Source organism: Oculina patagonica, chromosome 12 (genome assembly GCF_052425735.1).
Source record: "Oculina patagonica isolate OP01 chromosome 12, crgOcupat, whole genome shotgun sequence".
In the NCBI taxonomy this organism is placed as follows: Eukaryota; Metazoa; Cnidaria; class Anthozoa; order Scleractinia; family Oculinidae; genus Oculina; species Oculina patagonica.
The window spans coordinates 16,304,838-16,376,926 of NC_135769.1; the positions used below are offsets into that span (position 1 = coordinate 16,304,838).

At 37.9% G+C, this 72,089-nt stretch overlaps 5 protein-coding genes across 5 annotated transcripts in view; 1 reads left to right on the top strand and 4 right to left on the bottom strand.

Annotated features, from left to right (window-relative positions):
* Positions 1–9,231: 9,231 nt before the first annotated feature.
* LOC144632130 (trace amine-associated receptor 13c-like) lies at positions 9,232–10,361 on the bottom strand. Its single transcript, XM_078490733.1, has one exon. The coding sequence runs from the start codon at positions 10,359–10,361 to the stop codon at positions 9,417–9,419; it is 945 nt and encodes a 314-aa protein (XP_078346859.1). The 3' UTR covers positions 9,232–9,416.
* Positions 10,362–12,074: 1,713 nt separating this feature from the next.
* Positions 12,075–12,951, bottom strand: LOC144632131 (uncharacterized). Its single transcript, XM_078490734.1, has one exon. The coding sequence runs from the start codon at positions 12,949–12,951 to the stop codon at positions 12,085–12,087; it is 867 nt and encodes a 288-aa protein (XP_078346860.1). The 3' UTR covers positions 12,075–12,084.
* Positions 12,952–16,975: 4,024 nt separating this feature from the next.
* Positions 16,976–18,004, top strand: LOC144632132 (adenosine receptor A2a-like). The gene has a single exon (XM_078490736.1). It carries the CDS (start codon positions 16,976–16,978, stop codon positions 18,002–18,004), a length of 1,029 nt encoding a protein of 342 aa, XP_078346862.1.
* A 6,221-nt stretch (positions 18,005–24,225) lies between these two features.
* Positions 24,226–34,180, bottom strand: LOC144633933 (axin-1-like). Its single transcript, XM_078492863.1, has 7 exons — positions 32,858–34,180; positions 29,948–30,106; positions 29,282–29,381; positions 27,797–27,940; positions 26,686–27,341; positions 25,833–26,156; positions 24,226–24,588 (listed from the first exon to the last, which is right to left on the bottom strand). The coding sequence occupies exons 1-7, from the start codon at positions 33,808–33,810 to the stop codon at positions 24,459–24,461; spliced, it is 2,466 nt and encodes an 821-aa protein (XP_078348989.1). The 5' UTR covers positions 33,811–34,180; the 3' UTR covers positions 24,226–24,458.
* Positions 34,181–41,141: 6,961 nt separating this feature from the next.
* The window catches only part of LOC144631922 (nuclear pore complex protein Nup85-like), a 49,091-nt gene continuing 18,143 nt past the window's right edge, over positions 41,142–72,089 (bottom strand). The window contains exons 19-25 of the mRNA XM_078490499.1: positions 61,082–61,167; positions 60,154–60,185; positions 59,057–59,157; positions 58,301–58,400; positions 49,490–49,541; positions 48,767–48,937; positions 41,142–41,510 (exon numbers count right to left, since the gene is read on the bottom strand). Of these exons, the coding sequence (XP_078346625.1) occupies positions 41,430–41,510; positions 48,767–48,937; positions 49,490–49,541; positions 58,301–58,400; positions 59,057–59,157; positions 60,154–60,185; positions 61,082–61,167 (623 nt within the window). The 3' untranslated portion in view covers positions 41,142–41,429. The remainder of the gene's footprint in view (positions 41,511–48,766; positions 48,938–49,489; positions 49,542–58,300; positions 58,401–59,056; positions 59,158–60,153; positions 60,186–61,081; positions 61,168–72,089) is intronic.

A 72,089-nucleotide genomic window follows, 5' to 3' on the forward strand; every position in this document is an offset into this window, starting at 1 on the left:
TACCTTCAAGGGGAACGAAGATTGGCTCGAGAAATCGGATTGGGGGGGGGGGGTGATACTGCGGTGTTCGATTGAGTGTTCAAGCAAATTCTAGGAAAACGACTTTCAAATCGGCGCGAGGAACGGCGAGCGAAAAAATGGCGAGGGGACTTAGGCGTTCTTTCTCCTCTCCTCCCCGCCCCTTCCCCTAATTTTTTTTTCGCTCCACGTTTTTCGCGCTTCCCAACTAACCGAACGCCTGGAACAGGCTAAACTGGCGTAAAAACTATTATCAGATCCGATCCACACACAATAAGTTGACAACAAACAGTGACTAAAGATATTGCCCTCTTTTGCTAAAACAAAAACTCTCCAGTGTCACAAAGATACATGGGATGCTGAAAATGCACACAGAAATCAAATCTCCAGGTGTCACAAACTTTAAAAAAAAACATAATCCTATTTGCTCTTTCTCTTTTTTTTTAACAGAAACAAAAAGTCGAAAACGTCGACAAACCGTTTCCGTAGAATTTCTGATTATTGAGGAGCAGTACCTTTGCGACGGTGGAAAGGGCGAAGTTCATCCATGGGACTTGAACTCGTGCCCTTTTTATCTAGGGAAATACTGGCAGGTGCACTGCAAGATATATCGTTCTACATGCTACGAGGTTAAGGTGTGTCGTGATTTCAACGACTGTATTAAGATAGATCACTTTACGAATAATTTTATCTGTTGCGAATGGATTTGCAGCTGAAAAGCCCGAATTTAATTAAGCAACCCTCACTTTTACTTTGACAGTACTAATGCTAAAAACATAATGTAGGGTTATCTGATGTACAATACACACTGTCCCTTGTCTCTCGCCTACAGACCTCGGGCAATTAGCCCTTGCTTTTGACGTTACGACGGTCCGGCGGCAGAATGTTAACGGAATAATAATTTTCTAGATAAATTAGTTAAATTGAAAACATCGCATTGCAAGACACACTGAATTTTTCCCCGATTGCTACACCGCTGTGTTCTGTACTTTCCTTCAATGATCGGCTTGAGAAAATTGAGTTCCCGCCTTCAGATTTCCACATAAAATTTTTATCAAGAAAATGTTGGTATCTCTTCGGGTAGCTATGTTGCTTTTCATAAGGGTTTATAAATAGTGCTTTAAGGTTTATTCGCTGACAAGATTCCAAAAGCAAAACGATATGTTAGTTCACATCCTGCCCAGAGCTCTTTGTTTGCAATCGTCTAAGACCTTGATCGTCGCAAATTACACAGTTTGTATGGAAATTTCAGGGATTTTGATGTCAAATAAATTCCATAAAATTGAATTTATTTGTTATTTGTGAATCGTTAAATTCAGATTTTAGGTAAATGATTAACCGATAAAATGTGGGGGATGTAGGAAACCTGTAATGATCTGTAATATTGCGTTTTTAGTAGTCCATGCATATGTCTTATTTTTCCGTGGAACGCGACGCCTTTTTGTATGGAAAACTAAAAACTTGTCTGTCACTGACTATTATCAAACGTTTTAAACAACGTTTGTTTGAAACTCTTATAAAGACGTTTCGGCCGGGAATCTTCGGCCTTCCTCGGTTTTGAAAAAAAGCCAACGGCTTACAACGGTTACATGTAACCGTTGAAAGCCGTTGGTTTTTTTTTTTTTCAAAACCGAGGAAGGCCGAAGATTCTCGGCCGAAACGTCTTTATAAGAGTTTCAAACAAACCTGACTGCAATTTCAGTGTTTATCGTTTAACTAAAAACTTGTTTTCAAGTAATAACACAGAAATTCAATTTTGTTAAAGCTATTTGACATCGAAATCCTTGAAATTTCCATGCAATCTCTGCATTTTGCGACACAAAGCGTGACAAGCTCAGTCAAACAGCCTCTAAAAAAGAAGCGCTAGTGTTTTTAGGTATCTATTCTGAAGTTCATAAAATAATGGAAAATTAAACTCTATTCCCCAATAATAGATGATTCTACAGGCGAAACTAGCTTGTTTCTTTAAATAAAGTGAGCAGGAAACGTATAATGGGGCAAAATGGGGCAGAGGAGTAATTTTAAAGCTTTTTACCTAATATTTTTGTAAGTTTTGCGGGACCGTAGCTCAGAAGAGGCACTTGCCTCGCTTAGATTTAAGCCTAAAACTAAAAAAAGACAAACCAACAGCGAGTCTCTCGTAGCTCAGTTGGTTAGAGCGCCCAACCGGTATCTGGGAGGCCATGGGTTCGATTCCCGTCGGGGACTCAGTTTTTTTCTTTGTCCTAAGCTCGTGCCTTGTTGAATAATTTCTCCACTATTTATCACCAAACTTGAAATCTACCATCTTTATTATTTACTAAACCACGTTTAGTTGGGAAAATAAACGCCAATTGAACGAGATTGATTTTTCTGAGGAAATATGTTATGAAAAATGCTGAAAATAGCGTTTCAGAGCTCCTAGCTAGATTTCAATATTTCCTGGGGGCAAGCCCCAACCCCCCTAGCGGCTTGTGCCTCGTCTATATATGCCAAATGTCTCGCTACGGTGCTAAGTTTTGTAAGTAAGGACTTTGAGCATGTAAGCAATGGTGGATCCAAGGAATGGCAAGAATGGACCCAAGCCACAAGGCCTTTTTTTTTTTCAGCAAGGTACATTTTCAATCCAGTCCCCTACCCTGTATGCAAGCCTGGATCGACCCACTTGCAAGTATTCTAAAGCATTATATATTTGTAAGTAAATAACATTAAATAAGGTTTGTTGTTTTATGTGCTTGTAACAGCGTACTGTCAGTGAGTAAATTAATAAAAACACTTTTGAGTTTGTGTACTGTGAGTCCAGTTAATACATTAGTTGGCGCTAAACAGGCCAGCACTAATCAGTTAATTTATAAAGTTTGCTTTTTGTTTAAAAGTTTTATTTTTTTGTAAGAGCCTTTATCTCTTTTAAAGGAATCCACCAAATTACTTTTTTGTTGAAAAAGCAATTGGCAATACTATATATAATCGTTTATTTTCATAACAAAATACCTTTTCATCACAGTAATAGTGAGGAATTAATCATAAATCTAGACTATCTATTCAGCACGACTACAAAGAAAGGAATGCAGAATTAATTGAAAATTAAATATTTGGCTGCAATAGAACATCAAAATGTAGTCTGCCAAGCACTGATAAACACAAAAATGACCTAATTTTTCTTCTCAACTTCTGTTGGTAATTTAGTGATAGCGTTCACATCTATTTTGAGAAAGAGCATTTTGATTGGTTTACTGAGCGGTCTGAGCTCAAAAATTAGTTTCGCAATTAGGCTAAGTATTGTTTTTTAAACATTGTACAGAAGAAAACAGGTTGTTGTTAAGAAAAAAAATCTTTTTTTCTTTCGCGTCTAGAGGGAAACTTAGGTTAAACTTTTGCGAAAGCGACCTTAAGAACTCTGATATGATATATGTTAAACTTTTACGTTCATTTTCACCGAGAATGGAGGCACAAAATTAAATGGAGGTTTTGAACTGGGTCTAGTATCCTGAAATTGAAAATTGATTTGAACTATTTATATGAGGCCTATTCAAATCACAGGAGCTTGCCATAAAGCATTGATATAAAAAGATTTCTAAAAAAATTGAATTTTACACTACAGAAATGTTAATAATTTCATAATGTATCAAAATAGTAAATAATTCTTTAATTGCGGCGGAGAGGAAGGAACAAGCGAGAGATATCCATTAACGCCACTGCGGACACTCTCCTCAGCCACCAAAAAACAGATAAAAAGCTAGGATTCCGGGCAGCAATTACAACGCAGAAAAAAAAGCAAAGTACGTACGTCCCATGCGATTTACAAACAAAAAAGCGTGTGCGGGAAACCTTATCCTTTTATGGCTGTGTATAAAAAAGTGGGACAAAATTAAAGAGTTCTGCTTGTTAAAATGGAAGTAATATACTGCCCCTTGTGTGAAATTATCTACACGACTTAGACAAAAATATAAACAAGATAGACAACACCGTTACATTAGAGAAAATTAAGAAACACTCGCTCTACAACAAAATCTTGGTTTTTATTCGTACGTTAGTGTTCTCGGTCTGCGATAAACAGATCAGTTAGCCTGGGGATGAACAGCTTGGGTTTTAATTCGAAAAACAAACTGTCTCATTTCTTTCTGTCGCCAGCAGTAAATTAATGGATTGAAGAGAGAGTGTTACATGACAAACGTTCGTGTCCACGGGCAAAATGCACAAGTTTTGAACACTTCTAAGTTTAACTTTGCAACATTTCGAGCCAAAATGTCAAATGCCGCTGGCAAGAGACATAACACGACAGCACCGACTACAAATACAGTTGTCTTGAGCGCTTTGCTCTCTTTAACGAATCTAGCTCTTCACTTCTTCTTGCGGCAGCTGTTGAGTTTTGATCTTCTTCTGATGGCGAAGTGTTTCATGATACAATATTGCGTAAGAAGACGAAATGAAAAGAACACACGAAATTAGAATAAGAGGAACTAAAATGTTTACAAATACTGCTAGGCCTACAGCCCACTTCAGTACCTCACAAAAAAGAATAGAACTCCAAAATGCGAACACTGTCACCTTAATGTTTCGCGATTTAACAAAGTATGGATAGTACATAGTAAATTTAATCGCTACAAGCCTCTCGCAAGTAACTAACATGACATGAAGAGACGAACAAACAGACAAGGCGCGTATAAGAGAGTTATGAATTCGAAAAACAGGATCTGTATAAGTCTCGGTCATACCAAATAGCTGAAATGTTTTCCACAGGATAAACGATGGCTGTACTGTGAGACCAGTTAATACATCAGTTGCCGCTAAACAGGCCAGCAAGATGTTGGTGTAACTCTGGAGTCTTGGTCTTTTTTTCACGGCCATTATCACCAGCACGTTGAGCAGAACTGTCAAGGGACAAGTGATGCTGTTAATGATGATGGTGATGATTAAACTTACTACCCTCATTCCATAATAGTTTGAGAAATCATTGGTTCTGTTTGAGTTAAAAATTAGCTCGGTGAAGTTTCCCATGTTGCGAAGACGATCCAAAGCGTTTGAAGTTGACTTGCGCTCGGTTTAAATGATTCGTTTCATTCGGATTACTGTATTTAAAGCTGAGACGATGAAGTGTGAAAATGTTTTCGGAATCCGTTTTCCCATGCAGAGTGATATATTGGTCAATAAGTTAATTTAAAAAGTTTGCGTTTACTTTACAAGTTTATTTTCGTGTAACATTGTTCATTTCAGTAATTGAGCTCTACCAAATTACTTTTTTACTGTTTAAAAATTAATTGCAAATATCAATTATTCGATCGTTTATATTTTGCCGTAAGTTTATTTAACAAGGCAGTCACCTTTTCGGACGAAAACTAGTTAGTCAAGAATTGATTATTTTTACCGCCTTACCTATTCTCCACAATTAAAGGCCGATTGCAAGCTGAGATTAAAAGAAATTAAACATGTTACTGGATTTACGTTTTCCCGTACAGAGTACTATTTTGGCCGATCAGTTAATTTATAAAGTTCGCTCTTTGTTTAAACGTCTATTTTTCTGTGCTATTGTAAACTTCGTTAATTGAGTTCCACCAAATTACTTTTATGCTTTATAAAAATTTATTGGGAATACTATGTAATCGATCATTTTCTTCAAAATCACCTTTTCGGGCGAAAACACAGTGAAAAAAAAAATAAATTATGAAGACCGGCCATTGAGACTAAAGTAAGGAAAACCGATTGAATTAGAAGCTAGAACTCAAGGAAATTTTAAAACTATTATGCTGAGATAAAATATCAATATTTAGTATAATTTCAGAGGTGATTATAAGAATTGAAGCATTCTGATTGGCCGAGAAGCTCGGCTTATGAGGCTTTATTATATGGCTACAATAGTACGCGCGCTCTGATTGGCTGCTGAGCGGGCATTATTTTCTTGTAATGACCGGGCATTATGAAATTTTTTCTCGGCTCGACGGTTTTTTCAGTTGTGAGTAAAAGCTACTAGCGAGGGGGCGAAAACAACAAAAAATGCCGACAAAATATAACTATCTTTTTAATAACTGAAAGAAAAATATAAGCATACCGATACTTCTTTAGTATGAGCGACGCAGAGAGCCAGAGAGAGCGAGAGCGAGTTTTACATCCAGTGTTTTTTCCCTTGATTATACTCTTTTTTTGGATAGTGCTTAAAGTGTATATGACATGAAAAATATTTTCTGCTTATTTGAAAGGCCTTTCGAAATACAGAAGAATGGCGTTTTTCTTTTCGAAATATCTTTTTTGGTTTCAGAGATATTGACGTTTTTGTATTATGCAAATTAGATCAATGATGACGTCATAAGATTTGACTCTAGAAAATGGTAAAATACTGAATAAACAATATCTCTAAAACTATTGAAGCAGTGTTCTTGAAACTTGGCACCACAAATGTGCATCACAAAAGAAACAAAATGACACCCTTAGTATTGTTGCCATAGCAACTCTTTCAGCTCCAGTCTCTCTCTGTCAAAAAGACAAATATCCCCATATCTGACCTCTAAAGTGAGACAAAGGGTCCTGCTTAGAACAGACATAGTTCCCATATTGTCTTAATTCCCACCATCGGTTTGGCTGTGCTAGATGTTCTTGGTTTCAGACAAAAACTGGGGATTTCAGTTTTTATTGAGATAGCACCAGCGGCAAAACTGTTGTCATGGCAACAGCGCTAAGAGTAACATTTTGTTTCTTTTGTGATGCACATTTGTGGTGCCAAGTTCCAAGAACACTGCTTTAATAGTTTTAGAGATATTGTTTATTCAGTATTTACCATTTTTTAGAGTCAAATCTTATGACGTCATCACTGATCTAATTTGCATAATACAAAAACGTCAATATCTCTGAAACCAAAAAAGATATTTCGAAAAGAAAAACGCCATTCTTCTGTATTTCGAAAGGCCTTTCAAATAAGCAGAAAATATTTTTCATGTCATATACACTTTAAAGGCCATATAATAAATAACTTATTAACCTCGTCCGTTCGGTAATTACAGGGCAATCTCAGACCTCGACCTTGATGTATTGACCTCGCTGTCGCTCGGTCAATACATCAAGGCCTCGGTCTGAGATTCCCCTGTAATGACCTCACTCTCGGTTAATAAGTAGTATATAATCACTGTTAAGTAGTCTGACAAACCTGATAAAACACAAAAAAATCGTTTAAGGTTTCTTCCTAAGTTCTGTTTGTTATTTACTGACACCGTTCACATCGATTAAAAAATATTTTATTGCAAACTGGTCCAAGATGAAAAACGCCATTTTGATTGGTTCATTGAGAGGTCCGAATTTTGCAATATGGACCGCTAAGATGAACCGCTCATGAATTAGTTTCGCAGTTAGGCTAATTATTAAACATTGTAGAGAAGAAAACAGTTTGCTGCTTTTTTCCTCGCGTCTAGAGGGCAATTTCGGTTAAACTTTCTCTGATATGGTATTCTTGAACTTTGACGTGCGTTTTTAAAATCTTGGCTTTAAACAAGGTTTTCAACAGAGTTCTAGTATCCTGATATTGGAACACCTATTTCAGTCACAAAAGTTTGCATGTTGCGAGCAAGTATCGATCGAAGAAAGATTCTAAAAAATTGAATTTTTTGATACAGAAATGTTAATAGTTTCATTAATTATTCTTTAATTGCTGCGGAGGGGAAGGAATTAGCGAGAGATATCCATCAATGTACTGGGAAACGCCACTGCGAACACTCTCCTCAGCCACCGAAAACAAAGATAAAAAGCTGGGATTCCAGCCAGCAAATGCAACGCAGAAAAAGAGAGCAAAGTACGTCTCATGCGTTTTGAAAACAAGAAGAACGTGTGCCGGAACCGGGAACTCTTAGCTGTTTATGATTGTATATATCTGTGAGACAAAATTAAACAGTTCTGCTCGATAAAATGGAAGTAATATACTGCCCCTGTGTGAAAGCATAATAACTATACAAAAAAATAAAATTAAGTAAGACCACGCCCTTACATGGGAGAAAGCAATCGCTCTACAACATACAACTAATCAAAGAATAAAAACCACACCCTCAACAAGCTTTACTTGAGAGAAAAATAAAAAAAACTAACTTGCTTTACTACAAAATATTGGTTTTTATTCGTACGTTAGTTTTCTGTGCGATAAACAGATTAGTTAGCCTGTGGATGTACAGCTTGGGTATTAATTCGAAAAACAAATGTATGCAAAAACAAATGTATGCAAATGTCGTGTGAAATGTAATTCGATTCCATTGTCTTGTTTACAAACTCTTTCTTAAGAAAGTTGTATTTTCGTGAATAAAACCCATTGGCCTGTTTTGTTTTCCTGATCATGTTTGTCTGTGATTTTTACAAAACATGTGGGGTTTTTTTCGGAACTTTAAGTTGTACAAAAATTCCTATTTTGAACACAGATGTCACTTCCGGAATTTTTCATCTAAAATGATTATTCGAAGTTTTCATTTTCAAGTCATCTTTTCATTCGATAGCTTTACTGATCTCGTAAAAAATTCCATTCAAGTTCACACCAATACTGTACATTGCCAATGTTTTGCTGACGTCTTGAGAAGTGTCTTACTAACGTCACTAGTCAAATCTAAAATATATCCAAACCAAGTTGTGCAAACATTCTACTCTTTGTGACAGGCGACTTTGACGCCCAACTGTGCGGAAATGAAAATCGACATACTTCTTGCTAAATATATAAAAAATAGTTTTAAAGTGGAGTCCGCCTCAAAAAAATGTACCGCCAGATCACACTGCTATTTGTAGAAACCAGCAAAGCGTCTAGTTTCAAAGTTTCCCACAAAAACATTGCGTGACATGAATGACGTTACCCCTTTTATTTACAAAAATAGCTTCAACTTGTCAAAGCAACTACAGTTTCACAATGGTGATTATTAGTACTTTACCCCTTAAGCTTTTTTCTCTGTCCTCCCGCCGAAGCAAAGAAGAGAACCAGATTGCAGATAAGCCCAAAAGTCGACCCAGTGTTCCTACAACGATTTACTGTCAAAACTGAAATGAAACCGATTGGCCCAGGCTATCCCCGTCATTTTTAGCCGACAGGAGACTATCGTCTAGGACGACCAAAGGGTAAACTATAAATCGGCCACGCCCGATTAAAAAGCTAGCATTTCGGGGAGCAAATACAACGCAGAAAAAGAGAGCAAGGTATGTCTCGTGCTTATTGCAAACAAGAAGGACGAATGCGGGAAAACTTAGCTTTTTAAGGTTGTGTATAAAATGTGGGACAAAATTAAGCAGTTTTGCTTGCTAAAATGGAAGTAATACTGCCCCTTGTGTGGAATTATCAGCAACTTTCAAAAAAATAAAAACAAGATAGACCACACCCTTACATTGGAGAAAATTAAAAAAAAATACTCGTTCTACTACAAAATCTTGCATTTTTTATTCGTACGTTAGTGTTCTGTGCGATAAACAGCTCAGTTAGCCTGCGGATGCACAGCTTGGGTTTTAATTCGAAAAACAAACTGTCTCATTTCTTTCTGTCGCCAGCAGTAAATTAATGGATTGATGAGAGAGTTTAAAATGACAAACGTGCGGGCCCACGGGCAAAATGCACAAGTTTTAAACACTTCAAAGTTCAACTTTGCAACTTTTCGAGCCAAAATGTCAAACGCCGCTGGCAAGAGACATAACACAACAGCACCGACTACAAATACAGTTGTCTTAAGCGCTTTGCTTTCTTTAACGAATCTTTCCACTTCTTCTTGCGGCAGCTGTTGAGTTTTGATCTTCTTCTGATGGCGAAGTGTTTCATGATACAATATGGCGTAAGAACACGAAATGAAAAAAACACACGAAATTAGAATAAGAGGAACTAAAATGTTTACAAATTCTGCTAGGCCTGCAGCCCACTTCAATACCTCATAAAAAAGAATAAAACTCCAAAATGCAAATACTGTCACCTTAATGTTTCGCGATTTAACAAAGTATGGATAGTACATAGTAAATTTAATCGCTACAAGCCTCTCGCAAGTAACTAACATGACATGAAGAGACGAACAAACAGACAAGGCGCGTATAAGAGAGTTATGAATTCGAAAAACAGGATCTGTATAAGTCTCGGTCATACCAAATAGCTGAAATGTTTTCCACAGGATAAACGATGGCTGTACTGTGAGACCAGTTAATACATCAGTTGCCGCTAAACAGGCCAGCAAGATGTTGGTGTAACTCTGGAGTCTTGGTCTTTTTTTCACGGCCATTATCACCAGCACGTTGAGCAGAACTGTCAAGGGACAAGTGATGCTGTTAATGATGATGGTGATGATTAAACTTACTTCCCTCACTCCATAATAATTTGAGAAATCATTGACTTCATTGGTTCTGTTTGAGGTAAAATTTAGCTCGGTGAAGTTTCCCATGTTGCGAAGACGATCCAAAGCGTTTGAAGTTGACTTGCGCTCGGTTTAAATGATTCGTTTCATTCGGATTACTGTATTTAAAGCTGATACGATGAAGTGTGCAAATGTTTTCGGAATGCGTTTTCCCATGCAGAGTGATATATTGGTCAATAAGTTAATTTAAAAAGTTTGCGCTTACTTTGCAAGTTTATTTTCTTGTAACATTGTTCATTTCAGTAATTGATCGAGCTCTACCAAATTACTTTTTTACTGTTTAAAAATTAATTGCAAATATCAATTATTCGATCATTTATATTTTGCCATAAGTTTATTTAACAAGGCAGTCACCTTTTCGGACGAAAACTAGTTAGTCAAGAATTGATTATTTTTACCGCCTAAACTACGCTCCACCAAAGAATTAAAAGCCGATTCCAAGCTGAAATTAAAAGAAATTAAACATGTTACTATGTTTTCCCATACATTTTTGGCCGATCAGTTAATTTCTAAAGTTCAAAGTTTATTTTTCTGTGCTGTTGTAAACTTCGTTAATTAAGTTCCACCAAATTACTTTTTTTGCTTGATGAAAATTAATTGGGGATAGTATATAATTGCTCATTTCCTTCACAATCACCCTTTCGGGCAAAAAATTAGTGAAAAATTTAATTAATTATGAAGACCGTCCATTGCGACTGAAGTAAGGAAAACCGATTGAATTAGAAGCTAGAACTTAAATATTTTGCTGAGATAAAATATTAGTATGTAGTCTGACGAACACTTCTGATAAAACACGAACAAATTATTTAAAGTTTCTTCTTAAGTTCTGTTTGTTATTTACTGACACCGTTCACATCGATGAAAAAACATTTTATAGCAACCTGGTCCACGAAGAGAAAGAGCATTCTGATTGATTCCCTGGGCGGTCCGAATTTTGCAATATGGACCGCTAAGATGAACCGCTCATGAATTAGTTTCGCAGTTAGGCTAAGTATTCAACATTGTAGAGAAGAAAACAGCTCGCTGCTTTTTCCCTCGCGTCTAGAGGGCAATTTCGGTTAAACTTTCTCTGATATGGTATATATTGAACCAAGAGAAAATAATCATTTTTACCGAGAATGAAGGCATTAATTTATCATATTATTCGCTGTAATCGAAACACATTGTTGCCATTTTCAAACTCTCGGGATATTTTGATGTAACATCTTGGCTTTAAACAAGGTTTTGAACTAAGTTCTAGTATCCTGAATCAAAGAAGCTTGCGACAAGTATCAATACAAAAAAGATTTCTAAAAAACTGAATTTTTTGATACAGAAATGTTAATAATTTCATGAAGTATTAGAATCATTAAAAGCAAGAGATATCCACCAATGCACTGGGAAACGCCACTGTGAACACTCTTCCTCGGTCACTGAATACAAAGGTAAAAAGCTCGGATTTCGGGGAGCAAATACAACGCAGAAAAGAGAGCAAGGTATGTCCCGTGCGTTTTACAAACAAAAAGAACGTATGCGGGAAAACTTAGCTTTTTAATGGCTGTGTATAAAATGTGGGACAAAATTAAACAGTTTTGCTTGCTAAAATGGAAGTAATACTGCCCCTTGTGTGAAATAATCAGCAACTTTCAAAAAATAAAAACAAGATAGACCACACCCTTACATTGAAGAAAACAAGTTAAAAAAACCACTCGCTCTACCAAAAAATCTTGCATTTTTTATTTGTACATTAGTGTTCTGTGCGATAAACTGATTAGTTAGCCTGCGGATGTACAGCTTGGGTTTTAATTCGAAAAACAAACTGTCTCATTTCTCTCTGTCGCCAGCAGTAAATCAATGGATTGAGAAGAGAGTTTAACATTACAAACGTACGGGTCCACGGGCAAAATGCGCAGGTTTTGAAAACTTCAAAGTTCAACTTTACAATATTTCGAGCCAAAAAGTCAAAAGACGCTGGCAAGAGACATAACACAACAGCACCGACTACAAATACAGTTGTCTTGAGCGCTTTGCTCTCTTTAACGAATCTTTCCACTTCTTCTTGCGGCAGCTGTTGAGTTTTGATCATCTTCTGATGGCGAAGTGTTTCATGATACAATATGGCGTAAGAAGACGAAATGAAAAGAACACACGAAACTAGAATAAGAGGAACTGAAATTTTAAATATTGCTAGGCCTGCAGCCCACTTCAATACCTCACAAAAAAGAATAAAAATCCAAAATGCGAATACTGTCACCTTAATGTTTCGCGATGTTACAAGGTATGGATAGTGCATAGTAAATTTAATCGCTATAAGCCTCTCACAAGTAACTAACATGACATGAAGCGAGGAACAAACAGACATGGCACTTAAAAGAGAGCCATTAATTCGAATAACACGAACCGTATAAGTCTTAGTCATACCAAGTAGCTGGAATGTTCTCTCTAGGATAAACGATGGCTTTACTGTGAGACCAGTTAATACATCAGTTGCCGCTAAACAGGCCAGCAAGATGTTGGTGTAACTCTGGAGTCTTGGTCTTCTTTTCACGGCCATTATCACCAGCACGTTTAGCAGAACTGTCAATGGACAAGTGATGCCGTTAATGATGATGGTGATGATAAAACTTACTTCCCTCATTCCATAATAACTTCAGATATCATTGGTTCCGTTGGAAGTAAAATTCAGCTCAGTAAAGTTTCCCATGTTGCGAAGACGATCCAAAACGTTTGAAGTTGACTTGCGCTCGGCTTAAATGATGTTTTCATTCGGATTACTGTGTTTAAATCTGGGACGATGATTCATTTAGTGTGCAAATGTTTTCGGAATGCGTTTTCTCATGCAGAGTAACTTTTTGGGGGCATTCAATTAATTTAAAAATTTCGCCTTTTCTTTTAAAGTTTATTTTCTTGTAACATTGTTAATTTCGGTAATTGCAAATATCAATTATTCGATCATTTGTATTTTGCCATAAATTCATTTTGCAAGGCAGACGCCGAATACTAGTTAGTCAAGAATTGATTTATTTTACCGCCTTACCTATTCTCCACCAAAGACTTAAAAGCCGATTGCAAGCAAAAATCAAAAGAAATTTTAAAAACATGTTACTATATGTTTGTTTTCCCATGCATAGTACTTTTTAGGCCGATCAGTTAATTTATAAAGTTAGCTCTTTGTTAAAAAAGTATATTTTTCTGTGCTAGTGTAAACTTCGTTAATTAAGTTCCACCAAATAACTTTTTTGATTTACAAAAAATTAATCAGTTGGAATACTATAAAATCGTTCAGTTCCTTCACAATTACCCTTTCGGGCGAAAGTAATGAAAAAATTAATTAATAATTTAGACTATTCCGACTAAAATTGGGAATATCGATTTAATTTTAAGCTAGATATTAAGGGAAATGGGAAATGAAATAATTTGCTGAGATTAAAACATCAATACGTCGTCTGACGAAAACTGATAAAGTTCAAAAAATCAGTAAAAGTTTCTTCTTAACTTCTCTTGGTAAATAACTGACACCGTGTACATCGATTAGAAAACTTTATTTCATGACAAACTGATCCACGTGCACGATGAAGAAGAGCATTTTGATTGGTTCATTGAGCGGTCCGAATTTTGCAATATGGACCGCTAAGATGAACCGCTCATGAATTAGTTTCAGTGAATTGCATTTTCAAAACATAGCACATTCTTCTTCTTTTTCTTTTCATGTTTAGTCGAAAATTTTAAGTAAAACTTTCACGTATGCGACCTGTTAAACGCAAATATATGCTAACTTTGAAGCGTGCGTTTAGAGCCATAATAAATAAATACTTTACTAAACAAGCTTGTTCGGTCCGTATTGGGGAAGGCGACTTAAATGAAAAAAAAATAACTCGATCGAACCGCATTTCCCCAATACAGACCAAATAAGCTAATTGAATAAAATTTATCCTGTATTATACAAATTTCGCTGTAATCGCAACACCATTTTCCACGACTATACGTTCGCGTATCGGAAATTTCATGGCTGCTCTGCGGCGCTATTAACACTTACCGAAGAGTGGAAAGAAAAACTTGATCAAAGCCACTTTATTGGTGCTGCTACACTGGACCTTAGCAAGGCATTTGACTGTATCCCTCACGATCTTCTGTTGGAAAAGCTTAGATTTTACGGACTGGATGAAAGATCGTGGTCCCTTCTTCAGAGCTATCTCTCACATCGCTACCAACGAGTCAAACTGGGAAACAGTTTTTCATCGTGGAATGTCGTTCGTAGTGGTGTACCCCAGGGGTCAATATTAGGACCGCTTTTTTTTTAATATTTTTATGAACGATATGGCCTATGCTATAAACGAGAGCAGCTTACTAAGCTTTGCAGACGACACCAATCTACATGCCTCAAACGAATGTCCCCGCGCAGTTGAAAACATGATTAACCAAGATCTGTTCAATGCCAGCTCTTGGTTCAAACAAAACGGTATGATCGCCAACCCGACAAAATATAACGCCATGGTGTTAGGAAATGCTAGTCAGTGTGACATCAAGATCGAATGTGAGGGTAAAGAAATTCCAGTATCCAAGGAGATAAAATTACTGGGCATAACTTTAGACGATAAACTAAAATTTGATTCACACATTGCGGACATTTGTCGCAAGGTGGGGAGCCAAATAAACGCTCTAAGCAGGTTAAAGAACATTCTACCTTGTAATACGAAGGAATCCTTGTATAGAGCTTTTATTTTACCTTATTTTTCTTATTGTAGTCAAGTTTGGTATCACTGTGGAAGAAGAAATATAGAAAAACTGGAAAGAACAAATGCGAGGGCCTTGAGATTTGTGTACAGCGACAAGACCTCGTCGTACGAAGCGCTCTTGCGGCGTATCGGATCAAAATCAACCTTAGAAAATCGTCGCACTCAAGATATGTTATTGACTGTGAACAATATTATTCAAGGCAGGGCACCATCCAGCTTCAAAAATCTTATAACTGAAAAGAGAACAGCGTACAATCTTCGCGGTAATTTTAATCTTTCCATACCTAAAGTGAACACTACCAGATATGGTCTTAAGTCGTGGCGTTATGCTGCAGCAAAGCACTGGAACATGCTACCTCGTGATATTCGTTCCATGGCAGGCTCAAAGGACTTTTTGAAAAAGATTAGACAAACTGATTTCAATGTTTAATAATTATATTTTATCGCTTTTAGATAGGATTTTTATATTTATATATATATATTTTTAGGAATCTTAATTTAGCTAGATGGTGTTGTTGTTTGTTTGTTTGTTTGTTTGTTTTTTTTTTTTTTTTTTTTTTTTAACCATTTTAAAATAGTCTGATGTAATACTTTTATACCCTTTGTTTTGATGTAAATACTTTTGTAAATACTAAACTTTTAATCGTGGAGCACCTGTAAACTAGCTAACAGCTAAGTGTGTACTTTTTTCCACGTTAAATAAAGTATGTATGTATGTATGTATGTAACACAAAACTTCGCGATTTTCTTCAGTCGTGCAACATCTTGGTTTAAACTGGGTTACTTGAATTCTAGTATACAGAAACCGGAATTAAACATTGATTTGACCTTGATTTTATTACTTTCGCATGGCAAGTCAAAAATCACCGAAAGAAAAGTCAGGCGCAATTAACAATTGATGTAAAAACGTTCTGTACAAAGTATAATTGATATTTTTCATTAATACATTCTTACAAATGGCTTTCATTTCTTTAGTCGTAAATACCACGCGGTAAGAATGATTTACTTTTTACTAGCTTTCGTCCGAAAGGTGATTCCAGACAAAGTAATTTTATATTTACATAGCTAATTGTAAGGAACGCCGATTATATAGGTAATTTATTTTTTAACGGTAATAGAGCAATTTGGCGAATTCAATAAATAATCTCACAGGAAAATAATTTTCAAATAAAAGCGAACTTTCTTTTAAAATTAGTTGATTGGCCAAAAAAGTTACTCTGCATAAAAAACATGCGCACACTTCATAGTCTCAGATTTAAATACAGTAACCGGAATGAAAATATCATTTAGCCGAGCGCAAGTAAACTTCAAACGCTTTGAATCGTCTTCCGAAATCTTCACCGAGCTAAATTTTTCCTCAAACAGAACCAATGATTTCTCAAATTATTACACAACAAGCAAGTTCAAAAAAGTATTTATTGTAATGCATGGCTCTTTTAAGACTCGGTTGATAAATTAATGCCATCATTCTTGGCAAACGACCCGCAAATGCGCGCCTCAAAGTAACGCATATAATAATATCAGTGTTTTTCAGGCCGCCTTCGTGGAAGTTTAACCGAAATTTTCGGCCGATCATGAAAGAAAATATAAAGGATTGATGCACATTGAGTAACGTTTTGAAAATGTAATTCGCCGAAACTAATTCGTGAGCGGTTCATCTTAGCGGTCAATTCGGACCTCTCAGGGAACCAATCAAAATGCTCTTTTCTTTTTGGACAGGATTTCGTCCAAACAAAGTTTTAAGGGCATGCGATCCAAAAATTGATATTTGTAATTAATTTTTAAACAGTAATAAAATAATTTAGTAGAATTAAATCACGGAAATTAACAATCTTAAAATAAAAAACTTTTAAAGAAAAAGCGAATTTTCTTAATTAACCGATTGGCCAAAAAGTAACTCTGCATGGGAAAACGCATTCCGAAAACATGTGCACACTTCATCTTAACAGATTTAAACACAGTAATCCAGATGAAACATCATTTAGCCGAGCGCAATTAAACTCAAACGCTTTGGATCATCTTCCGACCATGGGGAACTTCACCGAGCTTAATTTTACCTCAAACAGAACCAATGATTTCTCAAACTATTATGGAATGAAGGAAGTAAGTTTAATCATCACCATCATCATTAACATCATCACTTGTCCCTTGACAGTTCTGCTCAACGTGCTGGTGATAATGGCCGTGAAAAGAAGACCAAGACTCCAGAGTTACACCAACATCTTGCTGGCCTGTTTAGCGGCAACTGATGTGTTAACTGGTCTCACAGTACAGCCATCGTTTATCCTGGGGAAAACATTTGAACTACTTGGTTTGACCTACGAAGCAAATTATACTGATCGCGGTTTTCATACTCCTTTAATTGTCGTTATCTCTGTCTGTTCGTCCCTTCTTCTGATGTTAGTTACTTGCGAGAGGCTTATAGCGATTAAATTTACTATGCATTACTCTTACATAGTAACATCGCGAAACATTAAGTTAGCAGTGATTTCAGTTTGGATATTTTCTCTTTCTTGTGAGGTATTTCGAATCGTATCTAGAATCTTGTTGGTGCCTCTTGTTCTAATTTCGTGTGTTCTTTTCATTTCGTCTTCTTACGCAATATTGTATCATGAAACACTTCGCCATCAGAAGAAGATCAAAACTCAACAGCTGCCGCAAGAAGAAGTGGAAAGATTTGCTAAAGAGAGCAAAGCGCTCAAGACAACTGTGTTTGTAGTCGGTGCTGTTGTGTTATGTCTCTTGCCAGCGGCGTTTGACATTTTCGCTCGAAAAGTTGCAAATAAGTTAAATTTTGAAGTGTTTAAAACTTGTGCATTTTGCCCGTGGACCCGTACGTTTGTCATGTTAAACTCTCTCCTCAATCCATTTATTTACTGCTGGCGACAGAAAGAAATGAGACAGTTTGTTTTTCGAATTAATTCCCAAGTTGTACATCCGCAGGCTAACTCATAAAAACTGGTGTCTTTTTATCTGACAAACGAATACTATGTTAGTAATAAAAACAAATATTTTAAAGTAAATTGACAGTTTTTTAACTTTCCGATCATGTGAGGGTGTGATTTGTTTTATCTTGTTCATTTTTATTTGTCGTAATTTATAACTGATTTTACTCTGACAAGGGGCAATATTACTTCCCTTTAACGAGGAGAATTATTATTTTTTGTGCCTTTTCTGTAAACAGAATATAATAAATCGGACACGTAATTGTTCTTTGCAAAACGCGCCAGGACGTACCTTGTCATGCTTTTTCTTTTGTGTTCAGTTGTTGAGGAGAATGTTCACGGTGGCGTTTCGCGGTATTTTGATACACCCGGGGGGGGGGGGGGGTACTCCATATCATGACCTATACGGGGAGGCTCCGCCCGAAAGGGGTACCTTTTTCAGGCTTCAGGTATATAAAAGGGTAGGGATTTCACAAGTTTAGGTATATGAAAGGGTATGTAAATCCGTCATTTAGGTTTTTAAAAGGGCCTTGAATTAAAATATTTCGAACAGACGCACTTTATGGCTGTATTATTTTAATTTATAAAGCGCAACATGAAAATGACAAGAAAACGTCCTGTTCTAAGTCTATGTCACGTCTTTTAGGTATATGAAAGGGGTACCTTTTTTTCAGTTAAAGGTATACGAAAGGGGTACAATTTCTGTGAAAATGGTATATAAAAGGGTAAGGGGTAAGATCTTGGGGCGGAGTCTCCCCGTATAAAACTTTTTTGAGTGCCCCCCCCCCCCCGGGGATACATACCATTGCTAACCCCTTCAATTGAAGAATTCATTTGTATATTATGGCTCTTTCAAGACTTATGCCTCCATTCTTGGCAAACGACCCGCAAATACGTGCGTCAAAGTAAAGCATGTATTTGCGTTTTTCAGGCCGCCTTCGTGTAAGTTTAACCGAAATTTTCGGCCGACCATGAAAGAAAATAATAAGGATTGATGCACAGTGAGTAACGTTTTGAAAATGTCATTTGCCGAAACTAATTCGTGAGCGGTTTATCTTAGCGGTCCATATTGCAAAATTCGGACCTCTCAATGAACCAATCAAAATGCTCTTTTTCATCCTGGTCCATTTTGCCATATAATTAAGTTATTTTATCAATGTAAGCGGTGTCAGTAAACAAACAACAGAAGTAAAGAAGAAACCTAAAATCATATTTTGTGTTTATTTGTGTTCGTCAGACTACATATTTATTAATGTTTTTTCTTTTAATTTCTAGCCTACTATCTTCTTACTTTTCCATTATTTGGTCGAGCTGAATGGCCGTTCTAAATTATTAATTCCCTTTTATTAATACCTGAAATGGTAATTATTGTGAAGGAAATGAACCATTATACAGTATTGTCAATTACGTTTTAAGTAGCAAAAAAGTAATTTATTGGAAATAAATTTACGTAGTGAATGATCTTACAGGAAAATAGACTTTTTAACAAAAGCGAACTTTCTAAACTGATCGGCCAAAATAGTCACTGCATGGGAAAATATATACATTCCGAAATCATTTGCACACTTCATCGTTTCAGATTTCAATACAGTACATGTAATCCGAATCAAAAAACATCACTTACAGAGTGAAGCAGGGCAAACCGTGAACACTTTAATTAATCTTGGATATGCAAATTTCTGCAGAAAACTATCAAAAAGACGGCTTCGATTGCAGGAAAAATAAACAAATGGACAGTGATGGAGCCAAAAAGTTATTTTTGTGAATAAGTTGTCAACTATTTTTTGTACGTTCTTTTTCAAAGTCTAATATGAGTGTTAACGGTTTTTATATTTTTATTGTAAGCCTGGCGTCAATAAACTTCAAACGCTTTTGATTTTCTTCAGAACTTGGGTAACTTTACCGAGCTAAATTTTACCTCAAACAGAACCGATGATTTTTCAAATTATTTTAGAATGAGGGAAGTAAGTTTAATCATCACCATCATCATTAACGGCATCATCCTCAGTTTGGTGGAAATGTTGCAAACTTGCGCATTTTGCCCGTGGATCCGTACGTTTGTCATGTTAAACTCTCTCCTCAATCCATTAATTTACTCCTGGCGACAGAAAGAAATGAGACAGTTTGTTTTTCGAATTAAAACCTGTGCATCCGAATGCTTATTGTTCACCGCAGTTGTTTTCGATTTTTCTTACATGTAAGACTGTGGTCTATCTTGTTTTTGTAACTTGTAGCAGATATCACACAAGAAGCAGAATTATTTATATTTTAGCGAGCAAAATTATTCTTTGAGGGCCTTATTTTATACACATCTATAACAGCTGAGGTTATCTCGGACACATATTAACGCCTGTAGCCGAACGTTGCTCTTTTTTTTTTGCGTTGTATTTGCGAACCGAAATTCTCGTCTTTAATTTTCTCTGTCGGTGGCCGAGAATAATGTTCACAGCGGCGTTTCACGTTATTTTGGTAGATTTTCCCCGTTAATCTTCCACATTTATTCGATTTGTTAATTATTCTAATTGCGTTTGAGATAAATAGCATCAGTTAATTAGAAATGAATCAACGATTTTTAAATTGCGGGAGATTAACTGGAAATAACTATCAGAGTACTGCAAAGCATCGCTACGAACATTCTCCTCTGTCAAAACTTGCGATGGTACATCAAAAACCGACAATTATCGTTGCTAAATATTAAATAAACCCAGGAAAGGGCAACGTGCAACGCCCGCGCGTGTTTTGCAAACAAGAAGAAAGTGTGCCAGATGTATGGCAGTGTATGGGGCAGAAAATACTATACATCAAACCAAGAAGGTTTCGCGTTGGTCGTTTTTTGTACGAATGATTTGTGCATAGAGCACTGGACTGGAGACAGTTCAAAGACTTCAAAAGTGTTTGAAAGTAAATAACCAAATGGAAACTTTTGACCAAAAAAATTGGGGGAGTTTAATACTATGGATTGGGTATTTGCAGTTTTTAAAGTCCTGCCAATAATTTCACCACAAACTTATTTGGATTGCTTTTCTTTAGGTAAGAAACTGTTATGCTGCGTCGGTGGGCAAGTAAAGCACTTACTTTATTATCAGCTGGTAGTTAATAAAGGTAAATATACCGCCGTAGCGAATTTTGAAAAGCTGACGTTTCGAGTGTTTGCCCCTGGTTGGAGCCAACGTTTTAAACGTCAGCTTTTCAATTTGGCTACGGCGGGTTATTTATCTTTCCCAATACCCAGCTCCCCCGGAGGTACCTCAACCAGACACAGAAATATACATCACTGTGATACCTTAGCTCGACATACATAAGGAACATCTTACGATTCGTGCTTTAATGAAATAAGTTCACTCGGAGTTAGTTTTATCATCACAGTCATCATTAACAGCATCACTTGTCAGCTGACAGTTCTGTTCAACGTGCTGGTTATAATGGCCGTGAAAAGAAGACCAAGGCTCCAGAGTTACACTAACATCTTGCTTTCCAACTAGGCGGCTAAAGTACCAGTTAACTGACAGCAACGCGAGTGTAGTAACACTCTCATTCGTTGGTGTGAGCAAAAATATCTAGGCTGTGGATTCCACAAGTCTTCTTTTCAGCTTATTGAGTCGTCTGATGTTAGTAACTTGCATCAGATTGGTGGCGAGCAAATCTACTTACCCTGACACTGTCACTAAGTGACTGGAACATTAAGGCAGCAGTCACCAGCGTCTTCTTTCCTGTAAACTGACGAAACAACATGGTTCTGGTATGTAGAGTAAAAATATGAACCGATAATGTAGAAATAGACAGTGTACTTTCTCTTTGACAAAAGTTATTTTGTCTTACAATGGTTGTTTCCCTCTATGAGACGCGCCTGCAGGGAATCGTCCTCTCTTGGGTAGAGGTATTCAATATTGCCAAGGTTTGATTCCCTGCGGGGACGTCTCATAGATAGGGCTTTCCACATGTTGCTCGGAAACTTTTTGGCAACTTTTCATATTTCGAGCAACTTTTTCCCCTTCGAGCAACTTTTTCCCTCTCGAGCAACTTGTTGCATTTTAAGCGAATTTCCAGACCGAAGATCTCCGAAGTTTATCCGAGTATTGTTTAGAGGCCGTACTATTGTTTCCGAAGATTTTCGAAGTTTGCCGAAGATTTTCGAGAAACATCGGAGGACCTTTTTAACTTTTAATAAATCCTTGTTACCGTAATGATTCGATTTAGCGCCCGGGGCGCTTATTTACTTTTGGCACCTCGAGGGAGGGCGCTTATTTGAGACAGGGCGCTTATTCGGGACAGGGCGCTTATTTAATTTCCTGAGAAACAACCAAATGTATCTAACAATAACAGAAACTGTAACAGTTAGAAATTGTTGAAAGTTCAGTTACTTTTAAAATAATTGTTCATTTTAGCAGTAAATATACATGAACTGTACGGCGAACGGTCAGGAGTTTATCTAGTTGACGTCAATGACTTCAGTATGGGCAGTTATCTACAATAGGGACACTTATTAGAATAGGGGTGCTTATAAGAACGGGGGCGCTAATTAGAATGGGGGCGCTTATTGGAATAGGGGCGCTTATTTACAAAAACACATTCGAAGGGGGGCGTTTATTCGGAAGGGGGCGCTTATTTGAAGGAGGGCGCTAAATCGAATCATTACGGTATGTAACAAATTTTCCCCTTAATATGTTACTCCTTTTGCTGTAAAATTGCAAAAAAACTGCTTAGAAATCTTACCCTCAAAGGGAATTTGGCATATATTTAGAAAAATTATCTTGATTTGAAGCAGCGTTTTGGATTTTTTTAGAGCAACTTTCGAGCAACTTTTATTATCAGAAGCAACTTTTTTTGGATTTTTGGAGCAACTTTTTGAGAAATTACGAGCAACTTTTTAGGAAATCTCTAGCAACTTGTGGAAAGCCCTACTCATAGAAGGAATTGTCCATTAGCTCCTAGCTTTCAGGCGTAAAATTTTAAATTAAACGGCTGTCCCCCTCTTTAATAAAGCTCCCCTCATCGTGTCATTCAGTCTATGTGCAGAATCTGCAGTTTAGATCCGAATAGCGAGTGATTGTATTGACCGTAAATATTTGTATTCTGAGTATAAACACTGAACTTCGACTTGTAACAATAAGCCCCGCCCTTAAACTTTCTTCTTTCATGGGAGGCACGGTGGCCTAATGGTTAGCGCGCAGGACTCCGGATCGAGCGGTCTGGGTTCGAGCCCTGGCCGCGGTCAGTGTCTTGTGTTCTTGGGCAAGACACTTTACTCTCATAGTGCGTCTCTCCACCCAGGTATATAAGGGGGGTAACCCTGCAATGGACTAGCATCCCATCCAGGGGCAGTAGAAATACTCCTAGTCGCTTCATGCTACGGAAATCGGGATAAGCTCCAACCTGTATGGGCCACTAGGCTCGATGCAGACTTCACCTTTCAGGATCAGTTTCCAGCTGTGGGGGGTTAAGGATAACCAGCACAACGGTGCAACCTTTTTAGGCGATAGAGGATAGCAGGCACCGAAATATTCACGGCTAAAATCCGAACCCAACACCTCTTGTGCAAGGCCATTCTCGTACTCAGAGCCGCTTGTCCCCCTTAGCCGGCGGGGCCTGGGTCACGAAAAACGAGTTGCTTGTTTTTTGTGCCCCAGGCCCAGCCGGCTTAGAGGGAAAAGCGGCTCTGAGGACGAGAATGGTGCAAGGCTAGGCGACTTAGGAGGAAATACTGGGAAGAGAGATTTATGCGAAGGAGAATCGAAAAAAATGGGATTTTTTCTTTTCCGGTCCCATTTTTGTATGGACTGTGTGAAAAAGTCTCATGCTCCTTCTTGCGTCGACGCAGGAACAAATTGGAATCGTCTGCGCGAGCCCTCTCTTCCCAGGCCCTCCAAATTAATTCAATCCAGTGAACCTCTCTTCCCAAAACCGCCCTTTTGAGTAATTTGCCTGCAGAGGGGGGTTTCTTGACCTGTGTTCTTGGGGTGGAAATAACATGCGACCGGTATGTCAATTCAAACAAGTGAATCCAACTTTGATTTGAAATCCATTAATGTGGAAGCTATTGAGCAGTACTTTCAGGTGTTTCTGTTTATTATGCTACACAAGGTGTTTGTAACTTTCAATGTAGTGTGATCATTCAAACGAAAGCTGTGGCCTCTCTTGGGAGTGATTGGGTTAACTATACCAGTAGATTCCTAATTTATTTCATTTCTTCCTGTGGAAAGTAGTTACCAAACAAACAAACTTGACAAGCTATTTTCTATGGAAAATAATATTTTAATCTCGGTAACCATAAAATTATACAACATTAACATAGCATTTACAAATATATTAAACGTCTATATACAAACGCAACGCCAATTCTCTGGCACTCCAAAGGGTCACGCACCCTGTATTCTTTATAATATTTAAAAATCATTTCTGAATATAAAACATTCAGTATTAAAAGTACAATTTTTCTTTTAAAAACGGTAAGAATTTCTGAGCACTTAAGAGTCCACTCTCTCTACTTTGCCCACAACTTTGCCATCGTATGTCGGTAAAACAACATTGTCATCTTTAACTTCTTCATAAACAACTTCACATTCTCTGTCATCAGTCGACGTCTTAAAATAGAATCTATAAACAGAAAAGAGAAGAGATTGAGTTTACTATCACATGTTAGGTCATAAAATTCTTTTTACAGAAAAAAAAAATCATATCAGGAGACCAAATCAAGCCAAAAACAAGTGCAAGCCCTGTATGGAGTGACAAACTTTCCAAAACGACAAATTCAAGATGGTAAATGTATGGGTAGTAGACAGGTACCCCACTAAACAGTCACTTCCTGACCACAGGTCACCCACACAAGTATGTGCAGCAGTTTAATTTTATTCTTAGTACAATTTGATATTTTCCTTTGTTTTGGTACATGGTAATATATGGTAATGAATATAAAACAAAGGGAAATACAAATCGTACAAAGGATAAAATTGAACCACAACATATGTACATGTAAGTATTCAAACTTTAAAATCCTCTCTTCTCGATCTTGACATTGTCTATTCATACCCTTAGTCATTTTAAGTGATGACTGATCTAAAGTGACTTTTAGTGGGGTTTGTTTACTGTCGACTCAGCGCAATAATTTATCATTCCGAAATTGGTCAAACAAAATTTGCTTAAACTTCGGTAATTTCTTGACATTCTCTGTCTTTGTTATCTAAGTTTATCTAATTCTTTTATCGCTTCGACAAAAGAACTTTCTGAAGCAAAATTTGCTTAAAACTCCCTCAAATTTGTTTCAAATGTCGTTAGATAACATTTGGAAACAAAAAGAGTGAATCTGCGTCATTCAATTTTTTTTGTTTTTTCTAACACTTACAGAGGGTCTGGGTGACTTGTGACATGACCAAAAATAAAGCAGGTGACATTTCAACTGTAAAAATAACGCAAACTGATTTTGGTGAACTGTTTATAGCCAGATTAATGTGGTTCTACAGTGCTAGTAAAGTATCAGTAACAGATCTCACTGTAGACCAGAAATAAGCATGCAAAATTTCTGCAGTATTTTGCCCATTTGAGTTTCTCACTTAGTCACAGAAACATGCCGCCTTAAACCTTCTGTTCGATTTTTAAAGTTTTCTTAGAAAAAAGTAACTAGATCACAAAGATGGACAGCACAGTTTTGTTTACCAGGAATTTTTAAAAGAAGATCTTTTAATTTTTTTTTACATGCAAACCACCATAAAATTTCACTCTTAAACACCAGTTTCCCCAGCCTTGGCTATCTTGTTAATTCCGTCACAGTCTTTATATTCTAGCCCATCAGGTATTTTTTCCAAATTAAAAACAGACGATGATCAGACAAGAATCAAACTCACCTGTAATTGCCTCTTCTAGGAGGTAACAAAGTTTTAAACTGTCCAAGTGTAACACATTTTCCAGGAAGTGATGTTCGATAAGGAATGGGTTCACCCCATAACCAGTATGTTATTGTTGTTGTATCATGTCTGCCCTTTCTTTTTGTGGATCCACTGAACCCACTGTCTTTATCAGAATGTGAAACAGACGACATCAATGACGACCCTGTCACAGACGGTGCAGCCTTATGATGCCCGTAACTTGAAAAGTCAGTTGTAGAACAACAAGATGAAGCGCTGTTTTTTTCTCTGTATGATGAGGTGTCTGTGTCTGGTAAATGGGACCTAGATGAAAAATAAAACATTTCATTTTAATACACACATGAAAAATTGTGAAGAACTGAATATTTATTAATTCAAAAAAGCTTATACATCAATCTACAGTCTCAGTCATTTACACTTTGCTCAACTGAGTTTTCACATTCAAAATTTTGAATTTCCTACTTCAAGCACAAATAATCACTTATGCCCAATTGCATGCATGCCTGCCAACTCTCCAGGTTTCCCCTGGAGTCTCAAAGTTTTTCATCAAATCACCTTGTCTGATTTTGGGAGAGTATTCATACATTTTCTTAATTGGTATCCTTACTATGCAAAGATTTCTGGACATCTCCAGATTTTTGTACTTTTGGGGTTGGCAGGTATGTGCATGGTCAAGAAATTTTGAGGTTGAACAGCTAAAATTCAGAGTTAAACCAAAGCAAGATTGGGAAAAAAACTGAGGCCAAACATTGTTTGACAACTGGTACCTCACTCTCCCCCCCTCCCTGAGACTTGGTAATGTGCCTAAATTTTGGTGCTGCCACATGCCTACCTTTGCTTTGAATGATGTTTACTCCGTTTCTCACTTTCTTTCAATTCAATTAACCTCCTATTGGTTTCTTCCAGAACAGAGGACGCATGAGGTGCAGGAAGTGGTGGCATCAGAGGATCTGAAGCAATTGGTTGGTTTGGTAAATGTCGAGATGAACTCTTCTCTGACTGCCTGATGGAACCAGCCGTCGACTGTCTACTTCTTGAGCTAGTTTTTGTTGAAGGCGAATGGTGCCGGTGGTGTTTAGACTCTTTAGAAGGACTTTGTTGAGCCTGCTCGCCTTCTTCCATCCACTGCAAAATGCGATGATGATTGACAGTTAGGAAAGGAATGTCATCATCCTTGCGACTAGGACGAACTTCCCAAACGTTACCCTCCCTGGCAGGGTCACTTGGTTGCGGTTCAACCGCCGTTTCTTTCACCTCAGGAGCTGGTGGTTTTGGCCTTGGAATTTGCTGCGCTGGCTGATTGTGTCGATTGTATGTATCAAGGGCTACTGGTGCGGCAGAAGTGCTGGCTCCACAGCTCTCTACTGCAGCAACAGGGGCTTCTCTATAAGGAGCTGTGGCCTCAGGAACAACTGACATCGCCATGGTGCTGAGTGGAAGCTGTTTACTTGCTTCAATGGCTTGTTGGAGAATTGATTTTCTTGGTGCCTAAAAAGTCAATGGGATCAGAATAAGACAAATTCTCAGATCACAAATTTATAACCTCTGTGATCTACAGAGGGAGATTTTGTAATACATGTACTATTACTGCTATTGATGTTTTAGAGCTCTGTTGATTTAATTTAGTTAGGAATTTTTAGTTTTTTGTTTCCTTTTTAGCATAATGATCATAAAACGCTATGGAAGATTAGCTGAAAAGCGCTATATATTATTATTATTATTATTATTATTAGATGTAGTAGCTTTGTACTTTACTACTGACAATAAAGCAACAGAGTTGGTTGTCCATAGTGGTTTACTTGACTTAAAAAAAGCTTAAAAGATAACTTTGATGTTAACTAAATCACCAATGTAACTGCTCAAGAGAGGACTGAAATGAGGCTGTTCTGACCCAGAAATTAATTATATACTGAAGACATAGAGAGACTGAGTCAGTAACTTACCTCAGAATGGGCTGACAGGTTGTGAGCTTCTCTCTCATTAAGTTCTCGCTCAAGCTTGACCTTCTCAAGCTTCGCAATGAGTATTTTTGCAAATTCTTCAGGATTAGTTGGGTGTCTCGCATCCTTGGGAATTCGCTGAGTCCGCTGTAGGGATAAGACGATTCATGATCAATATCACATTTTATTTAACACAAATTTACATTTTGCAATTTACGAGTTAGGTATGAAATCCTTTGACTTAAATCTAAATTCTCCCAAAAGAGTTACAAACAATCTATGAAAAGCAGCAAGGGGAATTTATTACTGATCTGGTCAATTACCTGCTGAGTTAACAACTCAACATTTTGTTAATGTTAGTGGATTTTTTTTCCCTAATTTGCTTTCCTTTTTTTTATTAATTTAAATAAGTCTCTTGTGGATCTCTGTCTTTGATATGCAAATATTTGATCCAAAATGAGATAACAGACAATAGACTAATGACAGCACAGGGTTGGAAACTAAAATTTCGGAGCACTCGCCATCCGGGCGAGTGACCTTCAAATTGCACTCGCCCAGATCAATTTTCACTCGCCCAGTCTTCTTCCATTAAAAAAGAAAAATTTAGGCCCCCCCCCCCTACGAATAATAAAATATACAACTTCAATTTTTAATCACTGCTCACTGTGCACTTTGGTGGTCGATCGCAAAACAGACTGCAATCTATTTCTTCAGTGAAAAATTGCCAAATATAGACCTTACTCCACAATACAAACACGCGCACACTTACTTCAAAAGTTGAAACACAGTTTTATTTGATACGTATTTCCAAATTCTCGTTGTTTGCAAGTGAAATTGTACAGGAAAAGAGGCGAGAAATGGCCATCTTGCTGCATTTCGCGGCTCGGTGGATGAATCAGTGAATTTTTGACCAGAGGTATTACTTTGTACAAGTACGTCCGTCATGTAACATGCACCAAACGGAAGCCATTTTTGTCTGTTTACGAAGGCGAACACAGCTTTGTTTGAGATTTCAAAATGTTGGTAAGCTATCGGCTTGTGGACAGCGTAGATTATTTTAAAGTGGGAAGTAAAAGTTTCGCTTATTTTGAATACTATATTCTGGATATGAAAATCGTACTCGCCAAACCGGGCGAGTGATCCGTGATTTGTACTCGCCCGACAGTTTTCACACTCGCCTGGGCGAGCGGGCGAGCGCTAATTTCCAACCCTGGACAGCATAAGTACCTACACAGGGTAGACACTTGAACAATAAAAACATATTTTATTAGTTAGCCCTCTTGCTTAAAACAAAAACAAAAAAATCAGCAAGATATAAATAATCATATTGGTTTGCTTTGATCTTGACAAAGTCATTACATATTGGCAGAAATAATATGACTGAAAAAATTTCCCTAAACAAGCTCACCAAGACTTTGAATAGTGAGGAGTATATTTTATTATACCAATGTTTTGTTCTGCAAAATACGGCAAAATTTCACTACTTACTGGAATGAAATTATGCATCATTGGCAGACAATCAGGGTGGCCCGACTTCCTGTTGCGCGATGAACACTTTCTTCTTCCACTACATCTAGATGACGCATCGCTGCAAAAATCAATAATAAAAGGAATTAAGGGGAGAACATCACTCAACAAACAGAATAATACAGTTGATTTTTCCTTTAAAAGTCTTGAGATCCACATATGAAATCTCTATGTACACTGGTCTTCATACATTTATTATAGTGCTAGATGGGAGATTTGTTTGAAAGATCGAGCAATTAGTGATCATTTTCTGCAGGCTTGATTACACAATCAAGAGTTACAAAATGAAGTCAGTGAATGATACGTTGTGAAATTTTATTACTTTTCTTGTAGCATTGTTGGGAGAATTTGCTTAAAGTTCAAAGCAACTCCCCTTAGGTGACCATTTTTTTAGATTCTCATAACCTCTTCTCTTGATTTAGTATTGATATTGTGAGGAGAAATTTGATGCCGGTCACTCTTGGATCTTAAAGGGTGAAAAGAAAACAAAACTAGCACATAAACATTACATCCATAACACACATAACATACACTCAGGTAATCTGGTGTCCTAACGTTTTTTTTTTCTTTACTGATAACCATACAGTGCTTTTGATATCTAATCAATAAAATAACTTAGGAACTTACTCAGTCAAACAACTATCCGTAGTCACTGAGAGTGTGTCTTCCGTCATAGCATCACTTGATAGACTTTGGTTCTCTGATTCGATTCTGGATCCCACTGGCGCCGTTGGATAATGGTACGGGGACAACATTTCATTCACTGGAACGTGGTGCAATAGACACCTGAAATCAGCAGAGTAGACAGATAAATAACATTTTAAAATAAACAAACAATGATCTGCACTTATAAACTAGAGATATTTGCATCCCACAATAATATTTATGTTAACATTTAATGTGTGATGTAAAAATTAGATACTACTTTTAACAGGCCAGCCGACAAAATCTACAGAAAACAAAGTACATCAATATATAAGTATACATGTGTATATTTGGCATAATAACAGATAACTAAGCTCTAGCGGGAAGTGCACTCTAAGAAAACTTAAAGGATCTTGGATATGAAATCCAGGGTGTTCATGTGCAGATACTTTAATTAGCCAAGTATTAGTTGCTCAGGGTAACCAGCACTTCAGTCAAGTGCTGTCGTTTAATGATTTTGATTGCAATAATCTTTTACCCCTTATCAGTAAAGAATGTTGCACTTCGAACTCACTTTCTCTCAGTTTAAAAATTGGCTCAGACTTATAACTCTTCAGAAAACAGTTCTAATAAAAGCACTTGCAAAAAACCAACAAAATTATGCTAAGTGAAGTAAATAATATACATCTCAAGTAGCTATGATTAAACCTATCCAATTTATATCATGCCTGATCACACACTGATAGTAAATCAAGAGAGTCACTCTTGATGATTGCACTTTCCCTATCCAATCATAATTCAAGGGTGCAATAACCCATATATAAGTGCTAAAACATATGCGCTCCTAAAAGTCAATGAAAATTAAACTAAATCACCCGAAAAGACCAGTCAAGATTGTACATTTTAAATTTTGCATATCACAATAGCAAGCGAAGTAAACAAAGTGAATTCATTACTTTGATTTTTCCACCAAAATGTGAATGCCTGATCATTTAGCTCAGTGGGGGTCAAGAAAGCAGTGATGGTATGAGCATTTTAAATTACAAACAAAAGTAAACCATCTTTGAAAAAAATCTCATTTGACTGCTAGAGTTTCTAAAGAGCAGCTCTTACGAAAGTACTACAGGATGAAAATGCAAAAAGAGTGCCAAACAATAGTGAAACAAATCAAGAATCTGGTGGCTTGTTGACCCCTTGAGAACAAAAACATCCTTCTTAAGATCAGTGGTCATGCTTCAGTGAATCTTGATGAAAGAAACAACTTTTTGAGGGTGCAAAAAAACACAAGGTTTTGTAAACAGTACTAGCAATATTCTTGATTTAAGGAAATCTAAACATGTTGGCAAAACACAGCTCCTTCAGTTTACAACAACTGAATGAATCTCACCAATGAGAAAAGTTGAGTAGCTTGCCCTCTTTAACCATGCTAAATCTATTGCATAGTTTGAACAAATCTGTACAACTGCAATTTGACTAAATCATAGTTGATGTGTTCTGTGAATTTTTTCCATTATCCCTTGACAGCTCGGTAGCGAATGCTAATGCGTGTTTGCACAGACTCAATTTGCCATTTATTGCTAAGCATTTATACGCGGAGCTTTCATCGTTCCTCCCTTTCAAGTTGACACAGGAATTCATAAACAAGCAACCCAATCAAGAGCCTTGGCTCGAATAGAAATGAAACCATTTGAAAACCACAACAGAAGTTTTGCACGAGAAAATGCAATCACTTCGCCCTATCAGACCTGTTCATCCGATACTAGTTCTCGAGTGTCTAGGCACGGCTGGATGCAACAGGACAAGAATTCGCACCCTCTCCAAATTACAAGTACTTCTAACCAAATAACAGAATACACAAGTTACATGTTTACCCGGCAGAATGAGAAATCTTTTCCAAAAAGATTTACGAATCAATTATAAACCGCTCACTGCTGTGTTTTTTCACTCAAACATGATTTGGTTCTACTCGAAAACTTGATAGATTTAACAGATTTTAGGATCATTTGGGGGTATCAAAAGACTCCCCTGAATTTCAAACGTCATTTTGTTACACAAAACAAAGTATGTCGAAGTTGTAGTCCGAAGTTTGTTGATAAATCACTTGCGTGTATTTCAAGCAGCGCAAATCACATGCCGGAACGAAAAAGAGCATTGAACTCGGCAAAAACACAATAAGTTTCCATTCAAGAGAATGACAATTACTCTAGTCGTTTTTACGACTTCTAATTTTATCTGGGGGTCAAACAACTTAAACATTATCACTTCCACATTTCAAAAGGCACCGTAGAGCGCATTTTCTGCAGTGCAAACTCCCACCATGAGAGACTTAAAAAAATTCATGCGCTAAACTGCTGCACATTCTAAGCAGTTCATAACACTTCCGATAATAACGGATCAAGATTCCTTGGAAATTAAAAATAGTTCTCAATTAAGAGGAGCGCTGGAGTACTACACACAAATACCATTCAAATGTTCAACTGCGCGAGGAGTTGACAAACTTCGAAATTCTAAACTTAGCCTTTTCGAAAACTAAATCAAATGCTTGACAAGAGAAGCAATATCCCTTTCTATAAGCGATCTAGACGATTTTAGCCCTAATCTCTGCCGCGGCACCGAAAATAAAATCACTCGACTCGGCCGCTTTCATTAACTACAAAGTCGGTAAGATTATCGTTCGAAAACAACAGAAACTAAATTGCAATAACATTGCTTAACAACCACCCAATAGCCTTCGGAAAACACTGAATGTAAATTGCCGCTGATAACTATACACTAGACCTGTCAGGCAACTCAATGAGATATTTCGAGTGTAGAAATCCGGAAAAAGTAATTGTAAGGCCGCCAAGAACAAAAAAGCGGTTTGTTATGGTAGAAATTGAGCGAGTAACTTACCGCGCATTGTGTTCATCGGAACCCGATCTCTTTCCACAAAGAGACAATCCTTTCACACTTTTGTGATGTTGTTCAAATTCAAATTGGTCTCCATCGTCCTCAATCTCGTCAAATCCCAAAACTTTCTCCTCAGGAAGGGTAGGTAAATATCCCCCGTGAAATCTGGCCGTGTGCGAATACCGTTCACAGAGCCCTTTTGGACTCTCGCCGCCGCTCTGAATACACTCCTTGTACAGGGTTGTGTTCATAAACCTCGGGTAATGATTATTTTTCATGTTCGCCGTGACTTCTGACAAAGCCTCCTCAAAAAGTCCACAATCCACAGGCTGATCATTAACATGCTGCGTTATTTTCGTTCTCGTTGGGTCGCTGATTTCCAAAGCATCGCAACTCCCAGAAAATATAAACTTCTGGAAAATCGCTTTGGCGGTTGTCCGCATTTCATGTGAAATCGGCGCCATTCGCTTGAATGACTCGATCGCTCGCCAAAAGTCTAGAAGAATTTCATTGTTCTCCTGCCGTAGAAACTGATGAAAAGAGTTAAATCCTTGACAGTCCATAAGCATATCGCTCATACTGGTAGGCCATCGCTCGCATTGTGGAGTCGAAGCTGCGCTACCCTCTGGTTCAAATCCCAGCGGCGCAATCTTCTCTTCTTCTGTTTCAAGTCCTGAACATCCACGCATAACGTTCGATTCCTTTTTCGAAAACCTTCTCGGCGTCATCCGAGGACTCGAAAGGAACGAATCTGGCTTCATAGAAGCCAGCAAATTTCCTTTGGAGCGCTCAGTGTCGTTCGAATCTTCGCCGGTTGGAGGGGGTCGCATAGTTGTGGGGCAGTCGGCCGCTGATCCGGCCTGTAATATTTCACGTGTGGTAGATTTCTGTTGTGATTCTCTATGACCATAATAAATCTTTCGAGAGCCTTTAGGAAGCGTTTGCTCCAAATCCATGGCTACGAATCGCTGAAAACTGCGGACCGCATTCAGTCGAGATGAGCTAACAACCTGCTTTACAGTCGCTCGTCGGATCTTACTAAGAGAATGCCTCGCAGAGATCAAAAGTACGCCGCGGTGAGCCCCCAAAGCAAATATTCAAATACATATATCACTTGCGACGCTCCGATGAACTGCTCAAAATGTGCTTTGTAGCCGATCACTGAAAAATCCCAAACGAAAAATGGCCACACGATCGACAATCCACACGTCTGCGTATTGATCTTGAAAGGTTTCTAGCGCGAGAAAGGCTTCGCAGCGTTCGACAGGGCTACGCATTTACGTCTAAGTGTTTCAAGTGCGGTAGGCTTGCAAAACTACTTCAAACGATGCCGCTTAGCAAAAGGCGGCGCACAAACGATCAATCCCTCGGGAGAGAACGTCACAACGGCGTAAGACACCGCACCAATCAGATGGCGCGGATCGGTGCCCCGGGTGATAGCACGTGCTTTATGCCAACTTCACACATGTTGACGGTGGCTTTAATTAAGTGCAGCTGGTTGAATCTTCTCTGATTGCTTTGCAATGAGAGGTACTGAAAACCCAACGACTTGGGACCGATCTGGGAATAAAGCGGCTCTTTTACGACCATCTCGATAACTGATTGGGCCGCATTTTCTCTCAGAGCTATTGTGTTCCGTGCTAAATGAGGATTTAGCGCGGCGAATCGTCTTAAACCACAAAATGAATTAAACGCTCTCATTACCAATCTTGGATAAGCAAAGAGCGGCGAGTCAAAAGGATATCAATGTCAATCAAATTCGACAAGTGAGTTCTGGTGATTGTTTGGTTGGCGGGGAAATTTGTTTGTAATTTTTAATCAGCATTCATGCCATACTTTTCAAAATGGCTACATCGGAGCGACAGCTCCAAGCGAACAAGAGGCCTCTTTTAGGCCGCTTTTCATCGCTTCTTAACCATACTGGAAAGGGTAAACATGCTTCGCTGCCCCTCGCCATTTATTTTACCGACCGCTTTCTGAAATCTCCGGCATTCTTATTCAAAATATCTGCTAATGAAATTTTTTTATTTGATGAAGTGTCGGGACCATGCAATTCACTTAACACTTTTATTGGCTGTATTACTGGATAATATTTTTCTGCAATGGTCGTCCTTGCGAACGAAAGCGGCGTCCTTTTTCACCCGGCTTAGTTGAAATTAAGTTAAGGACCGAGAAAGATTTCAACTTAACGTTGGCAGCAATAATTATTTGTCCTTTCGGGTTCCTTTTTGTGTCGCCAGAGAGTGTTTGCCGGAGTAATTTACGAGTAAAAAGTTGATTATAACGGAGAGGTGTACAAACACTGTTTAGAATTTGCTTGCCTTACTTTTCAGAAACTGAAAACCGCTCTTTGTCATAGAACTTATCTCAAGTAGCGGGGACACAAATTTTAATATTTCACGGAACACAAGCGCTTTGGCGGTGCCTTTCATGTACCACCGGTTCTTTTGATGAGAAAAAGTTATGTTCTCTTATCATCCCTTTTTCTTGCGTTTTTACACGTTTGACACTATGGGTACCGGTGATAGGATTTTTTTGCCCTTCGCAAACCAAACATTTGCGCCATCTTAGCAAGGTCGTAAGCTCGATTTATGCGCCCGGAGAAAATGATATTTCGATCACAGTTGTTGTTTGGAAAATTTGTAAAAGAAACCCGTCTTAAAATAACGACTTTCAAATGAGCATGCTGGGCATTTTTGATTGCCAAGTGATTTTTTCCTGACGTGTTTTGTGATATTGTAATACGCTTTGCCGGTCACGCAGCAAATAAAATACAACGAAGTCAAAATGTATCGTGCCCAGCGCTTTGTTATAAAGAAAAGTCTTAGCCACCGCTAAAAATAGTGCGATTCCGTGCCAAGGAAACTGAATTTACGGCAGAAAGTAAATGTGTTAGTTTTCCTGTCTGTAATGTTACCAACGCCAACTATTTAATTTCGCCAGGCGGCGCGGATGTAAAGGTTCGTATAGTTAAAACATTTGAGAAACCAACCGAAAGAAAATTGTTAACTCTACCCACGGCGCCTGATAGACTTTCAACAGCGACTTTTGTTTCCGAATTATTAAAAGTTTCGAGCTATAAATCCACAATTAGCCACCTTCGTTTTTGCACGTTATAACGAGAGCCTATTTTGGAATCGTTTGAACTTGCCGCTTTTCTTTGCCGAAGTGTCAATTACTCAGTGAATCGAAAAAAATTGAAAATGGCACTGGTTTGGCGGCGGCATCGTCTTGTAGTTTTACAGTCTCAAAGGCTTGTCTGTTTCCGATAGTAATAGCAATTTAACAAAGGCAATCTCTACATTCGAGGAATATTAAAAACGGCTCAAAGCTTGGTGATCGCGCGAACGAGGAAAATAAATCGGAAAACAAACCAGCGTTCAAACCGGAAGTGCGTTGTTTTAAACCGGAAATAGAAATGCTATCACGTCAAAACGTGCGGGCGGACGGACTTCTTGTCTTTTCGTTATTTCGACAAATTACGCTGGCTTAGTGAGCCAATTAAGGGAAGAAAAAAATGCTGTCGTTTTAATGGGAGCGTTTAGCACAAGCTGACGATCACTGGGAATCGCATACGATCAGAAAACTGGTGATATTGTTGCTTGCAGTCAGTGTAGAACCCATGTAAAAGTTAAAGCAATATTTGAGATCGAATCTGGTAACCCTAAACAATCCTATTTCAGGAAACCGAAGTTCTAAAGGCTAATCATAAACTAATGAGTTCATAGAGAGCATAGCATGCCGCTCTCGCGCCACAAAGAAGAGTCATTTATGATAGGCGGGAAAAGATGGTTTTAGCCTTTCTAACAAAGCCATATGGAAAATTCAATACTTTTAGAAATTTAATATGAAAATTTAATGAAATGAAACTTGAGCCAGGTCAAAGTGATGCACTCTAATATCGGCTTCGGTCGACTTAACAAATTAAAGGCCCAATATTTTTTAAAAATATTTTTTCGAGAACTTGGTTTGAAAGCCTTGAAAATTATATTACATTGAAAATTCTACATTTTAAGGAATGTCTTTAAATTAACGCTCATATTTACAATGATAATTTTTCACGTGGTTTCAAAACAATGTTTATGGTGGAACCATGTTTCACGTACTGAATTTTGGTCTTTAAACAAATTGCGTGTTTTCCTTTTCTGATTCAGTTTTAACAAAAAAATTTAAGAAAAATACTTTATAGTTAAAATAGAACGTTCATTTTTACTAAGTACAGCGTACAACAGTAAATATTACAATGCATTTCACCTTTTATTGCTAAAAGAAATTTTTTTAAACGGAAAAAGGATTCTTGAAATTAACTCATGGTTAATGACTTTTTAAGTATATTTACAGATGAAGCAAGAAAAATATTCTGTAAATTTTAATCAAACAAAACTTGGATAAAAATATATGACGTGATCGCTGGCTATCGCAAGCCTTTTTATCATTTTCTTTTTAATGATAATTACATAAGCAAAGCGATTGAGCTGCTTTCCACATCTACAGTTTATGATTTTTTTTTACCCATTTTTTCCATATTCATTTCTAGCAGTTCAAACTCCAGCACAGCTAGGGTGGGTTCGGAATTGAAATCGATCAGTTGAATTTAATTGGCTGATATTCAGCCCGACAAAGTTATCAAACATAAAATCGATCCTGACAGCAGAATAGTTATGAAATAGCTGTTTGAAAATCCCATTAGCTGAAATATAAAAAAGGCCTGGATACTTAAGTTAAAAACGGACAACTTACCATAATTTCGTTCTTTCGATGACTTCCAACAATGACATGTATTTTTCGCAATTCGATAATCGTATCTTCCTGGAAACTGCGTTTGAAATGTCGTTTATTGCTTATATTTGCCAACCATATACTGAAAAGGAAAATATGAATTGTTGAAAGCCGGATAATCAGGGCAAATAAAGAAAAATTTTGCTTAGCAGAGTATGAGCATTTTTACGCCTGGCCGAATAAGTCAAATTTGAGGACAGAATTTATACAACGCCCTTAAGTGTTCCTCAGTATTTAAACAGATGGTTCAAAGTAGATTGTTTACTAAAAACTTGAACACTCACCAAACTACTATCTTGAAATGATTTTCTAATCCCTACCGGCAAGCCCTTAACTACTCATAAATGATTTGAGTCGGTGTATTTTGATGAAACGAAACTAGGCTTGATCGATAAATTGTCTAGACTCTGTGCCGTATGCAAGCTGTACTGGGCTTGGACCTTCTGCCTTCATTCCGACTTTTTAATATTTTCTAATTCGAGACTGAAAACCATTAATTTCAGCCCGCCTTTGCTAGTTTCACTACAGAATACTTGGAGAAAAGCCAATTGAATGTTGGAAAAGCCAATTAAAGTCAGTTCAGAAAAACGATTTGAAATGTCGACAGTTTCGCTGACTAATTCTTAGGCGTGCTTTTGAATACCACACTTAAAATCTGACTGCCCTGTACAAGAAAGTCCGAAACTATTAAGTTAGAAATCAATTTAAAGGAGCTTAAGGCGTATAAAAACAAATAATAATGTTTTAAGAAAGATAAAACTGGGAAAGCGACAAAAAGTCTGTTAATCTGCAATGCCAAAACAATGCCTAACAAGGCGGTGTAAAGCGGCTACTACACACAACACGTTCAATAAGGCGGAAAAGTAGCCTCATTTTCTATTTAATTATAAAATTGCTTTAAACAAGCCCTAAGACTTCGGCTCAATTTAAAGGCTATTAATTGGCACGAGAAATATTTAAAAAAATTGCATTCGAAAAAGAACACGCATTGCACTTTATAGTGAAAATCAAGTAACTGATGCACACTCAAAAATGTCGCCTATTTCACCGCTGTGATATTCATGTTGTTTTAGGCGCTAAGCTTCATCGCCAAACTTCAAAGCTGAAGTATAAACCGACTCGTGTAATTGTTATTTTGTATTCAAGCGGAGAAGTGGTACGCCGCAGCGAACTCATTAAGATACGATAAACGACCACAAATGCAAACTGCTGCCACATTTTAAGTGCTTTCAGTTTAAATTTTATCTTTTGACACGCCGCCAAGGTTTAAACAGGCTTCGTCCGAAACAAGCCTTGAGACTCGCAGCCTTTCTTTTCCGATCGGCCTCTCTTGAAATGCTGATAAGAAAACTGTAATTATAATAATGGGAGTCCACCTGATCCTACAATAACATAATTATCATAATTATGAAAAGTGTCGTAAAGATCAAGAGCAAAATGGACGCCTAATTTAGGCATGCGCAAAGGCATCGGTTCGTTTGTCAATACCCTGACGAAAAATTGAGTTTAACCTTTAATAATTCCGTCTTGTAAAACGTTGAAATTTTAGTACGTGAAAAACCAATCAAATTTCCTTCAAGATATAATTTCGCTCTTTTACTCAAACTGGGCCAGAATGTTAGTATTAAATGTCAGTAATCAAAAAATAAAACTGCAAATTATGTTTCAAACTAAAAAATAAAACAACAAAAAATAGTTGAGGAAAATGGAAAATAAAATGCCAATAATTTATCTAAGCATTTGAAAAGTAAACGGCGCAATGCATTTAAACTCACTCACAAAGCTGGGGTATGTTTTATTATTATTTTTTTAATCTGACTCAACATTATTTGCATGCTTGAATTTAAAGAATAATTCATGAAAAGTGTTATTAACTTTTGACTGTTAGCAGGCAGCTAAAAGGCTAAAACTAAAAGGTTTAAGTGATAGCTTTTCATCGAGCATTTTCATCAATGTGTTAATTTTGCTTTAATGAGTGCGAAATGAAAATGACATGCAAATGTTAACTTTGATCAAATTCAGGTTGCACGACAAAAGAAATGTTAAGCTAATAAATAACATCTTCGTTACTCTTCAAAAGTAAGATTTTCGATAAAAAATAATAATAACTGAAAAACAGGTATGAATGACTTGTGCAGAAATGAATTCTCCGTGTGAATTTTATATAAACTTAACCAAAAACAAGCTATGCGCTAGCCTTTTGGAGCAAAAAACTTGGAGGAGAATGTTGTGTTTGAGGAATAGAATGAAGGGTTGCTCATTGCTAGACCATAAGATCGTTCTACTTAAGCGTAACAAAATATTTACCTTTTTTGAAGATGAATTTTTTAACAATGACACGAGCATGGGACAAAGAAAAATTCGGAGTCCCCGACGGGAATCAAACCCATGGCCTCCCAGATGCCGGTTGGGCGCTCTAACCAACTGAGCTACGTGAGACTCGTGGTGAGCTGGGCCATTTACTAGGTTGATATGCGACACACGTCCTGCATACTGCTAGGATCATCAATGTCGAAATCATCAAGTGTGTAGTAAATAATAAAGATGGTAAATTTTAAGCTCGGTGATAAATAATGAAGATGAATTTTTCAACAATGACACGAGCATGGGACAAATAAAAATTCTTAGTCCCGACGGGAATCGAACCCATGGCCTCCCAGATACCGGTTGGGCGCTCTAACCAACTGAGCTACGAGAGACTTGTAGGGAAGTTGGGCCATTTACTAGGTTGATTTGTGACAAACTTCCTGCACACTGCTAGGATCGCAATGTCGAAATCATCAAGTGTGTAGTAAATAATAAAGATGGTAAATTTTAAGCTCGGTGATAATAATAATGAAGACGAATTTTTCAACAATGTCGTTTTTTGTTTCAAAAGGCTCCACCTAAAGGCAACCGCTTTCTCCTCGAGGATTGCCAATCAAAAGAAAAGATCGCCATTTTCAATTCTTGTACTGCATTACTTTGTTAAACAAGGTGTGTACATAACTCACTCAACTTCTTTGCCCCAGTGAAGGATAACGCCACAGCGCATGCTCTTTCCTTTCACCCAAATCTTTTTGCTTTTACATATGTCCAGGTGTGAGAATGCGAATCTGGCGAAGTAACGGATTTGACAGATTCAAGGAGACCACCTTAAACGACCTCTTTGGTCTCCCAAAACCTTTTGTGAATTCCCTTTCCGCTCGGTAAAGAGTACTTTCGGAAATATATAGCGAAAAATGAGAATTCCGCGCCATTGTATGCAAGGCTTCCTGTCTAGCGCCTTGTTGGTTCACCTGTGCAGTTGTCTGGAAACGTAACGGAGAGAAATTTTCAAGTAACCGAGAAAATACGTCTGTTGACGTGAATTATACTAAAACAGTGAAGAAAAGGTGGCGAAAAGCGGCTGGAAAATAAAACAAGTTCCATGATAAATCAAGCAACTAATGCCCTGTTTTATTTTATTATAAAACATATGTGGACGAGATTTACTGGAGTTAAAAAAAAAAAAAAACTAGGCACGAAATAGAAATACATGTAGTTTATTTAAGCAATACATACTTAGGTACAAAATATACACGAGTGTGATTCCACTATTCTGTCAGTATCAACAGGGGTTGAAAACTCCCCTTGCTGAAAGTGATGTTTCGGTTATCCTGCGAAGTTTTTTCAGGTGTACGTCGCACCTTCGCAAACTAGACAGATCTTTATGCTAGTGGCCGGCGACAAAAACCCTGCTCGGCTTTCACTTCGTCGCTGCGTTTACAAACGCTGACCTTAATTCGCTGACTTCTTCTTTGCTCGAATGTCAGCCTCATAAAATAGTTCTTGACAAGTTTCGCGCCAGAGCTAAGCGGATCAAGTCTATCTTGTCTCTCTCTTCGTCTTCTTGTGCCTGGAAAGAAATAAGTTCACGTAAGATGTCAAGGAACAAAATAGAGTTAGCCGTGCGCAAGAAGCTACTAGGAGTATCGTTACTCGCCCCTGGATGGGATGTTGGACTATTACATGTCACCCCAGTCAGGTTGCCCTAAGACTGATTTTCCGAAGGCCATTTATTCACTTGGGTGGAGACAGGGACTATGAGAATAGTGTCTTGCCCAAGAACACAACAAAACAACCTCGCCCAGAGCTCCAACTCAAGACTTTTCGATCCAGAATCCGACGCGCTAATAATGAGGCCACCGCGCCTCCCATGTGCGACGGCAACAGAACAAACCGTGTCACCGAAAGTATGTTCGTCATGTAAGTATTACTCGAGGAAACCTAGCTTAATACTGCAGGAATTTTAGAATTGAGAAAGGGCTCAAAGCAATCAAAGACTAGTTCACTTGGACCAGTGTTTTTATAACGTTTTTAACCCCGTTTTGAACTTAAATTACAGTATCCATCTGATAAAAATTCACCCCCATTTGTACTCTAGATCCCCGGTCTAGATCGTTGCATCGTTTCGTGTAAAATAGATTAAATCATCAAATAAAACAGTGGAAAAGGAACTCGCTCGAGTTCAAGAGTTCAAGTGCACAGAGCGTTCTTGGATGAGTTACCAACGCACTAGCCAATATTGGCACTCACTTTACAAGAGGTCAGAACAAACTTTAGCAGCACGTCAAACACAGGAAATTCATACAAGTGGCTCTCCAAACATACTCTATCGCCGAGCCATTGATATACATCACTGACTCTAGCGCAACAAGTGCAGGTCACGGCCTTAAAAAAATCACGTCTGCCTGGCTTCCGCAGCCTAACCAAATGTAAACACTTATCGAACAGGCGGCGGCGCTACAGCAAAGTGTCTTATCCCAAGTTACTGTATGATCATCTTCTAAAAACAAGCAAGGTCAACTATTTTTAGAGCGAATTCAAGAAGCTTAAAAACGTAAATTAATCAAAGGAATCACAATAAGAAGGGTTTGATTTTGTAGAACAGCACTCGAAATATGACAGGATCCCATTAGAAAGCGAGGATGACGAACGAAGGCGAGGATGAAAATGGATTACAATATGGACAAACTTGAAAACGTGACGGTTACGGATAGAAGTTTGGCTCCCGGATTAAAGTCAATCTTTCCCAAACTTAAACTATCCTTGTTCTTCTTGGGTGTTATGTTACCTCTGTGGTACCTGTACCCTAACTATCAGTTTGAGCATTCTTTCCAAATCTGAAGGTAATAAGTTTCTTCCCTGCAAAAAACCCCGTTCACAACAAGGCTAAAACCTGTTTAGTTCTGTGTGCAAAAAGGTTTCTGTTTACGACCTTTTCTAGTCTCACGAACTTGTGGGAACGAGCGAACTATAAACGCTCGAACGATAAAAGGAAAACAATTGTCCTCTCTACTTTAACAGTGGCGCCGGCGAATTTTTAAAGTTTCACAGAACAGTGGCTTTAAAAGTAACACAAGAATCATACAACAACATCACGAAAGAATTTTCTCTTGTACATTAAAAAATTTCGCACGAGTTTAATTTCGCAAAAAAGGTGAATAAAAGATCCTTTAAACTTGAACCAGTAGTGCTTAACGTAAGACATACAAGCGTAGTACCGAATGGAATTAATCTTTAGCAACAAAATCAATAAAAGAAACATTTGGCTAAATGTCTGAGTAGATTGCTTCAGTCTTCCATTACGGCAAATCTAAACCAATTTTTATCCTCTCTGTCTTTTGTGTATTCGCAAACGATCGTAGCGAGCCGATTGTTCATTTTCTTCATCACCACAATTTGGCTCTCGGCTCTGTGATATTTTTGGACTGCTACAAATTCGGACGGGTTTATTTTTGGGTTAGCATTTTCTCAAAATAAAACGCGTGTGAGATTTCTTAGCGTCCTCCCCTTATCCCCCACCTCAAGTTTTTTGAGGGAAAGGGCAAATACAAAGGCTAAAATTGTTTACGTTTATCACCACCTTTTTTTCTTGCTTTGGATTGCGAAAATGCGATTTACAGTCAAGAATAAATAAAGGGAGCCGCATACTATATCCCCTTCCAAAACCGTGATTGAAAATATTAAAATCTCAAAGATAAATATTGAATTTGGCGCTGATATCCGTGATATTGGTCGCTAGTCTACTCACCCAGACGCAGTACTAAACTCGCCGGCTGACCGCTGCACAAATAATACGTTTTTGATACTCGATACAAGAAGGGCGGAAAAATAGCCGAAATAATGGTCAATAATATAAACCTGGATCGGTAAATGTGCTGAAAGCAACACCACAAAAAGAAATAGAGACCTCTAGCTTAGTATTAATCGGGCTTACTTCCGGATGGGAGACAATTTACTGCAGACGAAGGGCACTGAAAAAAAAATTGTCTCAGAGAGGGATTCCTAAAGTATCAGTCCGCTGCAATAAGCGTCAAAACATTACAACGATAGGAAAAGTGGGCAGCTTGGTTCTATTTTCTCCTATCTTCTCACTTTGCATTAGGAAGGCGTGTGTCGTTTCATGGCCGTGCGGATTCCCAAGGGAGCACATCAACAGAAGAGGCAGGCCATATCACGATGATATCAGAGTGACCACGAGCCGGTTTTATCGGCCCTATCAAAACTTTGAAGATAAACAAGCCGCAAAACACACCTTTGAGAGCACGAGAACTCGCTAAGTTAATTTTAAGCCCATATTTAATGATCTAGGCATTTATTTAATGTCAGTTTTTCTCCTAGTTTCGCCTGAACTTGAGTAAAATCCTGCGAAGAAAAATGGGCTCGAATTCTTGTTACTCAACTTGATTGCACGTGCCCGTGCAACCGTGATAACGTGTGTGATATGTTACCGGCTGCCTTTGATCGGCTTAATAAAGTTTCAGATGCCTTTCGAAACGATAAGCCTAGACTAAACCTTATTGATGTCCGTTTCAAAACACACAACAAGAAAGGTAAACAAGGATAAAAAGAAAGTTCGCGCAAGAAAAACAAAGGTTCCGACGGACTTTTACACCACTGAGACAGGAGAAGAGTACTTCCGATTACTGCTTCTGGAACGTTTAATCAACACTGAAGACATTCTCGATCCCAACCACAAGGAAAACAAACTCTTCTCGTTCGAACCTCACCAGACATTGAAAGTAAAAATAACAAAAAAACAAAGCAGTACCGCCCAGTTGGTATCACGATCGAAAATTCAGAAAAGCTATAAAAAATTTTTTACAAGCGGTCGCATGCTTTCTACAAAATCAAATATGAGTCTTCAGTCTCATTATTTTTGTCTGTTTACAAAGACTGAGACTAATTAGAAACATATTTCGGTAAAGGCACACCGACAGAGGAGATACAAAGACATCATATCGGTGTTAAATGTTGATGTAAACAATTCGCCCTAAATCCAGCCCCCCGTCTTCAGAACTATAAACTATGGAATTATTTTAAGAAAAGGACTGTTTAATGCAAAAGAAACACTAAGGAAGGACGGATGAAAACAGCTACCTTAAAATATACTACTGAACAGCCAGTAAAATTTGCCAGCAAAAAAAAGGGTTTAAAAGAAAGGTTGTCCATTTTCAATCAAAACTTATATACGTTTAGAATCAGTCCAGCAGTTTTTAGCAACTCTTATTTCTCATTTATTTTCCTTTTCTGTGGAAAGTGTATTTCAAACTATTTTTTGCGACAAGAGTATCTGTGTCCTAAGGCTTTCGATAATATGAACGTAAAAATTGTTTGTCGCTAGTTTTAAATTATAAATTGGTGTCAACATTTGTCAAGAATAGTTACGAGTTTCGCTTCGCGAACACGTGCTTAACAAACAGTCAGTGAGGTCTTCGGCGGGGAACCCAACTCAATAATTCATCAAAGAAAACTCCGACAAAACTAAACTTTAATTGCCTGAATTTGAACGGCACATGTGGCCTCCAGAAAATAACACAAGTATTAATTTGATTTTCTGCGCGTCCACTGTACAATAACTTTCTAAAGACTCCTAGGCGGGGCGCTTATTTTGGAGCGGAGGGCGGCAGTAGCTTGTTTAGGTCGGTGACCGTTTATGGCGCAGCGCCTTCCATTGCTGGGAACAAAACCGCCTCCCGGCTTGCTGCGAAATAACTATGTGCACATCAAACATTTATTCCTGTTTTAAGGATGGCGGCCTCTTTGAAGGACATTCTGCGAAGCTGGTGATAAATTTTACATTTGACGCTAGACGAATACGAAAAACAAAACAAAAATAAAAAGGATTATCGTCTTTTGGTAAAAATTGCTATCAAATTTGAATCGAGTTAGAAAAGATTGAATCCCTCAAAAAGTACGTTAAAAGGTTTTCTAAACGAAACCTTCAAAAGCCGGGTTTCCTTTGAAGTCTAAAAATGCTTTTCTTCAAGCAGGTCCTTTCTTAAAAGTTTTAAAATGGTTTTCTTATTTGAAAGGGTTTTCTTCGAAGGAGTCTTTAAAAGGTTTCTGTAGCAGATGTTTTCATATGGTTTCATTACTTTTAAAAAGGTTTTGGAGAAAAAATGTTCAACGGGTTTCACGAGAAGCAATCTTGAAAGGGGTTTCTGTACCATTTCTCAAGTGTTTACGGCGGTTCTGGTCTCCACAGCTTTTTGTAAGGAATAAAAGGCTTGTCAAAGGTAACGATTTACTTAACGGCGCGGTGTTGAACAATTAAGTCACCTGTACACATGCGCAGGTCTTCTTTGCCAAAGAAGGAAAACGTAACATAAAAATTAAAACTTTTTTAAAAAAAACCTGTATTTGATTTTACAAGATAAAGTTGCTCGATATAGACTCCCCGATCGTGGAGAAATTACGTGAATAGCAGTACATGTAAGTGAAAAGATAGGAAAGGGACAGCGCCCTCCTTTATTGCCATTTTCGCCTGCTTTGCACTCGCTTGTTTCCAGACTGGATTTTCACGAAACGAGACACATACCGACCCAATCTTTACTTGCCGTTCTGCGCTTTGTCTCTTGGGCTGTTCTAACTATGACCCTTTATAAAACCGTTTTTCTGCTAAAGTTGTTGATTTGTTGCACACGTATAAATGTCTACAAGTTTTGTAAAGTATCTCTGCAATTTTGCTTACCACAAAAGCGACGGAAAAGGCATTACACAGTCTTTGAACGCTTAGTCGGCGAACAAAATAACCGTGATCGCAAAATTACGGGAAACCTTTAATACTACACTGTCTGAATTCTATTTCTTTTTACATATGATGATATTTCCTCGCCGAGCTAGTTGAAGCGACACAGCTGATGAATAATCGCCCGAGGCCATGCGTACGGAACGCAACGAGCCAATATCAATCCAAAGCAAGATATCGACAGAGAGCACGTACGGAAACGCTAAACGCACGGAAATTGATCATCGCCCAGCTATGGGGCATTGGCAAGGATATGAATATTAAAACTGAGCCACACACAAGCAAGGACGGCGACACGCGAATGAACAATTTCCTACTGCGATTCCCCCCACAGTACTGACAAATTAAGGGATTAGGCATTTGTTTCATTTCGGATAAAAAGTGCTCGTCAACACAGAATTTGCTCAACAAATTAGAAACATCTGTACTGACTGTATTAAAGAAACTAAAAAGGTACCAGCCTAAGAAAAAAGAATTCAAGGTTCTCCAAACCAGTATTTAAAATAATGTATGGAAAGACCAGTAACGTGAATTTGTATGCTGACACCAGAAAAACACCCGAAAAATGTTTTCGACACCAAAAAAATTCGCCCTTATTGTTTCTTTTGCTGTCACTTATGAATCTTACAACACTAATCAAAGTACAAGAAGCTTGTCTTGTGTCTGCGATCTTGCTCAGTGAAGAAACAAACGAGGGTAAATAGAAGTTGTTCTGACAAGAATTTTCGCTCGACGCGCTGACCATTCGGGTCTGTTTCCCCTGTATTTGCTTGTATGAACAGGTTGATTGGAATAATTAGCCAAAAGAAAACAAATATCTCTCATCGCGGGTTTATTCTGTCTATCCCCCGCAGAAAAGATGGATGAAGTAAATGGGCGATGAAAGATGCTTGTTTTCCCAAGCAGAGAAACAATTTGTTCTGCCACAACTCAACAGGGGTGATCTTCATATCCAAGATATTTGGTCAATTGAGAGAGTTCCTTTTATACGTTAAAACCACTTTGCCAGAACATATCATAACAGCCCAAATGTACACAAGAAACAAAAGAGCGTTTGCCATCATTGTTCAAATATCCCTTTTAAATTGTCATCATATCTGAAATGTCGGTGTTTGAAACAGCTGCGAAACACACTGAGTCAAGCAAGTCAGCTACAAACGATCAATAAATGAGAACGTTAAACCAACACAACCGACTTAAGACGATGAAAGACAATTATTGACAGAATAGGGGCGGGTGTTGACAGGTAGGGAATCGGGTCAAATAAACCTGACAACTGCACGACTACGTAAGAAAACAGGTTGCGAGTAGTTCGTTTTTTTTTGTCTTGAATCGTCGAGCGCAAAAAGAGAAATGCGCAAGATACCTGCAATCGATTTTGTCTGTCACGTTGTGTCTTGTCACGCAACTTTGATATATCCAGCTTCAAAGAACTAAGAACTTCTGCGTATCGTCGTATGATCAACACTTAGTTTCTCCTTATAATATCCAGACATTATCACGCAGATGGGTGATGAGAATAAAGCGAATCATCAGTCGACCAGTGCATGTTGTCTTGATGAAACATCAAATTTTCAAACTTACATGCAAAGAATTTTAAGGCAATTACTATGGAGAATTCAGATTTCGAGCTAACGATAGGAGTTGACAGTGAACTTCCTTGTATATCACGTCGAACCTACCCCCACCCCACCCCCGCCTTCCAAATAGAAAAACAAAACAAACACAAAATAAACAAGCAAAAACAAATGGAGAGGAATTGAAGGGAATACCGAGCCCGCGACTTTAGTGTCAGCAGGGTAGCCAGGTAACAAAATGTCAAACCAAACTGCTCATGCTGGTTTAAGATTTGTGCACGAGGAGCACGTCTGAGAGTTCGCAAAATAAGATGCATCAAGATGAAGCTGAGACAAACATGTTAAAATCATGACTAGAGGCGTTATCGCGATGCCAAGAACGAGAATGAGAAATGGAAGTAAATAAAGCCGACTTGCTTTGCACTGTTGGAGAGTGCTGCTTTAGGCAGTGAAAAATCACGAACAAAAAGTGAAAACATAGCAGAGAGATACACTAATTACCTTTGTACTCTTAGCTGACTTTATTCCAGGGCCTTGTGTCAAGGTTCTCAATAAAGGCTCCTCGGCGGGCTCCTGATCGGGATGTTCCAGGTATTCCTTGGTTCTGAATGAAAGCCTTATTTCTTCCAAACAGTGCATTAGTTCGTATGTCTGTGAGCTGGAAAAGATGACCTGAGCAAGGAAAGGAGGCAGGTTATAATACTGAGTGGAGGAAAGTGTTCAAAGATCTCCTCACTCATTTTCCAACAATATTATAACTCTCCTTGGAGGAATTTGGCTTTCGATCAAAAGTCGCAGACGCTATTAGGGATCGTCACGCAATCTTTTCACTGTACTCGTCTTCACAATAAATCGTTTTTCTTCAAGATCGTTACGCAACGCTTCTCCTAAGCAAATTGTCCCGTTATACATACATACATACATACATATACTTTATTGACGCTCCCTAAAAAGGGTTTTCAGCTCAATAGAATAAAATTACAAATACAGATTAAAAATTTAAAAATTTAGATTAATTAAGAAAATAAGTATAATTATAATTACAATGACACAAACAACGATTCTTCCGCCTAAATGTGTGTGTGTCAAGCTCCGACTGAACCGCGTACCTGTTTGTATATTCTTATTATTTTAACTTTAATCTACAACAGTTAACAGCTGAGGGGATGGTTAAACAATGTTTACTATGTAATGGTGCTGTTTTCTTGAACATTTCATTCTTACCTCTTTATGTTCCAACAGAGGTAAAGTGTCCGTTAACAGCGTCAGCCACAACCTACAGTTTACAGCAAAGAGAACATTGTGTTAGAGTGAATGTTTGTACAAGTCCTTATGTCCTGGCTCCTTTACAAGGGAGGGGTGTCTGACTGCTCCCCTCTCAGAAAGGCTGAGGACGGACCCACCCCCCCCCCCCCACCTACCCTGTTAAAAGAACCAGGACTGGGGAGACTGAATGCGTACGTCCTGGCTCCTTTCACAGGGGAGGTGAGGGGATGTAACAGGAAAAACGCGGCCTAAAAGCAAACTCGATAATATAAAGAAACGTAGAATGATGATAATAAATACGGAATAGACTGCTCAGATGGTCTGACATGTTCATCAGAGCGACAGTGACAGAAAAGACCTTGATAGAGTTTGCCGGTTACTTGAACAAAAATGATAGGGGTGATCTGACGCGCGCAAAATCTGAATAAAATTAAGTCATATTTTGTAAGAATTACTAGGCGATGTTACTCTGATATAACCACTAAGTTTCGCAAAAATGTCACGTATTTACCTTGGTCTACTCGAACGCTAAGTTACGCAGCTCGACATTGCCGGAAAAAACACATGTCAACAGTGAATACCTACAGAAGTTTCAATCATGATTTGCTCTTCGCCATGAAAACGTTTAAAATATTTTGCTTGTAAACATACCCGGCATAGCAAATCGAACCCAATCGAACTAAATTTCAATCGAACTCAATCGAACTCAATTCATGGATTGAGTTCGATTGAGTTCGGCAATCGAACAAAATCGAACTCACCGAAAAGAAAAAAAATCAATCGAACCCAATCGAACGTTCGATTTTCGAACTCGTGATTTGTGTAAAACAGGCATCAAAAATCCATAACCAGATCTTGGAAGCTCGAGTTACTTCAGCCCGGAGTTTAGCGCACGTGTTGTGGATTGTAAGCTTCAAATGCGTAGTAAAGGCTACCAGGAATGCCGCTTTGACGTAAAGGATGGCGAAGTTTTCAAGGTTTGGAAGAAAATAGGCGAGAAAGGCCGTGCATTCCGAATTGTAAACGAGCGCGGACAATTAGGTCACCTTCGCGGGGCAAGACAACTCTTGACACTGAAGAATTAAATGTACACGAACATCTGGTCATTTATTTTGATTTATCCTTTCTATCATGGCATCATAAGATGCTCTCATACATACAATATACTGACGCTCGTTTACCTCTTAGTCTCTTGACTATTAATTATCCATCGTTAGTAAGACATTTTTCATTATCATCCATCTACTGTATGCCGTTGCCTGTGTCGCGGTTAGTAATTTGCTTGTATTTTTGCGAAAAAGTAACCCAAAAAGGAAAAAGTACAACAATTTCGGAATACGCCCACGGGAATAATGATTCCTTGTTCTGTTCTGTTTTCTTAACTGCCGTGGACAGTTTATAAATTGGGTTTCTGTTATAGAATAAATTGTAAAAAAGCACGAGAAAAACCTGCTTTGGTGGGCTTGCTTTGTATTGGTTTACCAGAGCCACTCGAACGCAATCCATTTAATTGTGTTCGATTGAGTTCGGTTTCCGAACTCAATCGAACACAATCAGATGGATTGAGTTCGATTTGTTCGATTGAATTCGATTGTGTTCGATTTTCGAACGTTCGATTAACTATGCCGGGAAACATACTAAAGCCTTCAATGCGTGAGGTCCAATGCAAAATGAAACAGATAAGGCTGATCTGGATTAGAATTAAATCCGACAAAGTCACTGCATATTTGGAATCGTATTTTACATCTGCTGAATGGAATCCGTGTAAATCTGTATGATTGAAATCTAGTTCAGGAATCACTAGCTGGCACAAGAGCACAAGGCGGCCTCGAAAGCAAGATCGACGATTCCTATCAAAAGCGAAGACGTCATAAATGGCAAGGTTGTTGAAAACGCAGCGAATGGAAAAGTTTTTACTTGTCCCTTTGAAAATTTCTAAGGAAAGTTCAGTTTTTCAAAAAACAAAAACCCGTGTTAACTAGCTCGGTCGAGCTCGAGTTAAAAAGTTGACTAGTGAAAAGAAACTATTTTTGAATTCAACAATAGTGAAAACAAAAAAATATCAGCTACATAAAAACAAAGAACACCTTTGAGCAGTACGAATCATGCTCTCACGTAAATTGATCAAAAATGACAGAAATAAAGTTTTTTCCAACTCGTCTCAAATTAGAACTTGTACTTTGACCTACTTTCTTAAGGGTTTCCGAGTACTCAATTATAGCTACCATGCATTACAACGCATTATTTGAAGTTTCATTAGATTTTAAGACCATTGTGTTTGAATAGAATCGTCAAAATAGCGTGATCGACGCCCTTAAATGAACGCCGACTCCACAAAACCTCGGGGGTGTTTATTAGAGGGAACGACACGAAACACTTCACCCGGCTACAGCAATCAATCAATAATCGCTTCCTGTAAAACAACAAAACCACCGCCATTACTCGTCCAATATCTTTAATGTACCACGTGCCGGCTGAAGGCTTTGTTTTGCTTCGCCGCAAGAGGCGATATTGGCACAAACCTTCAACTATAACGTGTGTTCGTACACAAAACCTCGGTCAACGAATTCATGCGATCTTTCACGGCTCTCTCAGTAAATTCCACAGTAGCTCAACTAAAGCAATGTTCGTTTTTAAAGGTAGTTGTAAGCGTAAAAACGCCTTTGCGTGCTGGATTGAAAACCAACGCCGCCTAAATCCGCCTCAAGAAATAACACACTCAAGATTTCATCTAAATGCGGATGGTTACTTTAATGGGCGCTAAGGAGGCGTTCAAGCCGAGGTCATGGGCCGTCATGTCGTATTTTTAACTATTGTCCGTTTCGCTCTACATTGTCGGAAAGAAAAAAACACACTTAGTGGGAGTTTAAAGCAAATCAACGAAAAAAGCACTTTATACCTAGAAAGCAATTGAGTTAACACGCAATGGCATTCGTAAAACATGTTTTCGTGACACGCGGCTGTACACAAAGGCGAATTAGCGGAATATAAGCGGAGATGCCGTGATCCCAGCGCCAAATATTAATAACTGCGGCAAAAAAGACCATTAGGCTGCATGACAACCGTCACGAACCTGCGGTGCAAGCGACTTCCTTAAGAAAAAGAATTCCACGGCACTTCACTGAATTAATGTCAATTATTTCTTGATGATCGCGGCATACAACCCCACCCCAAGTGAACTTTTTCCTGTGGCATAAAAGAACCCAGGAAAAAAAACGAAAATAAAATAATACAAAGAAACCCCACGTAAAGCTAAGATCGTGGAAAAGCGCACGCATTAAAAATTTCAATTAAAATTGTAAAATGGGAGAAGCGCCTAACCTTGGTGCAGACTAATCTGATTTCTTTTTTGTTACATTTACTTTATAAATTTCGTTCAGTTAAATTTCCTCTTCATACAAATCAAGGAAAGTTCACTAGATTTTTTTCTCAGTTCAGTTTTGATATTGTCATTTAATAATTTAGAAATGGAAAACATTTTTCGAGTTTCCATGGAGGTTTAGAGCCACGAGTGAACAAGAAATGCAGTGGCAACAAGACCCTAAGGCAAATGTTTCCACGGCAGTTTTGAGTTTTTCCCAAACTTTCAAGTGTTAATAGTCCATGCGTGTTAACTTGCCATGGTGAAAAAGGCTACGCCTTTTGGCTATTCGCTCGTGTAAAACTTAAGTTCGTTTACTGTTAAATGCTGATATAGTGAGTATATTGCATAGCCAATACCATACAACAGAATTTGTAATACAGATATAAAAAATAACAATTCACGACTTGAATCGCAAACTACAGACGGAAATGTTTAGCGATCGAGCGAGATAAAAGGCATTCTATATTTTTGTTCATGTATCATCGTGCATGAAGCAAAACAAACTGATTAAAACAGTGAGCCGGGAAGAGTCAGTGAAAAGGTACAATGCTACAGATTTATAAAGATGTAACAAGGAAAGACAGGGAAGGGCAAAGGCAAAGATTGACTGAAACAAATTTTAATACTCGCAATGTAAATGCTTTGGGCGTTGGTAGGGATGAAGTGTATCATCTTCTGTTGAAGTACGTAGGTTAACCAAGTACAAATGATCTTTAGAACGAAGCTAATCATAAAACAATGTAGTCTAATTATCTGATTATTGCTGAAGGTACGGACACTCCCGTAAGGAGACACCGCCTTTTATCGCATACTCATGCACCGAAGGTTCCGGTTGTTTTGTGACTTCCTATTCACGGATCAGACCTCGAGAACTTCCTTAACGTCCACTTTAGAACGTTCATGGCGAAAAAACCTCCCGGAAACTTGATGTCAAAATCAAGCTGCGTTAATAAACTATTTAAAAACGTCTATTTTTCGCCTATAGTCCCGTACGATGAGACTTATATTTACTTACGCTCAGGGGGCGTTCGGCTGTAATTAAGTGGGGCCAAAAAAAAAAAATCATACGAACCTGGTTATCTGAAAGCTGATTAACGCAAATTTAGGAAAAGGTTACAATTTCTTTTGTGTGAAAGCATTTTTCAGCGCTATTTTTGTTGTGTACTTTGACAAAAGACAAAGTAAAAACTAAAGCACAAAAATATAAACAGAACCTCGATAAAAATACAAAACTGAATATCAAACTTCCGCTAATCCTAGATTAGCTTAACTTTGAGCAACCGGGCCCAGGAAAGTAACAATAGCTCACAAAAGAGTCCGTATGATTTTAGACGGAAGAAGATCTAAAACGGATTAAAATTTTACAAAACAAAAATCAAATAATAATAATATAATAATAATAATAATAACAACTTTATTAACGTGTCAAATCGAAGTAGGAGGGGAAAAGCCCCATGGGAACCCACCCCCCCAAAAAAAAAAAAAAAAAAAAATAAAAAAAAAAAAAAAAAAAAAAAAAAAAAAATAAGCCACAGTTTGGTAAATATGAATTTTCACGGAAAAGGTGTATTTTTTAATGCTTTGAATGCTGTCTGGACCCTTTGCCGTCGATAAAATCCTGACTTTAGGTATCATAATTGGCCTTTCTTGAGTATTTGTTTACATTTCGTCTTTTTAGTTCTCAAGTAAGACAAAAATAATAAAAAAATATATTTACAAGGATTTGGCTGGCGAGGGGAGGCACTTTTCTGAAATTTCGGATAGGTCTGTGGGACTGCCGGGACAAAACAAAGCTGACTTCGTGATACCGTTACCTTACTCTAAAATACCTCGAAATAGGCCTTATCACAGTTTTCGACGCCATCTTAACGAGTAGGCAAAGGCGAGCAGAAATTACAGTGTTTGTATGGGAATCAGACGGCAAATATCTTGTACAAAAATTGAACGCTGGAAAACTTATGATTTGTAAAGTTAAGATACTAGGCAAAAGTTTTTATTCGCCGAGTTTGAAGGATGTAACTGGGCTAGAAAGCGTTCAGTTACGTTTTTAATTTTTCCATACATTTGTCTATAATTTTTTCCCACGAACCGCGTCAATCTAGCCTGCGTCGCAGACGTAACCTAACCCCGGTAATTAAATAGGTTTTTTTTCGCGGCGGCGGGCGTCAATCATGCGGAAAAAATATAGACAAAAGTATGGGAAATTAAAAACGTAACTGAACACTTTTTAGTTATTTATTATTCCGCAAATCTCACGCCACTCTTTTCAAGGATTTTTTGTCCAAGAAGAATATCAAGTGTAGCATAAAAGCCAAGGTGGTCTATAAATGTCACATGCATACTTAATGCTACTACTGCATGACAACAGTGAAAACTAATTTTGCTGTCCAAGTCCAGACAGACTAAACACGAGACGAGAAAATAGATCACACTCTCATATTTCAGACTTAGTAGCGAAAAAATATCCATATCCTGCATGAGGTCTATTTGGGTTTGTTTTGTTTTTGGGTTTCGGAGAAAAGGATACCTTGAAATTCCTTCGATTCTAACACAGCCATGTACCTTTATATCAAACCCACAAATCTGCAATACATGGAGGGGACCTCTCAACCCCACCCCTCCCACCCCCACCTCTAATATAGCGGTAAACCTATCGACGATTAAAATAGCACCAACTGAACCAATTAAGATTATTTTTATCCCTTCTAAATAAAGTTGGAAAATGCAGTAACTTCCAGGCATTTCCGTATAGACGAAATAACGTAGGAGGGTCTCACAATACCATTAAAAAGATGAAGGGCGAAGGTAGAGATCAAGTTGGAAAACGGATTATTCCCACGACCAAATTTAGACTAATGTATTGTTTCGGCCGCCCTGTTCCGATGTTAATACTCCTAAATTAGATTTACTTATTCAACTTTGCCCGGTCCCCCGCGGAGCGGAAGAGTTTTCTAAGATTCATACACAAGTTTGCGGCGGATATATGATTTTTCTTCGAGTCATTAACTCGTTTTCTTACAAGTCAGCTCAGCGAGCGAGAAAAAACCGAGTTAAATACGAGAAGAGAAATTCTCTGTCTCTAAGCAGACATGTATTATTTTCTTTATTACATGAAAAATATTTGTGCACGAGCAGATTCGTGGGGGCGAAAACAAACTGTCAATATATGGATTTATGTAAGCTTATTATAAGCTTAACTTGTTTTCGGAGAGCGAAAAATGTTACTGAATTTCAAAGATCTTTAAGCTTCTGACCTTAATAGGGACAGTGTTTTTCTGTCTTGTTGAGCGAAACGAGAAACCTCAAACAATTTTCCTTTATCGAGACATTTTGTTGTGTTTATGTTGATATTCTTTGCAAACGACGATACTGATCCTGTTTTTTTCTTCTGGTCAACATGTTCTTAACTTCTTTGCCCTCAAAACGTAGTTCTGTAGCTTAGCACTTGACTTGTAAGAAGACTGCACTAAATCTTTCATTGACGAAAAGTCGTTAGAGGGTCAGTGCTTTTGTCTGGTTTTTAAAAGTTGAATGGTTGGAAGTCGGATTTTCTGCAAGTGGCAGCCGCGTCATTCGCGCCAAACTGACGCGTGCAAATACTAGTCGCTGATTGGCTACAAACAACAGAAGTTTCCCATATTTTTTTTTTACAATTTTTCTAAACTAGAAATCCGAAAAAAATGTCAATAATAACAAGTCGTATTCCTGAAACTTTCACCTCTTATCTTTGTAAAATTAAAATTTTGAACTGTTTCCGGGATTTTCCGAAGTAATTTGTTCCCAACTAAACGATCCGCCATATTGTTAACATTTTACAACAACCTGTGGAAGACTAGTAAAAATGGTGTCGAGTCTTTTTTTTGTAAATTAACTTCGGAAAATCCCGGAAACAGTTCAAAATTTAAATTTCAATAATAAAAAGGTTTATCAAAAAAATCGGATTAGAATTTTAATTTCTTTAATCCAAAATGAAAGTCCCTTTTTGTCCATACGCAGTAACTCTGTCTATAAAAGGGGCTGACGCACAAACAAGCTCAAAAAGCTTCCAATCAGTTAAGTTTTGACCAGACCGGCTTTCAATGATTCCTGTGCATCCAGACACAATGCCAACTTTCGTTACAAGAGTAACCAAGCACTGTATAAGCTGTAACAAAATGCCCCTCACTTTTAAGCCCCCATCTCCACGCCCCTTTAATAAGCCCACTCTGTGACTTCCGTTTTTACGAAGCTCTACCCCTCTCTAGCTCTCTCTATACCTCCGCCTCCCAGTAGTTACAGTAAACCCAATCAACTTCTGTACAGTTAAAGAGGCGAGGGGAGGGGCAACGAGTTTATGTTGAGAAACAGGGTTCTGAGAGTAAATATATGCCTTAGAGGTATCCCCCCTTATGTCTCGGTGTTATGTTTTTGTGAGGAAGTGCTCGCACATTAACTCAATTTAAGTTTCTTACGCGCGACTAAATTTATGATTTGAAATAACTTTCTTTTTTTGATCCCGTTTTCAAAAAACCTTGAAAATAAAATAAGCCACCTCTGGAAGAGAATAATAGAAGGACCTTACAATAAACCAGTCAAAACTCGCCATTAAAACCTGTAACTGGCGATAAGCGCGGGAACGTTTGCACAGGATGCCAGTTAAAGATCGGTTAAATGGGTTTTGCACCTGATTAGCCGAAAAAATGACAGCCTCGCGCTGATTGGTTCGAGCAGGCTGTTGCACGAATTTTGTTAACCAATCACTGCACTCAGCGGACGTTAGCAAACACATGATCCTACTTTCGGCCATTAGTGAATCGTTCTGACAAGCGCAGCCATAGAACAAACGCCACTATGCAGTCCAGACATGCACGCGCCTTATACGATTGCAATCCCCTCTGAGCCCGCGTTTTGACAGAGACGTTGCTTGGCAACATAACAATTCGTTATGGCGCTTTGCTGAGGTGAGAACGCTGGCAGTATTCAACTGTACGAGTGAAATTTGCTAAAAGTTGCACTTGTTCCGCTCGACTAAACGTACAGCGTAAAATAAATGAAAGTAGTGAGCGGGCAAACTACATTCAGTTACAAAGAGTTAGGCCACGATCATAAAGAGACGAAGCAATTTCTTTAGCCTTTCATCTAGTTAGATGAAAGGTTGAGGCTCCATGAGCTCTTTGGACAAGCGGTTGCGGTGATAAGCACTAACCGAGCATGAGCCGAGCATAAGGCCGAGCAAGAGCCGTGCATGAGCTGAGCGTGCGACGAGCAGGTTGTTGTTATAAAAATAAAATAAACACCGGCAGCTTGGAAAGGAATCTTTCGTTCCGCAACAGGCAGTATTCTACTTCCTGCTAGGAAGTGCGACAAAAGAAAGGAACAGTTCTAAATAACCTAAGTCCAAATAAAGCAGTAAGCCTTTGATTTACCTTTGTGGAGCAAGTTTTGATGTCAGCAGAGAAATCAGCAAATGACCAGCTTCTTGAAGCTTGCCCTCCTCGTACATTTTATGAAATTCGCGGTATTTCCCTGCAATAACAAAAATAAATAATGCATACCTGATTGGACAATATAGGGAAGCCTCGAGCCAACTGGCCCATACTGCCGGAGCTTATCTCGGTTTCGATAGCATTAAGCGGCTAGGAATATTTCTACTCCCCCCTGAATGGGATACTAGTCCATCGCAGGGTACCCCCCAGCATTATGTCGCCGGTACCCATTTATACGCCTAGGTGGAGAGAGGCACTATGAGAGTAAAGTGTCTTGCCCAAGAACACAACACAATGACCGCGGCCAGGCCTCGAACCCGGACCGCTCGATCCGGAGTCCGGCGCACTAACCATTAGGCCACCGCGCCTCCCACAATGGACAATAACTAACAATTATTTACCGACACTGAGGTGAATAATTGTTTTAGTTTGTACCAAACAAGTTGGATAACTAGCGGACCAAAACATCACTTTCGGTAAACAAAGCGAATCGTGAAGGCAGTTTGTTTCTCTTTAGCTGCTCAGAGGTGAATAGTACTTTGCTATTAAATCACCTCCGAGTAACCAATCAGCGCGCGCGAAAAGTGCTATTCACTTGTGTGATATATACTAACAATAGAAACCTCTTCAGGCTTCAACGAAGATTTGCCAGAAACGACACATCTTGCCACTGAGAGAGGAGATCCTTTGACTTACCAAGAAACGTCAGCCGATCGCTGAGAAGCATAGCGGATCCAAGATTGTCAATCAAATCGAGGTTTGAAAATCCACCGCTCTTACAGTACTCTGACAGAAATCTGTTGAGTAGAAAAAAATGCACTTAAGATTAGATAACAGTGACATCTATATGGAGGGTTCCTCGTATTTTCGTTGACTTTTCTTAAATACTGCACGTTTGTGAATTATTTGCAGCAAACGCAACTTTAGAAAGCCAGTTAAAAGTGTTTATAGTAACACCCAAGCTTTTAAACGGAATTTGTGCTCCCTTATTACATAAAAATTTTCGCGACACGTTAATTTCGCAAATTTCGCGATTCCAAAAAAAATCGCGGAGTTAAAGTAACGCAAACAATAAGTGTCGCGAACATAACGTGACACGGAAATTAAGTGACTCACATTATGTCAGTAATCAAGAAAGAATTAGTTTAGTACCACTGACTGAAGGAAGGAATTTTCAATGTCAATGGATGTCGTCAATTGACTAAAGCACAAAAACTCATGCACGAACAAGCATGACCTACTTGTCATTGTGAGAACTGCTATGTTGGTGCTATCGCCGAGATCTAGTCCTGCCCTTGCGTTTTTTTTTTTTTTGACGTTATTGTTCTTTTGGTGAAGTCGTTTTATTTAATCCAAGGGCATGTTAAATAATATTGCTAAGGAAATGTAAATTGTGTCTTACTCAAAAACGCAAAAATTTAAGTGATTCAAAATACAAAATGTTCGCAAAATCGCGAAATTTAAGTGTCGCGAAGTATGCGCGCCTCAAAATCGCGAAATTAACGTGCCGCAAAATTTCATGTAATAAGGTAGGCTTGTCAAATAAGAAGGTGCAGCGGTGTAATAGTTAGACCACTGGACGCCGGGTACTGGCGAATTGTTGGAAAAATCTGTCAACAAATCTGGAACTTCGAAATTTGTTTTCGATGTTTGGTGTTGTTAGAAATGATTTCTTTTTGATCATATATTTGAAACAGTAACATAGAAGTTTGCAAGATGTAAATAATCTTGGTACATAATTTTGTCCAATTAATACTCGAAGTCCTGGCGGATTCCGTCTTAACAATACAAACCTTTCTGAGATAAACGCAGCAAAAGTAGAATCCTAAAAAATTAAGAACAATGTAAGGGTTAGAAGTTATATCAACACAATCTAAGACAACGCGGCTCATTCACAGATAACTGACAAAGGTTATTTTTTAGCACTTTGTTTAGAAGGACACTTCAAACTTCAGTCTACAACAGACGCCATGTTTGTTCTGCATCATTATAACACGATGGTACAACAGTTCCTCTGTGGTTTGGACCCAGGGGGGGTACCCCGACTTGTAAATGACGGGGATGATCGAATGAAGGCAAAACTCAGGACCCAAAAAAATCCCTAACTCTTCCGACATTACCCAAAAAAATCCCTGGACCAAAAATAGCCCCTAAAAAAATCCCTTGTCAAATTACCCCTAAATTGCTAGGAGGGGCAATAACGCTCGTGTTTGTTTATTCATCATACCATAAATACGCCAAGGCCGTGCCAAATCACTTTAGTTTGTTTTTCATACCCAAAAAGATCCTCTATTTGAATCAAATCACCCAAAAAAATACTTGCCAAATCTTCTTACCCAAAAAAAAAAAAAAACCAGAATCGAAAATTTCAAACCCAAAAAAATCCTTCGATCATCCCTGTCATTTACAAGCCGGAGTACCCCCCCTGGGGGTTTGGAACAATCTGCAAGAATTGAATGAACCCGCGGGTTTGGTCTCAGGCTGGTTTTCACACTCCTTTTTCTCATGCTGTCCTCACTAGGAATAAGAGCACCAAGGAACAAAATTGTTCATTCCCCTTGTGCTAATGCTTATTCCTAGTGAGGACAGAATAAGAAGAACGAGGGTCTTCGTTCTTCTTACTATGCACTTGTTTATGATTGTTCTAATGCCTGTGAAAACCAGCCTTCACAAACGTAACATGTCCGCCAATTGATAGACAGAGAGATTAAAGATCCTTACCTTAGATCTGAGGCACCAAGCCAAAGCAGCACCCAGTCTATTACTCCTCATCGCCTTCATACTCATAGTTTTACAAATAGATTGGGCTGAAAAGAAAAAAACACAACTTATTCACAACGCTACAGAGGGCTATGAAGCTGTATCCGTTTGCATAATGCTAGCCAATAAGATACTTTATAACAGAGCTAGCAGAGCCGCGCAATCAAATTCAGAATACGTAAGCCTGCACCATAATCCAATAGTACACACTGATAGCATGAGCAAATCACTCCGCCAGAAATTTTTTTCTCGCGCGAGTGCTTTGATGTACATTTCCACCGGCAATGTTATAAAACAATTGGTTCATGCTTTTAGCTGTGCAATATCGAGTTATGGTGCACGCGGGAAGTTTGGCTATCGCCTCCAGCAACTCTTACGCTTCTTTCGTGCTCTCCAAACTTTCTGTGTGAACCATTTAACAATTAGGCTACAAGCCCGAGTTTTCTATGAGCAAATAGTCAACGAGGCGCAGCAGAGTTGACTATCGCTCATAGAAAACGAGAGCGAGTAGTCTAATTGTTTTTGTAGAAACTCTAAAGGATTGCAGTCCAAAACTTACAATATTGTGCACTTTGAGGACAAAAATCAAGAAAATTTACCACTTAAAGAGCTACTCGCGCGCGCGACTGTTTTCTATCGGCGAATAGAAAACAGTGGGAGAACCAATCAGATTCGCGGATTTCCAATAGAACACAGCTGAGTTTCTACTAAAACTCGATAGTGTACAGCTAAAAGTAGCAACAATCGAAATATAGCCCTGTTAACTTGGCGGGCCAAACATATCAGCGTGTTTCCTGGTCTAATTTGCAGCCGTTACTTTGGGTCGTCACGCACCCAACCGTTGTTTAAAGTGAGGCGCCTCAAAAGTATTGCGTGACGTGATACGCGAAGGAGAAACTGATTTCCCACCCTACCTTCGAAGCCAGTCACAAAACAGAACAACTAAGGAAAATATAAGAAATTTGTAATTTGTATTCTTATTTGCCGGTAAACTTTTTGTGTAGTAAATAATAAAGATGGTAAATTTCAAGCTCGGTGATAAAAAGTGAAGAAGGCAGGACGCGTGTCATATATCAACCTAGTAAATGGCCCAGCTCACAACGAGTCTCTCGTAGCTCAGTTGGTTAGAGCGCCCAACCGGTATCTGGGAGGCCATGGGTTCGATTCCCGTCGTTCTTTGTCCCACGCTCGTGTCATGTTGAATAATTTCTTCACGATAATAAGCTGTTCCCGAAAACAAGCCCATCAAACGGAACAGTCTTTTCAACGAAAATAAGCCAAGAGAACTTTTTCAGCATGGTTGTATAGCAAAAACAGATAAGAAAAGAAAATTGCACATCTTAGGCACATCCCAAACGCGTCATCTGTTTGAAGCCCTTCGCTGAACAATTATTGTTTTACTGATTTGAGCGATATTTTTCAATTCTCATTCATTAATTGGAAATACAGTATTCCTTCCATACTTCATTTAGTGTCAACCAATTGTCTTTTCAGTTTTTATGCGTCATGTAGTAGACATGAAAAGTATCTAATTAAAGATTGCCAAGCAAAAAGGCAGCGTTCTGTGGATAATGTTAAAAGTTTTTTTTATCAAATAAGTAAATACATCTGCGCATTCGAATTAAGGCAATGATCGAAATCAAATCGTTTTTCGCCGATCGAAAGGTGTGTGAATGGTTACACCCCTAAAATCACAGCATGTAGGTATTTGTCTGCTATAATTAAAATGTTGTTTTTCAATTCTCGTTTGTACCTAGCGCATTACCTTAATTGGAAATATTAAAACTATTTCGTTGCATTGCTGGTTGTTTTTCAACTCTTGTTTGTTTCTAGCGTATTACCTTAATTGGAAATAAAGCATCTTGCTATTTTTGTGGTTGTTTTTCAACTCTTATTTGTTTCTAGCGTATTACCTTAATTGGATATAAAGCATCTTGCTATTTTTGTGGTTGTTTTTCAACTCTTGTTTGTTTCTAGCGTATTACCTTAATTGGAAATAAAGCATCTTGCTATTTTTGTGGTTGTTTTTCAACTCTTGTTTGTTTCTAGCGTATTACCTTAATTGGAAATAAAGCATCTTGCTATTTTTGTGGTTGTTTTTCAACTCTTGTTTGTTCGTAGCGCCACACCTTAATTATACGGCATCCAGTCTATTTTAGTAATGTTTCTTAGCTCTTGTTTGTTGCTAGCGCATTACCTTAATTGGAAACACGGTATGTTTCTGTTCGTTAATGCTGGTTCCTGATTGGACCGTTGAAGTCAGCCGTGATCTATATAATGTGCCTGCAAATCATCGCTAAAGCAGAACAAACGAGATCGACAGAAGTGCTACCAAGTTACCAGATATACCACACAGGTGCAAAAGGAAAGGAAAGTGCAGTGAAACAGTTTCCACCCAAAAGGACAAGAAAGATAGAAAGAGGCGTCGCTTAGACGGCCAATCTTGCACAGAACCAACATTAGAGCAGCAGATGAGGCAATGCATTCCCGATGATGTAATGGAGGCCATGGCCAACTTGACTCCTGAGAAAAAGTACTCGCTTTACTTGGATATTTTCAAGCCTCTTGACTTCCACGAGTTGCTGTTCCAGAGATATTCTATACAGAACGAACAATGTCAGACAGAAACACAAAGCACGGCTGAAAACCTCTAAACACTAAACAATCCTCATATGAGACTGAGCGCAAACAAAACTGAAAAAGAAGTTTCAAGCGCGTATACAGCAAGATAAATCAATTGAACAAAATCCAGTTCTTACATGTTAAAATGTATTTTCCTTCTCGTCATAACTAAAAAATATATGCTTCTTCACGTTGACAAATATTATATGATTTATAAAATATGCAATAAATTATAATAAATGAATTATTTATTAAAGAATTGATGTTTGTCTCTCTTTGCAACTGTCTAGGCAGTAGCTAATGTGTTCCCTGGGGTAGCGGGTACAAAATAACCCTGGGATTTCTTATTTGAGATACAGCGTCGGTTGAGAACTAATTTCTCGTCCAAGCGAAGTTATTAGGCATGCACAAATCTCTCCTAGGGAGAGATTCTTGTAGCATAAACTCAAGGGGACTTGACCCGAGGATATCTTTCAATCAAAGGAGTGTATCCTTATACGCCGATAAAAACCCTGAAAGGATATGCTACGGGAACTCGATAAAAGTACGAATCCCCCTGTAGTGTTTTCCTAAGGACACTAGTCAAGGGAGCTTTTTTCCAAGGAGTAAATCCCTTGTAATACTGTGATTTTGTCTGTAATTGTTTCGTGTTTCCATTTGATGGAGGAGGCCCTTTCTAGATCGGATAAACAGGTGAAAAGCACAATTCGAGGTGACGTCCCTCAAATCAAACAGGTTTGTTCAATGAGGCAAATCACAAGTAAGAAATCATGACAAAAATGATTCTTGACAAGTTGTTGTCATACTTTTTCAATTGTCTAGTTTACTAACTACTTCATCTTATTTGTACTTCATTACTGCAATCTCGGCCACCTGAGATCGTTTGTTTATTTTTTATTAACCGAAAAGCGATCGCGATTTGATAGCTTTCAAAACAACGCGAGGGACCTTAAGTATTTAAGTGCTGGATCAGTTTCTGCGATTCCCAGGTCTGTTATTGATAACACTGAAAACCTGACTTAAGAAATAATAAGAATTTTCTGATGATTTGGTGAGGCACGTGTTCTTCTATTCAACCCTTGCAACTTCTCACTGATAACCTACTTTAACTGGAACAATGGATTTGCTAAACTTGCAAAGGTTTCCTCGTCAAAACAGACCGAGGTGGTGTTAGATATATTTTGTGCAAGAAACGGCCATCATCATTTCGTATTTACTGTACTTCATTGAACTTTTAAAGATGGTTATTCGTAGTTTGGCTGAAAGTAACTGGGAGCACATTGTCTTTAACACCGACTAGCAGTGATTTTAGCACGAAATATTGTTCGCAATGTTCTTTTAATTTATATTCCGTTACGCAGGTTACGCAGGGTTCGTCGCAGCCAGTTAAATTGGAAATCCAGTATCCAGTAAATTGCCTAATTACTGTAATCTCAGCTCACTGTTTATTTCAATGTTGTTTTTCAGTTTCTTTTTGTTCATAGCGCCATACCTTAACTGGAAATACAGTACCCAGTAAATTGCCTAATTACTGTAATCTCAGCTCACTGTTTATTTCAATGTTGTTTTTCAGTTTCTTTTTGTTCATAGCGCCATACCTTAACTGGAAATACAGTACCCAGTAAATTGCCTAATTACTGTAATCTCAGCTCACTGTTTATTTCAATGTTGTTTTTCAGTTTCTTTTTGTTCATAGCGCCATACCTTAACTGGAAATACAGTACCCAGTAAATTGCCTAATTACTGTAATCTCAACTCACTGTTTATTTCAATGTTGTTTTTCAGTTTCTTTTTGTTCATAGCGCCATACCTTAACTGGAAATACAGTACCCAGTAAATTGCCTAATTACTGTAATCTCAGCTCACTGTTTATTTCAATGTTGTTTTTCAGTTTCTTTTTGTTCATAGCGCCACACCTTAATTGGAAATACAGTATCCAGTAAATTGCCTAATTACTGTAATCTCAGCTCACTGTTTATTTCAATGTTGTTTTTCAGTTTCTTTTTGTTCATAGCGCCACACCTTAATTGGAAATACAGTATCCAGTAAATTGCCTAATTACTGTAATCTCAGCTCAGTGTTTATTTAAATGTTGTTTTTCAGTTTCTTTTTGTTCTTAGCGCCACACCTTAATTGGAAATCCAGTATCCAGTAAATTGCCTAATTACTGTAATCTCAGCTCACTGTTTATTTAAATGTTGTTTTTCAGTTTCTTTTAGTTCTAAGCGCCACACCTTAATTGGAAATACAGTATCCAGTAAATTGCCTAATTACTGTAATCTCAGCTCACTGTTTAATTCAATGTTGTTTTTCAGTTTCTTTTTGTTCTAAGTGTCACACCTTAATTGGAAATCCAGTATCCAGTAAATTGCCTAATTACTGTAATCTCAACTCACTGTTTATTTCAATGTTGTTTTTCAGTTTCTTTTTGTTCTAAGCGTCACACCTTAATTGGAAATCCGGTATCCAGTAAATTGCCTAATAACTGTAATCTCTGCTTACTGTTTATTTCAATGTTGTTTTTCAGTTTCTTTTTGTTCATAGCGCCATACCTTAATTGGAAATACAGTATCCAGTAAATTGCCTAATTACTGTAATCTCAGCTTACTGTTTATTTCAATGTTGTTTTTCAGTTTCTTTTTGTTCATAGCGCCACACCTTAACTGGAAATACAGTATCCAGTAAATTGCCTAATTACTGTAATCTCAACTCACTGTTTATTTCAATGTTGTTTTTCAGTTTCTTTTTGTTCTAAGCGTCATACCTTAATTGGAAATACAGTATCCAGTAAATTGCCTAATTACTGTAATCTCAGCTCACTGTTTAATTCAATGTTGTTTTTCAGTTTCTTTTTGTTCTGAGCGTCACACCTTAATTGGAAATCCAGTATCCAGTAAATTGCCTAATTACTGTAATCTCAGCTCACTGTTTAATTCAATGTTGTTTTTCAGTTTCTTTTTGTTCTAAGCGTCACACCTTAATTGGAAATCCAGTATCCAGTAAATTGCCTAATTACTGTAATCTCAGCTCAGTGTTTATTTAAATGTTGTTTTTCAGTTTCTTTTTGTTCTGAGCGTCACACCTTAACTGGAAATACAGTATCCAGTAAATTGCCTAATTACTGTAATCTCAGCTCACTGTTTATTTCAATGTTGTTTTTCAGTTTCTTTTTGTTCTGAGCGTCACACCTTAACTGGAAATACAGTATCCAGTAAATTGCCTAATTACTGTAATCTCAACTCACTGTTTATTTCAATGTTGTTTTTCAGTTTCTTTTTGTTCATAGCGCCACACCTTAACTGGAAATACAGTATCCAGTAAATTGCCTAATTACTGTAATCTCAGCTCACTGTTTATTTCAATGTTGTTTTTCAGTTTCTTTTTGTTCATAGCGCCACACCTTAATTGGAAATCCAGTATCCAGTAAATTGCCTAATTACTGTAATCTCAACTCACTGTTTATTTAAATGTTGTTTTTCAGTTTCTTTTTGTTCATAGCGCCACACCTTAATTGGAAATACAGTATCCAGTAAATTGCCTAATTACTGTAATCTCAGCTCACTGTTTATTTAAATGTTGTTTTTCAGTTTCTTTTTGTTCATAGCGCCACACCTTAATTGGAAATACAGTATCCAGTAAATTGCCTAATTACTGTAATCTCAACTCACTGTTTATTTCAATGTTGTTTTTCAGTTTCTTTTTGTTCATAGCGCCATACCTTAATTGGAAATCCAGTATCCAGTAAATTGCCTAATTACTGTAATCTCAGCTCAGTGTTTATTTAAATGTTGTTTTTCAGTTTCTTTTTGTTCATAGCGCCATACCTTAATTGGAAATCCAGTATCCAGTAAATTGCCTAATTACTGTAATCTCAGCTCAGTGTTTATTTAAATGTTGTTTTTCAGTTTCTTTTTGTTCATAGCGCCATACCTTAATTGGAAATCCAGTATCCTGTAAATTGCCTAATTACTGTAATCTCAACTCACTGTTTATTTCAATGTTGTTTTTCAGTTTCTTTTTGTTCTTAGCGCCATACCTTAACTGGAAATACAGTACCCAGTAAATTGCCTAATTACTGTAATCTCAGCTCACTGTTTATTTCAATGTTGTTTTTCAGTTTCTTTTTGTTCTTAGCGCCATACCTTAATTGGAAATACAGTATCCAGTAAATTGCCTAATTACTGTAATCTCAGCTCACTGTTTATTTGATTGTCGTTTTTCAGTTTCTAATTAAAAATTTAGTATCCAGTAAACTTCCTAATTACTGTAATCTCGGCCCACTGTTTATTATTTGAATTTTGTTTTTCAGTGTCTTTTTGTTCATAGCGCCATACCTTAATTGGAAATACAGTATCCAGTAAATTATCTAAATACTGTAATCTCAGCTCACTGTTTATTTCAATGTTATTTTTCAGTTTCTTTTTGTTCTTAGCGCCATACCTTAATTGGAAATACAGTATCCAGTAAATTACCTAATTACTGTAATCTCAGCTCACTGTTTATTTGAATGTTGTTTTTCAGTTTGTAATTAAAAATTTAGTATCCAGTAAACTTCCTAATTACTGTAATCTCGGCTCACTGTTTATTATTTGAATTTTGTTTTTCAGTTTCTTTTTGTTCATAGCGCCATACCTTAATTGGAAATACAGTATCCAGTAAATTATCTAATTACTGTAATCTCAGCTCACTGTTTATTTCAATGTTGTTTTTCAGTTTCTTTTAGTTCTAAGCGCCATACCTTAATTGGAAATACAGTATCCAGTAAATTGCCTAATTACTGTAATCTCAGCTCACTGTTTAATTCAATGTTGTTTTTCAGTTTCTTTTTGTTCTAAGCGTCACACCTTAACTGGAAATCCAGTATCCAGTAAATTGCCTAATTACTGTAATCTCAGCTTACTGTTTATTTCAATGTTGTTTTTCAGTTTCTTTTTGTTCATAGCGCCACACCTTAATTGGAAATACAGTATCCAGTAAATTGCCTAATTACTGTAATCTCAGCTTACTGTTTATTTCAATGTTGTTTTTCAGTTTCTTTTTGTTCTTAGCGCCAGACCTTAATTGGAAATACAGTATCCAGTAAATTGCCTAATTACTGTAATCTCAGCTCACTGTTTATTTAAATGTTGTTTTTCAGTTTCTTTTAGTTCTAAGCGCCACACCTTAACTGGAGATACAGTATCCAGTAAATTGCCTAATTACTGTAATCTCAACTCACTGTTTATTTGAATGTTGGTTTTCAGTTTGTTTTTGTTCTAAGCGCCGCCCCTTAACTGGAAATACAGTATCCAGTAAATTGCCTACCGGTAATTACTGATATTTTAGCTTATTGTTAAATCGAATTCTCGGTTATTCGTGATTACGACTACTTCGGTTCGGCTCACGATTCTTTGGTTCCACATGTGGATTTTTGTTCGATAAAAAAAAGAAGCTACGCCTACTTTTGCAAGGCTGCACCCAGTCCCCTGATGCAAGTGGCTTTCGTCTTCGGCGACATGAAAAACATAACGAGTTGCCCAGCCGGGCAAACTCCTATTTCAGTTTTTACGTAGCGATGTAAACTGTCACAATAACATTTTTTCTCTCTTTGATTTCTTCTGTTATTTTGATGTTCACAAGAAAAATGGTCCAATTCAGAATGTTAAAATCCATCTGTGAAGTTCAAATATCGTTAGCGCTTTAATCTTGTCCGTTGCGTACGATTTAACACGCGCCTGCATTAATACAGACAGCAGTTTCCTCTCATACTTCATTTAGTTCATACCAATTGTCTTTTCAGTTTCCATGCTTCATGCAGTAAACACGAAGATTGTAAAGCAAAAAGACAGCGTTCTGTGGATGTTGTTAGAAGTATTTTTGGCAGATTCCATTGAACCTATCTCTTTATTTCATGTGGTATAAAGCAAGAACCATTTCCGCAATCGAAATCAAATTAAGGTAATGTGCAAAACAAATCGTTATTTGATCGAAAGGTGTGTGAATGATTACACCCCTAAAATCACAGCATACAGGAATTTGTAGTTTAGAACCATCCTCAGTCGATTCACTGAGGATCCTGGCCACTGAAAACGAGCTCAGATGGTGATCATGCAACCGAAAGTCGTGGGTTCGGGTCCCACCTGAGCCACAGAATTTTTTCAGTGGCCAGGGTCCACAGTTTATCACTTAATTCATAGGTATTTGTCTTATTACTAAAATTAGAACGTTGTTTTTCAATTCTCGTTTGCACCTAGCACATTACCTTAATTGGAAAAAAAACTATCAAGTTACATTGCTGGTTATTTTTCAACTTTTGTTTGTTTCTAGCGTATTACCTTAATTGGATATAAAGTACCTTGCTATTTTTGCGGTTGTTTTTCAACTCTCGTTTGTTCGTAGCGCCATGCCTTAACTTTAGGGTATCCAGTCTATTTTAGGGTTGTTTTTAGCTCTTGCTTGTTCCTAGCGCATTACCTTAATTGGAAACACGGTATTTTGTGTTCGTTAATGCTGGTTCCTGATTGGACCGTTGATATCAGCAGTGATCTATATAATGTGCCTGCAAATCTTTCTTCGAGCAGTCAAAGGTCCCCTCAAGGGAGATCAACAGAAGTGCTAGCAAGTTACGTAACAGCTATACCACACAGGTGCAAAATGAACGGAGCTTGCAGAGAAGCAGTTTCTACCCTCAAAGAGACGAAAGACGGAAAGAGGCGTATGGAACCAACTTTAGAGCAGCAGATGAGGCAATGCATTCCCGATGATGTGATGGAGGCCATGGCCAACTTGACTCCTGAGAAAAAGTACTCGCTTTACTTGGATATTTTCAAGCCTCTTGACTTCTACGAGTTGCTGTTCCAGAGATACTTTAAACAGAACGTACAATGCCAGCCAGAAACACAAAGCACGACTGAAAACCTCTAAACATTACAACAGTCCTGATATCAAACTGAGTGAAACAAATTTTTAAAGAAGTTTTAAGCGCCGTTACAGCAAGAGACCTCTTTTTGCACAAAATCCAGTTCTTTCATATTACTTATTTAAATGCTAAAATGTACTATCTTTCTCGTCATATCTAAAATTTATGCTTCGTCACGTCACGAAAAATAGAGGGAAAAATTCAGAAATCGAGGTGACGTCGCTCAAATCAAAAAGGTTTCAATCCATGAGGAAAGTCACAAGGAAGAAATTTTGACGGAAATGATTTTTGACAAATTGTTGCATACTTTTTCAATTTTTTACTTTGCTAACTACCTCATCTTATTTGTACTTCATTACTGCAATCTCGTTTATTTTCTATTAACCGAAAACGCGAGCGTGATTTGATAGCTTTTGAAACATCGTAAGTTACTTTAAAACTTTAATTGCTGGAACAGTTTATGCGATTTCCCGGGTCAGTTACCTGATAACACTGAACATCTGACCTAACAAATTATAGGAAATTTGGTGAGGCACATATGTATTGATCTCTTACATCCTGCCTTAACGTATCGGGAACAATGGATTTCCTAAACTTGCACAGGTTTGTTGGTCGATTGACAGAGAGAGTGTCTTATGATTATGTGTAAGAAACGGTCAACATCATTTCTTATCTTATTTACTGTACTTTTATTAGTGACAGTTCGTAGTTTGGCCGAAAGCAATTGGGAGCGAATTGTCCTTAACACCGACTTGCTATGCTTTTAGCATGGAAAATTGATTTAAAACCATTCTTATTGTACTTAGAATCTCATATTCCGTTACGCAGGTTACGTGAAGTTCATCGAAAGTGTGGTAATCTTTATTTTTATTATTATTTTTTTTACATGCACGGATTAATCATCAGCTTTTAAATACTACATATAATCCTAATCTAAGATGATAAGCAATTATTAAGAAAAGCCGCTTTCCACGAATGCAGTGCCACAGAGCACATGTTTTAATAAACCTTTATATTGCTCAAAGGAACTCTGCTTGTCTTACGTTGGAAGGAACACTGTGTCATAAGATTGCGCCGCTATAGGTAAAGCTATTTTTGTAATAGTCAGTGCGCGGTACTGAAACATTAAGTGTCGACCACAACTGCATTTTTTAAGGCGGGATTTAGTTGTTCCATATGTTAAATCTTTCAGTAGCAAGAATTTATTTCTAAGGCGCACTTGAATAAGTTAAACTTCTACCTTAAGCTGTTCAGTCAAGTTTGATTGTCCTAAGTGAGCAGTGATAAGTACAGTCGAAGCTCTCATAAGCGGACACCCTCGGGACGCGAGAAAAGTGTCCGTTACTGGAGCTGGCCGCTTACGAGAATGGTTCTCGAAAGCGGCCACTAGAGGTGTAGGGGATAAATGGCCGCTTAAGGGAGCTTTCCCAGCTAACAATAACCGGACGG

What these genes read in the sequence shown, in the direction of transcription:
- LOC144632130 (XM_078490733.1), bottom strand. Translation starts at nt 10,361, where the DNA reads ATGGGAAACTTCACCGAGCTAAATTTTACCTCAAACAGAACCAATGAA.
- LOC144632131 (XM_078490734.1), bottom strand. Translation starts at nt 12,951, where the DNA reads ATGAGGGAAGTAAGTTTTATCATCACCATCATCATTAACGGCATCACT.
- LOC144632132 (XM_078490736.1), top strand. Translation starts at nt 16,976, where the DNA reads ATGTGCACACTTCATCTTAACAGATTTAAACACAGTAATCCAGATGAA.
- LOC144633933 (XM_078492863.1), bottom strand. Translation starts at nt 33,810, where the DNA reads ATGGATTTGGAGCAAACGCTTCCTAAAGGCTCTCGAAAGATTTATTAT. An exon ending in ACGGATAGTTGTTTGACTGA is followed by an intron (nt 29,382 to 29,947) that starts GTAAGTTCCTAA and finishes TGATTTTTGCAG; the next exon opens with CGATGCGTCATCTAGATGTA. An exon ending in AAACATCATTCAAAGCAAAG is followed by an intron (nt 26,157 to 26,685) that starts GTAGGCATGTGG and finishes TTTTTCATCTAG; the next exon opens with GTCCCATTTACCAGACACAG.